The sequence below is a fragment of the Abrus precatorius genome, unplaced genomic scaffold (assembly GCF_003935025.1).
Source record: "Abrus precatorius isolate BTA unplaced genomic scaffold, Abrus_2018 Scaffold7, whole genome shotgun sequence".
NCBI classification, from domain to species: Eukaryota; Viridiplantae; Streptophyta; class Magnoliopsida; order Fabales; family Fabaceae; genus Abrus; species Abrus precatorius.
In genome coordinates this window covers 28477070-28547571 of record NW_020874417.1, presented here as the reverse complement: position 1 = coordinate 28547571, position 70502 = coordinate 28477070, and the positions used below count along the sequence as shown (strand labels likewise).

Here is a 70502-nt window from a genome sequence, read left to right as displayed (position 1 = left end):
TAACTTAATCAATATATCTATTTACGTAAATAATGAGTATTTTGTTAACATAAATCTCACTAAAAATAAAAGTACAGAAAAATTAGTAAGTAATACATTTGAATATGAATTTTTGTTTCTTAATTATAATTAAAATAATAAAAAATTTATGATGATTTATTATTGATAAAATAATGATATTATGTTGTTTAATTTATATATTATTCTTTACTAAATAAACATTAATTATTAAGGATACAATTATAAAAAAATAATTCTTCATTGATTCTATAAAATCACAATACCAAATAAACAAAGTAAAATTGCTGAAAATTTGCTACAAAATTATTACGCAATATTAGTGATTAATAAAAAACTTAAACGCTCAAATATGTATTTATATGAAATAATAATACAAATATATCATATAGCTCAAAGTAGAACATGTCCTTGTTCACGTTTCTATGTACAAAAGATTATTTCTTTTTTATTGTAGGAGGCTGATGAATTTCAGGACTTTGAAGCTTAGGATTCGTAGGTTAGAAATGCCATGATTGTTTTTACAATTATTTCTGTTAACACAAAAGCAAGGTGAAAGAATCAAGGGATAGATAAACAACCCTTGCCACCAAAGTATAGAGAAATTAAATTAAATATTAAATTAATATTATACCCTCATGTTAAATAATAAAAAATGCTTATCATAAAATAATAATAATAATAAAATGCTAAACAAGTTTTAATAACCTACAACAACTGGTCAAGCATTCTTGCGTACATTACACAAGTTTGAAAATTTGTCTAATAAAATTAAAAATTAATTAATATTTTTTATAAAACACATATAACATTTTTTATGGATAAAAAAAATTGTAGACTACATTAGGAAAAGAATATAACACTTTTCAATAATAATACACCGTAATCATACTTTTTTCCTTGTGGATAATGATTAGCCATTAGTATCTAAATTACCAACAAATTCTAAATGATACACGATATATATTATAAGAGATTCTGTCATGGATTGCACTTTTGGATAAAATTTCTTGTGTCCCAAAGCAACTCGTTAAGTATTAAGAAATAAAAATATTTGATAATGATATAATGTTTAATAGAGTATAAATTTTTTTTAAAAAAATTTGATTTAATAGTTAATGTTTTTAATCTTTTAATTAATCCTTTGGTTAATATTTATTTTGGACAAACTGATAAAAAAAATTACCAAATAACTGTTTATTTTAATTTTTAATGATTTAGAGAATGGTTAAGTTTGATAAAGAAACGAATGATACATACAACTTGAATGAAGAATGAAAACAAAAAAATGAACTTAATACTACTTAAGAGATAAAATGAGTTTAATATTTATTAATTGTAAATATTAAATTATATTTAAGAATGTATTAAAATGTTTTTTATGTATGAAGATAATTTAAAAGGAAAACATATAAAACTGCTTTTCACAAAGGAAAAGGTGAACACAGTCAAAGCACAGCGAGTCTCTCTTCCATGGTTTACGAATTTTCTCGCAGAAGTTCTATTATATTTAACACAGTTTCCATTAACCAGCACAGCCAACAAAACCTCAATATGTATTATAGTTCACAGTTAAAAAATAAAACACTCAAATAATTTTAATGATATCTCAATTTTTAAAAAATAATGTCAATTAAGAAGATAATAAATTACAAAAATAATTTTATTACAATCTCAACATGTTAAAATAACTTTTCATGCAAGAGTTACGTAAATGGATCCCGCCAAAAGAAGAAATCAAGAGGAGAGTATTTTGGACATTTTTTGGGGTGGTGATTTGAACTGTTCTAAATTAATAAGATTGTTTGTTTCACTCTTTCAAACATGTCAAGATAAAACCGAAAGGCCAAGGTGTGTCAAGGCAATCGGTGACCAATCATATTCCAAATAATTTAAGCATATAAAATATACACATAACTTAACCTTTGCAAAATATAATAACATGTTTCTTGGTCCAAGCTTTGCTTTTGTCATTACATCTAATGCCGGCACAGCTACTTCCAACCTTGTTTCATATACAGACACATATAGTCTTCTCTTCCCTTCTCTGATTTTTCTTCTTGTTCTTGGTGGAATTTTTCTCTCTTACATGGCTTCAACATGTTGGCTCATTCATCATGTCCATCTCATACAAACGTTTCTTCTGCTTTGATCAAAACTATAGTCAAAGCCTAATATTGTCAAATTGTTATTCAACAATGAGTGTTTGAGCTTTTCAACAGGGCAACCACGCGTTTAGTTTCTCTTTGTGCATCGCCATCGCATGCTAGCAGCAAGAGATAGCACTCTCATCGTCTTATGCAAAGCTGGGAAATTTGAATATGGGATGCTATTGGCATCTTTTGAATGATCAAAGGAGAAAGTTGTAGTGGTTGAAAAAAAGAAGGGACAAGGAAATAAGGTCAAAGATATATTCTTTTTGGAAAATCCTGATCTGGGGTGATCATGATCAGGGTTATGCTTTCATTCTTGTTCACTTTCAGATTCTTGCTTGATATATATTTTGTTGGGTATTTTTTTTTTTCCCTGTTTGCTTAGTTGGTCAACTTACATGAACAGATATATAGTTTTCTTTAGAGGGAAAGATTATTCAGTGTTGTATGACAAAAGTACTTGATTCAAATGTGGTATCTGTTCACAGTTTTAATGATAGAAATGTTAAACTGCATTTTCTTAACCATTCTTAAGTTCCGGTTCTGCAAAAACTTATACAACCTTTGACTTGGAAATGCTGGTTGAGATTAAAAATTCTGTATGGAAATGATGATTAAAATCTTGGCGTATTAGACAAACAGGTTCTTTGCTTTAGATTATGTTTACATTCTTTTCTTTCTTTCTTTTTTAATAGGCAAAAGAAACTTCATTACTATGAATGAGCACAAGGGGTACTCAAACCCTAAATGCACATTCTCTTCTCTTCTTTCTTTTTTTAATTGTTTGGTTTAAAAATGAAATCTTGTTTTACTACCGACCTTGTACTTTTCAAGTGTCTACGTATTGTGGATTTGGTTCTTTGTGTTAATTTTTTGCTTTAAATTGCCATTAATCTTTCTTTATTGTGATTGCAACTGGCAGATGGCAGGGAACTTCAGATTCACAATGGACCAGAAGGATATTGTTAGGTTTTTGACTACAACTGTTGATAGTTTCATTCAAGATCGGTTAATCAACAAAGAACAAAGAATCCAACACAAAGAACAGTGTGCAGAGAGGTTAGCAGCAGAAGATGGAAGTTATGACAAAGACACTGAGGTGGAATACTCTGATCAGGCAGTATTAGCAAATCTGGATTGGGGTATTGAAGCTCTTGAAGAAGCTATCAACACCTATAACATGGAAACTAAGCTTGCTAGACTTGATTATGCCGAAAAGATGTTGCAAGTGTGTGCAATGTTGAATCCTAAGCAAAAGACTGCTGGAGTGCCAAACTTCTATCTCTCAGCTTGGGCAAACCTAAATCTATCCTACTTATGGAAGTTGAGGAACAATATTCAAAATTGTGTTTTTCATGTCCTTGAGATGTTCATTGTTGACCCTTTTTTCTCTCGGATTGATTTTGCTCCTGAACTCTGGAAAGACCTGTTTCTTCCACACATGAGCTCAATTGTGGGGTGGTATTCTGAAGAAAGGCATAAGCTTATGATGGAAGTGATACCTGACGCTTCTGATATGTCCTTTACAGCTGATTTTGATCAATTTTTCAATGAGTCTTTGGTATTTTCTATGAGGCCTCATCAATTAGACAAATTACAAAAGTTGGAGAAGCTTTATGGAGAATCGTTGGATGAGAACACAAAGCTATATGCAAAATATTATAAAGATTGCATGAACTCCGATGGCACCTCCAGCAAGAAAGTGGCTCCTATGTTGCCAATTGCTGAGCCACCAATGACTCCTTTACATGAGTTGAGCCGGTCTGTTCCTGATTTTGTAAAATTTGGTCCTATTTTGCCCAAGAGTGCTGGGTTTTCTTTGACATCACGATCTAAAGATGGCGGAAATGAAACAATCAGGTTAGAGTTCATATACAAATTTTGAATTCTTTGAATCTGTGTTCATGTGCCTATTTGTGTTTTGCATGCGTGTTATGATTCAGTACCAAAAAGTTGTTGATCATCCTTTTAGCACAAGAAAATTCAACATACAATTATATTTCCTTTTAACCTCATAATACCTTGTACTTGTTGGATGGTTACTTTCAACAGAGAGAATTCAACTTCCAGCCATTCAAAGGCAGAGAAATCGTCCATATGGGGTACAAAGGTGATATAAAGTTGTGTGTATATTATTGCTAATAATATATATTTTGAGATACATGGATTTAGAATAGCATTTTGGTATTGGCCTCATGATAAACTATCATATGCAGGAGATCATCATTGAAGAGAATGAAGATGATTCAGATTCTGAGCTTGATGATGCATCTGAGGATTCTGATAACAAAAGCAATATTTTTTCACCAGAGATGAAGATGGTTAAGGATGAGGAGGATATTGAACAAAAAGTGAATCTATCAAACCAGAAAAGCCAAATTAATTCTCCTTATATCTTCTCTCCCTTGGATTCTCCAAGAAATGCTCCAAATATTTCATCTTCAAAACCTGATACGCATAGTAAAAGAGAACCCAAGTGTTTGCGCTTACTATCTAGTCGTTTTAGGGACTCAACTATTGCTGAATCTTTATCATTATCTATGGACATGAGCACAGATCATATTTTCTACTCTGATAATGAAGTAATGGTATGTCAGATAAGATTATATAATCCCATTTGTTATTTATTGCTATGTAACTATTTTTTTGTTACCAAGTGTTATGACTATTTTTCAAGTTCAACTATTTAACGACCCTTTGGAATATAGGTCTTGAAGAATATTCAGAGAAATAACCATAACCAAACGTTAAGTATGAATCATGACAACGAGAATAGCCTGGTACTAAATGACAGGTAGTCACCATTTTCTTTTATTTATGATATATAGGGTTCTCTTGTAGTTCTTGTGCTAATCTTTAGGTTAGTGACAAGTGAAAAATATGAAAAATATCATTTTCCTCTTAATGTTCAACTATCTTTGGGTTTTCAGCTCCCTTTGTGAAAGTGATGAGGGATATCAAAGCTGCATTTCATTGCCAAAATTGGAGAAGTTAACTATAGGGACAAAACCACCCAAAGATTTTGTTTGCCCAATCACTGGGCAGATATTTTGTGATCCTGTCACCCTTGAGACAGGCCAGACCTATGAAAGAAAAGCAATTCAAGAATGGCTCAGAACAGGAAACACAACCTGCCCGATCACGCGACAGCCTCTATCTGCAAACACATTACCAAAAACAAACTATGTTTTGAAGAGATTGATAACATCATGGAAAGAACAAAATCCTGAACTAGCTCAAGAATTCTCTAATTCTAACACACCAAGGGATTGTTCTCCCTCTACAAAAGACATCCCAATGCTCTCCATTATACAAAGAACAAATGATTCACCAGGTCACAAACACAAAGATAATTATATTAGACAAAGGAGTAACAGATTTATGCGTGTTGCTGTTGCAACATCTCCAACTAGTGTGTTATCTCAAGCTGCAGTAGAAACAATAATAAATTCCTTGAAACCTTACATTTCAAGTCTTTGTACATCAGAAAACTTGCAAGAATGTGAAAAAGCTGTATTGGAAATAGCAAGATTATGGAAGGATTCAAAGACTGATCCTCAGATTCATGCTTATTTATCAAAGCCAACTATCATAAGTGGTTTGGTGGAAATACTTTCTGCTTCTCTGAATAGAGAAGTTTTGAAAACATCAATTTATATTCTTTCCGAGCTAATATTTTTAGATGAAAGTGTTGGAGAAACACTAAATAGTGTTGATTCTGATTTTGATTGCTTGGCTACTCTACTTAAGAATGGTTTGGCTGAGGCTGCTCTTCTTATTTACCAACTAAAGCCAATTTTTGCCCAGCTTTCAGAACATGAACTTATACCCTCTCTTGTCCAAGTGATCCAGAACAAAAATGAGGAGTTAGATAATTTTCAATTAGTTATAGACCCCAAAGATGCTGCAATAGCAGTTATTGAGCAAATTTTAATGGGAGGGGATGAACATAGCAGGTCCTTTAATGCTTTGAGTGTCATTTCAGCAAATGGAATTCCAGCCTTAGCAAAGTATTTGGAGAAGATGGAAGGAAGGAAGTCTGTTGTTTCCATACTTTTGTGTTGTATGCAGGCTGAAAAAGGTTGCAAGAGCTTGATAGCAAACAGAATTGAATTGTCTCCTGTTCTTGAATTATTTCACGCTGGAAATGATAGTGTGAGAGGCATCTGTGTGGAGTTTCTCTCAGAACTAGTGCAACTGAATAGGTAATCTGCCGGCTTGCTTACCACAAGCAAAATTCATCTCGTATTCATCTTGTTCAGTATTTTGGATATGCTTAACTAGAGTCATGATTTGTGTTAGAAAATGGTAGAAACCACATTCTTATGCATTAGAGAAGCATCACATCTATGGTTACACTAAAGTGGAGAAACTAAAACAAAAATAATATCATATTTTTTTAACCAATAATAACTAAAATTAGGTAGGAAAGGCTCATATTTTTCATACCAATCAGAAAAGGTATACCTAACTATTTCCAATTAAACACTCCCCACATTTTAATTTACAGCAGTTTGCTTTTGTTATATTAAACTGTGAAGGCATACTTGGTGACAAAATGTGTTGTTGTGTTATTCCTCTTCCATCACTAGTTGTATTTCTTATTCCTTATATGGTGTTACAGAAGGACATTTTGCAACCAGATATTACAGACAATCAAGGATGAAGGAGCATTTAGTACAATGCATACGTTTCTGGTATATCTTCAGATGGCTCCAATGGAGCATCAACTTGCTGTTGCCAGCCTTCTTCTTCAGCTTGATCTTCTGGTTAGCTTTTTTAGATCAATTTCTTGTCACTAAAATATAATTTATGTTCTCCTGCTACTTCAATATATTTTTGTTCTTGTCCAAATTTTCAGGTTGAACCACGAAAGATGAGCATTTACAGGGAAGAAGCTGTGGAGACACTGATAGAAGCACTTTGGCAAAAGGACTTCTCAAATACCCAGTTGAAAGCTTTAGATTCTTTATTATTCCTTATTGGACATGTAACTTACTCAGGAAAGTCATATACCGAAGCTTGGTTACTCAAGGTTGCAGGATTTGATCAACCTTACAATGCTTTAATGAAGGCCGAGCAGTTGGGACAGTATGACTCTGATTTGATGGAAACCATGGTTTGGGACTACGACATTTTGATTATGATTTTGGGCTTGGTTGATTATTGATTTCTCTCCATACTAACACAAATTTCTCTTACACAGGAGGATGAAAAAAATGCTATGAACTCTTGGCAGAAAAGGGTAGCTTTTGTACTTTGCAACCATGAAAATGGTTCAATATTTCAAGCTTTAGAAGAATGTCTAAGGAGTAATTCCTTAAAGATGGCAAAATCTTGCCTTGTTCTTGCCACATGGCTCACACACATGCTCTCAACTCTTCCTGATACTGGCATAAAGGATGTTGCTCGCAAATCCTTGCTTGACAAACTTATAAATGTCATCCAGTCATCTAAGAACTTGGAGGAAAAGATCCTGGCTACCCTAGCTTTGAAGACTTTCATTGGTGACCCAAGTAGGTTTGTTTATAATAGTTATAGACATTATGTATATTCTACTATTACTAAATAGAAAACTGTCAATGTTTCAGTTGCCCATGAATCACTTAGAGTTTATGCTAAAAGCATGTATAGAATCATGAGGAAGCTGAAGAAATATTCGGTGGTGGCAATTGATATTATGAAAGCCTTACTAAATTTAGAATCTGTTGATGTGGTGAGTGGAATAGTGATTTGGGATATGGTTCATTTCATGTAATATATTTGTTTTAGAAAAGTAACTATTTAAATTCTCTATTTTATAGACAGAATTATGGAGTTGTAAAGAAGTTGTTGAGTTAGATTTGAGCTCCAATGGGGAGGTGCTTTCCTTGCTATATATGAATGGTCAAGTCTTGAGTGGACACTCTGATGGAACTATAAAGGTAGAGTGTCCTAAGAATTAGAAACAAAGTGTTTTTGTGCATGTATTTGGTTGTTTGTCTTAACAGTTCCACTTCATACCTCCTATTAGGTGTGGGATGCAAAAAAGAGAATTCCAAGAGTGATTCAAGAAACTCATGAGCACACAAAAGCTGTAACTTCTCTCTGTTCTTCAGTTGATAGACTATACAGTGGTTCCTTAGACAAAACCATTCGGGTAACTTCTCTTGCTATGTCGCAAGAAAAAATTGTCTGATCTTTGTTGGTCTATATTTTATTGGGCATACTAATTAATGTTGCGAAGATTTGTGGTGATGATTAGCTCTTTGGCATGTTTACATCGTTCATTAGTTGACTTGAGACCTTTTGATAACAGCTAACGTTAAGTTACTGTGTACCTGCAGCCTGCACTATCCTTTGAGAATATTTAAAAAAATTATTTTTCCTGGAATGGAATAAAGAATAGTTTCCCATAATAAGTGTTAATGTTTATTGAAATGAACAAACAGAAATGAGTATGCTCAACATGGAAAAAATTGTGATTCAATAGTTTGTCATGCTCTTTACAGTAGAAGAGTAATGCTATTAACATCTTATAAATGCTTAGTCACTTACCTTCATGTTAACTTACCAAATTACCTATTGCATCCTTTTGTTGATCCTCTAGCTTAAATATAATATTGAATATGCCCCACTGAATAATACTACTTATATACAGGTTTGGACAATTAAACCTGATGAGATTAAATGCATAGATGTTTATGATGTTAAGGAAGCAGTGTATGAGCTGACAGCAAATGCTAAATTGGCATGCTATGTAACTCAAGGAACAGGAGTTAAGGCAAGCCAAATTACTTGAACAAGACAAATAGAAATGTAGTTCCATCGTAAGATAAAATTAATAAGATTTGAGATGTGACAGGTTTTTAATTGGTCCGAGGCTCCAAAGCTCATCAATTTCAACAAATATGTGAAATGTCTAGCTGTTGCTGGGGACAAACTGTATTGCGGCTGCTCTGGTTACAGCATTCAGGTAAACATCTTTCTACATTGCTTCAAATTCTTGTAGTGTTTAGCCGAGTAAACCAACCAACAGAGGTTGCTTCGAAGTTAAGATCCATAATGTTATTTCCATCTACAAAACATGCCACTCTGGCATCACATGCAAAAGCTTCTCTGGTAATTCTTCCTTAAAAACTATATGGTTATGAATAATGGCAGGAGGTCGACTTGTCCAAACATACATCAAATTCATTCTTCTCAGGCACAAGAAAATTGTTGGGAAAACAAACCATACACTCCATTCAAATTCATGATGGTTACCTATTTGCTAGTGGTTCTTCTGTTGATGCAACTGCAGGAAAGGTAAATGCAAATTCTAGCTCTAAACTTCTATATCAAAGTCATTGTCATTCATTACAGATATGCATCCTTTCTTGCTAAACTGACTTTTCCTTCAATTGATGTAAGATATTTTCACTTTCCTCCAAAATGATGGTGGGATCACTCTCAACTGGACTTGACATCCATCGCATAGTCATCAATAGTGACTTCATATTTGCCGGTACGAAATTTGGCACAATTGAGGTTTGGCTAAAAGATAAGTTCACCCGGGTTGCTTCCATCAAAATGGCAGGTGGTCATACAAAAATCACATCACTAGTGTCAGATGCAGATGGTATGATGCTTTTTGTTGGTTCCTCTGATGGCAAGATCCAGGTTAGGCCTTGACCTAATCATTATGATGCAGTCATGATTTCATAAAACTAAGTTGCTTCTTTCCACTAACCCATTTCCTCTCTGGATTCTTGCTACAGGTTTGGGCTTTGGATTAAGCATAGAATATGAACAAGTGTAATATCCCTTTTTCCACATGTAAATGAATTGCTGATGAGTTTTTCTTGTTTGGGATCCTTACAGATTCTATAGGTTCATTAGTTAAAGACTATTATTGTTTATTATATTATATAATCAAAATAATAAATTCTATATCGAAGGTCTATGGAGCATGTGCAACTTGGATTATAGTAAGTCAAGCATCAACTTACATGAGCATCTCGTAGAATCCAGCTATGAATTCAAAATTAAGACAAATTTGAAGTAAAACTTCAATAGATTTATGCCAAGTATCACATTGCGAAAGTGAATTTAACCAATAACTCCCCTGTCTCACATTTTGGTGACTTCTTTATTAACCTAAACTTAACATGGACTAAGATTTCATCTTTTACCCACTGCCTTATCCCACTTGCCGTATTTCTTGATTTCATGTGTTTTGCAAATTTCAGATGTAATCATTGTCCCAACTGTTTCTAAAAAATCATAAGCTGCCATATTTTATTTTTTTTCCTTTTATAATTTCCTTACTTTTTTTTTTTTTAACTCCTTGCTTTGCTAGTTTGTTTGTACACATACCCTTTTCATTGCCTCTCTATTCCTAATCAAAATCTGAATAATAACTACTAGTGTAAGTACAATTTGAGGGTCATGATTTTCCACATATATCTAAATCACTCTTTTCTAATACTTTGATTCACAGCTTATGTTGTTAAACTGAACCAAATAATACTTTGACCAAATTAACAATTTAAATTAGGTGACACACACAGATGACGTCACATGATATATTAAAAAAACATATATAAAATGTGAAAGTAGTCGTAAATTAATTCAATTTATTGAAAAGAATAATTCCCCATATTTTAACTAGTTTTTTTTTTATCCCAAATTTGAAGTAATTTATCACAAATTCAACATAACTGAGCTATAACTGTCTAAATATCCATTTCATAATCAGACAAGTAGATCATATATTTGGTTTGATTTTGACAACAGTGTCAAGACCAAAACATCCTACTATCAACTGAGAATTTATAAGATAAAGATTATCAACTTTTAGATCTCATTCAAAATCTTCATTTTATCTTATAAAGTTCCAAAGCTGGAAATAAGGGTTAAAATTAGCCATCAATGACACTGATAGCTGCAAAAAGAGAAAATACTAAATATGCTAAAAGTTGGGAAAAAGATTAAATCTGGATGTTGGTACCTCGGAGGCTGTGAATTGTAAACTTATCATGAATGAATGTCTTCCGGTATATAAAAAAAAAATTCTTAGAAAGAAGAGAGGCCAGCAAGTTTCCTAAACTTCTCATAGGAAACCCAGAACACAAATTGCCATGGACCAAGCCTTGCCCATGTGGGAAAGAATCCTTTCCACAATGCTCTTATTCCTTCAATTTTAACTGTCTTTACCAAGCAATCATAAGAGTTACTATATAAGACTTTTCCTTCCTTTTTAGCTGCCTGATTCATCATTCTAGTCTTCACAACATCAGCTGGACAACTTAAAGAAGTTGCCGCCAGACCTGACATGATGGGAGCTAATGTGTGGGCATAAACATTATCCTCAGCTATCCTACTTCTAATAACAAACTGTTTGGCATGATCATAACAGGCTAATTCTCCCATGTTCACTAAGAAGGCTCTTTGGATATTAGGAAAAACACCCTTCCACAATCCCTGAAATCCTTCAGCTCGAACAATTTTGTTCAAGGCATCAAATGGCCCCAAATACCGAGGTTGAAGACCTTGGCTCACCCTTTGGCCGTCAGCTTGCATCCTCACCTTGACAAGATCAGCTGGGCTGGCTATAACCTGTACTAATGAGAGTAAACCGTAGAACATTGTAATTTTTAAAGAAACATATCATCAAAGGTGACCAGTTAATTAAAATCTTATGGCTAAAACAATAATTATTCCCAAAATATTTTCCATGTTACTGTTACTGGGAAATTATAACGTTGTAAATTTACATTTTATCATAATGCTAAGTAGATAATTCTTGGTTTTTATTTGACCTTTGTTTAACCTTTATATCTAATGGTTATCTTTGCACCTCACCGATGAAATCATCATCCTATCCTTTTACTTCTACCTCTCCTACCCAAGACAGCGTGGAAAATTTTGAAAGCATCTCTATTAGTTCAATATGTGAATCCCAACACCTTTCTAAAAGGCTGTTGCCTAAGTTCTTTGGTCGAGATGGACCGTGTTATTTGTCTTATGTTTGTGGGTTTGCCAAGCTTGAGGGGACCAGAACCAAGACAGTGACAAAGCCCCTCACAAAGGTTGAATCACCTAGATTAGGACCAAGAAAAGGAAGATATTAAGTATAGCCTATATGACTGAATACTCAAGTCTCCTAGTTGATCCCTTTTAGGTAAACCCTTCTTGAAACTGGGATAAAAATCAGTCAAATGAACAAAAACCATGCAATAACGGTCACCAAATCAATCAATGATGTAAAACTGAGACTGATCTAAGGACTACACATGCTTTACTATGTTCATAAAATCTTGCAAATGTTGTTCTTGGAGACATAAATTTCTTCACTTGAACCATTCAACAATGGAATTCAAAATCAAAAGGCTTATCCTTTAATTATAACCTTGTCACTCAACACATTTAAACGAGAAGGTACAAAAGTTTCTAATTACAAATAATTACCAAAAGAAATGACTAAATAACAAAAATTATGCAGAAATATACAACACATTTCCAGAACATGTAGTTCTCACCTGAGCCACAGTACCAGAGATTCCACCGACTACAGCCTTACGAATGATAGAAAGTGAAGCATTGTCAGAATCAACCACACTTCTGAGGTGCTCATACCCGACAATTCGAATAGGCGTGTAGAATAGGTGTCTAATAATTGCTGGAGACAAGCCATTGTAAAGGCCAAGAGTACCTTGTTCACGAATAATGCCCAAGCCTACTCGAAATGCATTAGTTGGACGACTAGAGGAAAGTGATTCACCATGGAGTTGGAGCCTGGTCTTGATCAGATCTATGGGGAAAGTTGTAGACTCAGCCACCATAGCTGAGAGTGATGTCAGCAAGACCTTCGTGTGAGCATTATTAACTCCACCATGTTCATAGCCTGATTTCATTGGTTCATTCAAGAAACACCTAACTCACCACCAAAAAATATGCACAATGCTGATCCAAGACAATCAATGATATCTTTTGGCTGCTAAGATTCCTACACATTGAGAAGTGTTGTACCTATCAACAACACAGTCTCTCTCCACACACACACACGTCCAAAAAAAAAATGGCATGACAAAGAATTTATATTGTTCTTATAAAATCATTATATGTTGAGATATATGGACAATGCAAATGTGCATTGCTAGAGAAGTTATGCATCGTCATCCAGATTGGTAAGGGAGAAATTGAACAAAATAAGATATAAAAAACTTCCATTTTCTGATTTGACTTTGGGTTTGTTGCTTCAAAGGATTTAACTTGAAAGAACGATGCGTTGCTTTGAAAAGTTGAGATTGTTCTCTCTCTTAATGGTTTTGATTGCATATGAACACTCAAGGTCAGGTTTTTTCATCTACTTTTCACCCATCGTTCATCAACAACACGTTAACACGGTTCCAGAAACCAAGTGAGAAGGATCAATCACAACATACTCATCAGGCATCATGGGTAGCACGATTGATTCAAAATTACCTCGGCCATTCGGAGCAGTCGATGATGTCACCGTTCAACTCATGCGTATCCCTTCCATTCTGCCGGCGCCGAGAACAACCATAGGTAACCCATCATTTTTATGTACATGTTAATAATAATAATAATAATAGTTTAAAATATACGTTAATTTACTAATTAATTTTTATGTTTAAAATTAACCCTTTTTTTATATAAATCTTCTTTTACACACACAAACACGGCTAATTTAAACGTGCAAAATTAATTTTAATAAGTATATTACTATCAAATGCACTCTTCTCCTAAATGCTTTCTTGCATATTTTATGAGAAATAATACATGTAAATTTAATTTTTCTGTCCTGTGTTTAGGATAGTTATTATCTTTAAACTTATCCAAGTTGTGATGATTCTCATGCCCATATGAATGTTTGGAACTTGGAAGGAAATAAATCAAACGATAAGTTTAGACAACCTTGTAATTAAATAATTATTTAATAAGTTATTATGTGAAGAAATTAATATCATAAACTAAGACATAAAACTATTGACATGAGTTAAACAAATTTTATTTAAAAAGATGTAAAATATTTATTTAGATCAGTTGTATTAATAAGTTTATTAAAATAAATTTAAAATAATTTATAAGAGTTACATTTTATTTATATAAATTCTTTTAAACATACTTGAAATAAATAACAATGCAGACACAAATAGTTGAATATTATATTAAGATAAAAAAAAACTTAATTATGCATTACATTTTATAATAAAAAAAATGAGCAGTGTGCTATTAATAAGCTTTAACTGAGTTTTGACAAAAAGATTGGTAGCTCTAAATCATGTAACTAGTAATGAATAATAATCTCAGTTAGTTTTGCATGTGAGTTGAATTGTATGATCTACAATTAAATATGAAACTATAATCCTTAGTTAGAATGCTAAAGATTACAAGTAAATAATTTTTGAAGGATCACAATAATTAAAAAAAAAAAGGCTCACTTAGGATTAAAGTATATCTATAATTAAGCACAAGACCACAAGCCATTACCAAAATAATAGAAAATACAGTTAGTGGATTTTTGGGTTTTGACAACAAACATAAAAATAAGCCTATGATGTTTCTTTTGCCAAAGTGTGAGCATTAGTCTACAAAATTCATGAATGAAAGAACAATAATCCAAAATGACAAAGGCCTAAAAATATTTGATGCCAAGATTCTAGAAAGAGAAAATTTTACATAAAAAATATATTAAAAAAATTGTAAAATCACATGTCATAAAGATATATGTGTATTGAATTAAATTCATGAAATAATGTCATATATGTGTATTATTTGCTTAATTTTTATATTTAAAATTGAGAAAACAATAGCAAATAGAGAAAATGAAAATATAACTCACATTCAATTAACTTTAAAAGAAAAGAAAAATCCAAAAAGAAAGAAAATCTGTTTAACTTTATTTTTGTTTTAATTTTCTTTTTCTAGTATTTTATTTCGTAGAGCAGCGTATACTTCCCCCTTTCTCTACGATTTAAACCCTAATTCTTACTGTATCTGTTTTTCCTCTTTCCCTCTTCGATACCCGAAAGAACACACACACTCTCTCTCAGTGTGATGGCAACGGAAGAGAAAGACAAGGGATACGAAGGGGGAGCAGGAGGCAAGTTTCGGAAACGCCCCTTCCGCAGGACCCAAACGACGCCGTACGATCGTCCGCCAACATCCCTCAGAAACCCTAACAGCAATAATGGTTGGTTATCGAAGTTGGTTGATCCCGCTCACAGGCTTATCACTTATAGCGCTCATTCTCTCTTCTCCTCTCTCTTCCGCAAGCGCCTCCCTCCCCCTCCCTCAATTCCTTCTCCAGGTTCGTGTTTGTTTTTAAATTTATATAAAAAGAGGGTTTTACTATTGAAATTTTGTAAATTGGGTTAGTGAATTTTGTTTTTTTCCTTTTTGGTTACTGACATTGTTGTTCGGTTTGTTACGTTCAGTTCAGGATTCAGTTATCGGCATTATGCTAATTACTTTTCAATTAATGTCATTTTCATGAGTGTCTGCATTTTTTAAAGCAGTTAAGGCGGGAGCTAGATTATTGTTATTATTTAAATTATTATTATCCTTGTATTGATGCTATACTTTCTGAACTGATTGAATATTTATGCCTAATGTAGATGAAAATGTGGGTCAAAGGTCAAGTTTTTTTCTTCCCTTTCGAGACTATTTGTGGTCGAGGCAGGGGGGTTTGGGCTCATAGGTTGTAGAGCCTTGTGAATTTCAGTCACAAGGAGTGTTTGGGCCTATTGGGATTAGGGTTTGTTATCTTTATTGATTGATTATAATTTATTGCGAATCTTTTGTATTTTGCTTGTGGATGTGGATCTGTAGTTCACTGTAGGCCTAAACATGCTAAACTCTTGAGTATTTTTTTTCCTACTCCATATCTTTTGTTTGTCCCCCCGGTTACAGCAGGTGACTTTTTTTATAAGTTTTCTGTGCTTTTCCTTTTTTTATTCATGTTATCTGTTGCTTTTGCTGATATGAAAACGAATAATACCATTCTGTGATTTATTTACCAACATACATTTTTTATGGATATTTTGTTTATTGGGTGCAGGAACAGAACAGGAAGTAAGGAACAATCATCAGGAAGAAGCTGCCTATGTAAGTATGCATACTCCCTGTATGTTACTTGAGGATTCATTTTTGAGGGGTGTGATGTGTGTACAATTGTATTTCATTTTAATATACCATCTTGCCAACAGATATATTGTTAATAAGATTATTGTTAATGAGTAGTTATTTAAAGCTTCAAAAGACTTATTCGTTTAAATAACTACAAAATAATTGGGTATCATGATAACTAGTCTATATATATATATTCTATATCTATACATAAAATTGACTACACCTACTTATTGCTATATATTTATAACTAAATTTATGATTATTTAGATTTAGAATGCTTAGAGTCACATATAAATTAAGTGTAACTGTTATATATATATAATTTGTTTTAAAAATTAATTAAAGGTTTTTTACTTTTTAAATCTTTCTTTCACATTAAAAATAATTATTTGATAAATATTAATTTTATATTTAAATTATAATTCTTTTTAATTATTTTAAAACTAAATTAACTAATAAAAAAATATAAATACATCTCTGCAAACTAGTTATTAGTAAGTTTATATTCCATGTATTTATCTATTCTTTTTAAATTAAATATTAGTTACATTTTCTGTTCTTTTTTATCATGTCAAATTTTGACAAATTATTTATTTATTACTTAAAAAAATTTTAACTATTAATCTTTTTATTATATTACATTTTTATTTTTTATTTAAGTTTTAAAAATAATAAATTATAATTCTTTTTAATTATTTTTAAACTAAATAAATAATAAAAAGTATATAAATATATCTGTGCAAACCTATGCACGTGTATATTTACTAGTATTCATAAATTTTAGCTAGATGAATGGTTCAAATAATTTGTGAACAGTTTCTTTTATTTGGTAACTTGTGTTATTGGGTGGAGCTTTACTGGTATTTTTATGCTTGATTCTTCTGTACTACTCTATTTTCCTTGTGTATTTGGGAGCTTGAATTATAGTATATGACCTGCATTGTGTATGTAAAGGTCTCCCGGAAGTGTTTCATTTAGCATCATTTAAGATACTAATGGTACACTACACAATTGCATGTTCCATTGAGCTACTTGCAGTGCTTGTACAATCATTCTTCATTTTCATTGTTTGTGGAGCATTGGAGCTTAAATGTTCCCTTTTGACTAGTGAACCAGTTTTGTTACTTTTGTCATCATGTTATTGCATGAGAAACAGGTTGCAAACAATTCCTCTGGCAAGCAACAAGGACCTGTTGTTGGAAGTGATGCTCAGACTAATTGTTCTGATGGTGGTGGATTAAATGAACTTGAAAAGCTACTAAAGCAGAAGACTTTCACAAGGCATGTTTTGTATCATATGCTTGAAGAACCATTGCTTATTTAGTTGTTGAATATATATTTATTCTGGCATTTATATTATTTTATTTTCAGCAAAGCTAAAATAATTTATACTTTGAATGATGCATATAAAATGATGCAATGGTGTCATATTGTGAACTGTAGGTTTTGTCAGGGGTTTAAGACGTCTATTGAATTGATTTTGAATGTTTCCCCTGTACATTACACTGTATTTTGAGTAGCTTTATGTTGACATGTGCTTCTTGACATTTATTATAGTTTTTGGAGTTCTTGTTAGGATGCATCTGATTTTGCTCTTCTTTTTTTTCCAGTCACAGCTTAATCTTTCATATATTGATAGTTTCTTTGTGCAATTTGCACTTAATATGAATCTCATTTTACTTCTTTGCTTATTCCACTTGTCCATGAACCGTAATGCCCAAGGTCTTTGATAATATTATACATCTGGTCATAAATTTTTTGTTGATTCTGTACCTGATAGTTGTTTATTATTACACAGATCCGAGATTGATCATTTGACAGCACTTATGCATTCAAGAACTGTGGATACACCTGTCAGGGAAGAAGAAAAGCGGACCGAAATAATTCCATCAGAACCAATGTTACCTAGTGGACGAAGGGAAGAATATTCCAAAACACCTGCAGTTGCAAATGGGTTTGAAAATCATCTTGTTGTAACCCCGCATGTTACTTCAAGTGTATGTGAACTTGCCATTACACATTTTTTTTTGTATTTTGTGGATAGAAAGTTATTCATTTCTGTGCTGTGCTTCATCTCACATGTATTGCTTTTTAATGTCCATAGTTTCCTGTTGAGAATGTTGGCTCACCCGTGGAGCATGCAAAGGCTTACATGGGGAGCAGGCCTTCCAAGGTATCCTCTTCAATTTTAGGCATGCAAACTTCTGCTCTCAGGGAAGACCCAACTCTTGTAAAAAGTGAAAACATCCCTTTTAAATCCCCTATTATGTCAATTGTGCCAAGGGCTACTAGACATGCTGCAGTTCATGAAAATGGCTTTGTGACCCGAAGGTCTCATGGCAGAACTGCAATATATAATATGGCTCGAACACCATACGCCAGAATTTATCCAACATCTACTGTCAAGGTTTGCTTTCTCCTGAATCATGTTTTGGATCATAATCGTTTTAGGATCAAATTTTTGAACTAGATTCTGTTTTACAGGGTGATGGGCTTGCTGTGGAAGGTGAGCCGTTTTCTTCAAGTCAGTCTGCATTGCATCATGACATGCTTTCTGGATCTAAACAAGGGGTATAAGTACTTGTGAGTTATAAGTCCTGTCTTTCTGGGTATATTTTAGATATGTTACGAGATATTTTGTTGTGCTTTTCTTCTCATATTTGCAGGCAGTAAAGCGTAGAAGTTCAGTGTTGGATAATGATACTGCATCTGTTGGTCCTATACGTCGAATTCGTCAGAAGTCCAATCTTCTATATTCTAAAGAGTCAAGCTTACCTCTTTCTAGCAGTTCTCTATCCATTCCTAGGAGCAGAATGAGTATTGATACTACTCAGCAACCCTCATCTTCCATTCAGAAGCCTGTTATACCGGATGATGTTGAACATAGCCATATGAAATATTCAGAAGAAAATGTGGATGACACTATACCTAGTTCAAACTTCACCCCTTTACCCTCAAAATCCAGTGAAATGGCTTCAAAAATACTGCATCAACTAGATAAATTGGTTTCTCCAAAAGAAAAAGCATCAGAATTAAGGCTACCACCACTTGGGAATGATAATTCACCAACAAAGTTGTCACCTTCCATGTTACGTGGACAGGCCCTTCGAAGCATGGAAATGGTAGATTCATCAAAATTGCTGGACAATATACAAGGTAACAAGTTAGATAGCCCATTTGGAAATTTGTCAGCTAGTGCTCACAATCAGAAGTTAAATTCTCAGAGCGATAAGGTTGAAAATGGTTCATTGAAGCTTGTTGCTCCTTGCGATGGATTTCTTCCAGTTGTAGCAACTACAGATGCCACAAACCCAAGGAATCGAGTCTTGTCTAGTGCAAAATGTGTGGATTCTTCTATGATAAAATCTGTTTCTGACCCTCCACAAAAGAAGAGGGTATTCCATATGAGTGCACATGAGGTATGAGATTTTTTTAACAAATATCTATTTGACTGCTTTCAGTGGTTGTCATGATTTAAATTGTTTTTATTTCAATGTTTTTGTGGGTTGTTTTACATGAGCATAGTGGGAATAACTAGTATTACTAATCTTGTAGGCTTGTTGCTTACAGCAATAGGTTGCTTCCTTCCATTTACTCCCAAATAATGATAAATAAAGCAATTGGCATGATATATTTTTGTTTCTTAGGTCTTTATTTGAGTAGTTTTTACTTGTAGTGAATTTGGTTCCAAACAGAATAAATTAGAATTGAGTTTTCAAAGGAAACATATGATTCAACCTCACGATGTGATTGTTTACCATTCTTTTGTTTCTGTCCTTTTATAAAAGGATTGTGTGGATCTGGATGATGATGCTCATCCTAATGGAAATGCATGTTCTTTTGCTCCTGTTGAGAAAGAAATGACAAACTCCATTACTGTGATAGAGAAAACTGCCTCTGGTACTAAAGCAATTGCACAGGAGAATCCCTCATCACTACCTGTAGCAAGGGCAACCCAAAGTGCCATAGATGGTAAAGCTCATTTTGGGACTACTGATGTGTTTAGGGTTGGTGAGAAGGTTGATGTGTCTACCTCTTTGACATTGTCTTTCCCTGACCCAACTTCTAAGCCAGTTATGGCTTCAGTTACAGCAGCTACACAAGCTAGTTTTGGTTTGGACAAGCCTGCTTCATCAAATGGATCAATTGCTAATCCTCCCCTGTTTAATTTTGGGAATAAAGTGGTTTCACCGGCAGAGTTAATGGCTATTGGTGCTCCATCAGAGGAGATAACCAAATCAGGTCCAGTGTTTGGTTTGGAAAAAGATGTTTCATCAAAGAAGCATGTTGCTGATGCTCCATTTGTGAACTTTGGCTCCGATAAAAATGTTGACAAGGTTTCACCAATGCCATTTACTGCTTTATCATCAGTTCATGGTGAATCCACTTTTCTGAAATCTAGTGCGTCTTCTGAGTCAAAGCTGGGAAGCTCAATCAGGTTAGTGTATATAATTTATTGAGCTTTTGAAAATATTTCTAACACAATTCCTTACACATCTAGGTTGTTGAGGTTTGGGTCTGTTCTGGCCTTTCTTTTTTTTTTTTTTTAGTGTACTGAGGATGTCTCCTAGCCTACAGCCAGAAATTATTTCCTTGAGGCTTAAAGATCATTTAAGTGGCTTGCCTCTTCCAACAAATCTGTTTTCTATTTTTTACTTTAATATTTCTATTGCATGACCTTTGAAAAGTGGTAACACCTTTTGGTTTGACTGTGGAGATGACTCTTTGATGAGAAATATTCTGGGAAATATACTAGAATTCTTTGGTTTTTCTTGAAATAATTCAGCTTAGGAAATTTTGTTTGTTACTTTTGATTTTTGGGTTGGTGATAGAAGTCTCATTGGATGTACATCTTTCCTACAATTATTAATATTTCTACCATTCCACCTGTTTCACTACGTATACTTTTAACTTGATTTGCACTTGGAGTCATTTTACTGTGCCGTAGTTCATCAAATTTACCATCCTTTATATGTGCTGTACTTTGAGTAGTGTAAATGCTTGATAGTCAAACAATTATTTTTGTTCCTTGCCTTTTGCAATTTGACTGTCTGATTTTTATTATGCATCTTAATTACATCTTTTCTCCTTTTTGTATGCATTGTACAATTAAAATTGAACAGAAAATTTGACATCATTTTATGTTCATGAAGTGTTTCATTGATTCATGTACTAAATGTATCTTCATGTGCAGCTCAATTACTGTTGCTGGTGCAACTTATTTTTAATTACATCTTTGCTCCTTTTTGTATGCATTGTACAATTTAAATTGAACCGAAAATTTGACATCTTATTATCTTCAGTGAAGTGTTACATTGATTCATGTACTAAGCGTATCTTCATGTGCAGCTCAACTATTGTTGCTGGTGCAACTGAATCTATGCCAAAGGTTTGTCAATCTGATAATGGTGATATTGATACTAAAATAGATACTGGATCTTCTCTTAGGGCATCAGAACTAGCTTGTTCATCTGCATCACCATCATCATTATTGACATCACCCAAGAGTATATTCACTTTTAGCCAAAGTTCAAATCAAAATTGTGGGCTGGTTTCATGCCCATCATGTTCTTCCTCTCCATCTCTTGCATCAAATGACTTTACCGGTCAGAATATATTCAGCAATTCATCTGCTGCCACAAGCAGTGCTGCTGCAGATTCTACTGGCACTAATATGGCAACTATTGCTCCCGCTACAATTGGATCAAGTAATAGCAGTTCCTCGACCCCAGTGGTGGCATCTTCATCTTCAACAACTTCCTTTTTCAAATTTGGATCCTCTCTTGTTGCATCAACAAGTTTACCTTTATCTTCTTCTGGATCAGCAACGGTGGAAACTAAAAGCAGGCAGGATGCCCATGTTGGTAGTCTTAGCAGCACTGCCTTTGGTAGCTCATCTGCAGGGAGTGTCATTTTTGGTTTAAGCTCTTCAGCAACAACTGTAAATAGCCAGTCTCAGTGTTCTATCATTGGTTCTAGCGGTGGTTCTGTGCTTGGTGCTCAGACATCTTTTATCAGTGGGTTTGCAACTTCTAGTCAGACCCAGTCGGTTCCATTTGGTTCATCTGCATCATCTTCATCATTTGGGTTGACTGGGAACACAGCTTTTTCTTTGGGGAGTTCTTTATTTCCTTCTTCAAGCCCTGCTACTAATACAGCTTTTTCTTCTGGGAGTTCTTTGTTTCCTTCTTCAAGTTCTACCACAAACGGTACCAATTCTGGTACTTTGGGATTCAGCACCTCTGCTTCCTCTTCAGCTGCCAATTCTGTTAGCTCCAATAGCGGTACAAGCTCTACTTTATTTGGGTCTAGTTGGCAGCCCAGCAAGTCTCCATTTGATTCCACATTTAGTTCATCATCTTCATCTGGGTTTTCCTTTGGAACATCCACTTCTTCTGTTGCTTCAGCCAGTTCAGCCACGCTATTTTCATCAACCTCCAGTGCATCAACTCCTCAATTCTCTTTTACTTCAGCAGCAGCCTCTACCTCCACTCAGCCTCCTTTTGAAAGTCCAAATCCTGTCTTCACATTTACTTCAGCTCATGCTAATAATTATCAGATAAGTATGGAGGACAGTATGGCTGAGGATACAGTTCAAGCGACCCCACCGGTGACTTCTATATTTGGTCAGCAACCTGTTCCAGTTCAATCAAATTTTATATTTGGACCATCAACCCCATCAGGAGCCAGTCCTTACCAGTTTGTTAGTCAACAGAATATTGCGCTGCAAAACCCTTCTTCTTTTCAGGCTTCTAGCAGTCTAGAATTTAATGCTGGAGGGAGTTTCTCACTGGGTACAGGTGGTGGTGACAAAGCTGGTCGAAGAATTTTGAAAGTTAAACATAAACAACGCAAGAAGTAAAACCTTGTTTATTAAAATGGTTACCTTCTATCACTGCTGCTGCAGACTACACTTCAGTAATAAACAAGTTCTGAAGAGTGAATTGTCGGATATTTGTGGTCAATCGGCAGTCTGGACAAGTGGTGCTATTGCTAATCGGCATATGCAAGTTTGTGAGTCTTCTTTTGCCTTCCATATTCTCAATAGAAAACAAGGCTTAAGTTTGCCCAATTTTGTAGTAGTATGATAATGATATGATGAAACACGATGTGCTGTACCTGTAATGGTTTTAGGTCAGCGTTCATGATCTGGTCAGTTGTGATGATAATTCACAAAGATCGCTGTGTTGTCGATTGTAACATAAACAGAATTAGGTATCAATTTATAGCTTAGCTGGCTGTAACATTACAGTTCCAGTGAACAATCTGTGAAATGATTATTACTGGCAGACAGACCTTTTGTTTCTGTGAAATGAGTGAAAAATCACTCATTAAATATTGGTCGTAATTTATGCAAATGACCAAAATGTCAATGGATGAGAAAATAATAATTTAACAGCAAGATGGGCACATGCCATAGAACAGTCGACATGCAGCGTAGATGCGGGCAGATTTGTCATTGTATAGATTAGGAATTTATTAAAACGTTAGATTGTGTTTAGATTTCATGTCAAAGAAGGGAAGGAAGGGTTAGTGATCATTAATTTTTATTTGGAAGTTAAATAATTAGAGAACGGAAAGTTTTTTTAAACCTTCCAGAACCTGTCCTACTTTTTTTTAAAAAAATTCTATTATATTAGGAGGTTTTAATGAATCGATTTTATCATTTATATTTTTATTTATTAGATTAAATATTTAGCATAGTTTAGAGTTAAAATATTAAAAAAATAAAATAAAAATATTTTTTAAAAAATTGTTAATTTTTAGAGTGAGATTTTTTTTAAAAATTATAAAAAATAAGAAATAGATACTTTAAAATATTAATTTTTAAAAAGTTACTTAATTTTTGTATTTAAAAAAAAAATATACAAATAAAAAATATAAAAATGTAATAATTTAATTTACATGTTAAATCCTTGATTACCCTTCTTTCAATATTAAACATTTAAATAAGAGAAAAATTTGCCCCTTCTTTTTTCTTTCTTTTTGTCACTTTCTTTTTTTCTGCCTTTAGATTCTCAAAGTTTAAATAATTAATTTCTTATGTATAAGTATCATTAATTAAGGTAAATTTGTTATTAAGTGCATCTAACATTATAACCGTTTTAGTATATAGTGTTTCTAACATTTTGACAATATTGGTGATGAATTCAAAAGAGTTTTCAGTGACAACATATGAATGATTAATTTTGAATCAATGACAAATTATATTATAAAAATGGAATCATTCAATATAATTTAAACTACTTTTAATAAAATTTGATTAAATTAAAATAAATCAACATTTAGAATTACTTTTTTATTAGGTATGATTAATAATTCCTTTTAGCACAATTAAATTTTTGCATTGTGAACTTTGTGGTTTGCATTTTAGTTTCAAATTAATTTTTAATTCAATGAGTGAGTTTCTTTGAAATCATATTTTTTTATGAAAAATTAAAAACCATTTTTAATTAATATTTTATTAAATTTAGTGAAAGAATATTAGTGAATTGAGAAAATAAAATAGTTAAATGATGTGAATATTTGAATGTCCATGTTCAGAATATGCAGTGGTCATCTTTGAATTTGCTTGCCTGTTGGTCAAGGGTTTTCATAAGACATTCACTCCGTGGCAGCATCCTAAAACTTTCATCTTTGAGGGAAAATGGAAATAATAATCATATTGACAAACGAAGTGTTTATTTATTAGTTAAAAAGCTAATAAATCTTTTATAAAAAATATAATAAAAATGTATTAAAATAGCAAAAGTGTGTTTATAATAGCTTTTTTATAAATTATTTCTTAATTATTATCTATCAGTTTGTGACGCCACATAAAGTGCTGAGCTGACTCTTTATTTTCCAGCTCAACACTTAACAAAAATAGTTAATGGCAGGAACTAATTTTTAAATTACTAACTTTAGAATGACTACTTTCTAACAAAATTATTTTTAAGGACTAATCACAAAATAACCTATATTTATAGGATCAATAATATATTTAAGTCTTAGTTTTATAATCTTAAGTTACTTTTACTAGGATGTGTTTGGAGTACGACAAAAAAAATATAAAAAAATAATTTATAAGATAAATTTAAGTTTTCTATGATTTGACTATTTATCTATTTTAAGGCAATTTTTAAAACAATTTACTAACAAGCATAAGAAAATATTTATTTGTTTGAAGTAACTTTTATATCACGATAAATTAATTTGTGAGTTCATTATTTTTTTTACTTGTATTTTAATATTTAAGTTAGTAGAAATTTAATTAAAGTAAAAGTATGGGATAATAGGATAATATATTTAGATTAAATGAATATTTTTAAATATAAGTATCATTTGTTACGATGAATTTTACGATAGATACATTTAACATTATAATCATATTAGTATAAAAGTGTGTCTCAAGTTTGTACGATTTGTATGAGGTGGGTAATAAAATTTACATAGTATAATATATACGATTACAGTGTTGAATGATTAATTCTGTATAATAACAAATTATATTATAAAAATGAAATCATTCTATCTAATTTAAATTACTTTTAATAAAATTAGATTAAATTAAAATGAATCAACATTTATAATTACTTTTTTATTAGGTATGATTAATAATTCCTTTTAGCACAATTAAATTTTTGCATTGTAAAATTCGTGGTTGGCTTTTTAGTTTCAAATTAATTTTCAATTTAATGAGCGAGTTTCTTTGAAACTATATTTTTTATGACAAATTAAAAATCATTTTTAATTAATATTTTATTGAATTTAGTGAATTGAGAAAATAAAATAGTTAAATGATATGAATATTTGAACGTCCATGTTCAGAACATGCAGTGATCATCTTTGAATTTGCTTGCCTGTTAAGTCTTCATAAGACATTCACTCCAGTAGCAGCTTCCTAAAACTTTCATCTTTAGGGAAAATGGAAATATTCGATAATCGCATTGACAAATGAAGTATTTATTTATTAGTTAAAAAGTTAATGAATCTTTTATTAAAAATATAATAAAAGAGTTTTATTTACTTCAACTCTTAAAGTTGAGGTATAGTAAAATTTTATTAAAAAAAATATTTATATTATTTTATAATTTTAATATAATAACTATATATTTTTTATAAAAAAAATTTATCTGTGAATATTTAAACTGGCTGAAGTTAACAAAACTTATAATAAAAATGTATTAAAATAGCAAAAGTGTGTTTATAATAGCTTTTTTATAAATTATTTCTTAATTATTAGCTACCAGTTTGTGATGCAAGCACTTACGACCCCGATTTACCATAAGATGCTTATTATATTCCATACCCCTTTTCGATTATCAAACACCAAAATTTCTGTAAGAGATTATTCAATTCAAGCAAAAGTGTTGTGCCAACCAAAACAAGAACTCGTTGTCAAAGGACATGGCCCACAAAAAGCAAATAAGGATGAAGGAAACTTCGTACCTATACTATGTATTCTGTCGAAGTACAATGTTTATTCAGTTTGACAATTAATTTGTTAATATATTATTTAATTTCTGAGATTTGAGGTTGTTGAAAACCCAATTATATAAACAGGGTATTGTATTGTTGGCTTAGGAAAACACAAATTAGGATGGCAGAGGTTAAGTTACATGGATTTTGGTATAGTCCCTTTACTATGAGGGTGGTATGGGCCCTAAAGTTGAAGGGCATATCATATGAGAACATAGAGGAAGACCGTTTCAACAAGAGTCCTCAACTTCTTCAACACAACCCAGTTCACAAGAAGACTCCTGTGCTCGTTCATGGTGGAAAACCCATTTGTGAATCCATGATCATTGTTGAATACATTGATGAGATATGGCCACACAATCCATTGCTTCCTGTTGATCCTTATGAGAGAGCTTTGGCACGTTTTTGGGTCAGATATGCTGAAGACATGGTACAATGTTTTTTAATACTTAATCCTGTGCATTTTTCTAGCCTTTATTAGCTTGATTACAGTTTGTTTTCAATTTACCTTAAAATAATTTAGTTAGAATTAGTAAAACAAGGTGGACAACAAGTATTAGTGGGTTAGGCTATACAAATTTAATTCAATTTGTGTTCAAAATTTGAAGTTCAAATCCTAATTGAACCTGCTCTGAATTTAACTAATTCACTCGTGTGTTTTTCCCTAATCACTTTCTATGTATTAATTAATTGAAGTAACAATTTTATTGGGTTCAATCTTTAAAGGTTTCTTCTACACTTGCGCCATTCTTCCGTAGCAACAATGGTGAAGAGCGAAAGAAGGTCATAGAGAAGATATGGCAGTATTTCAGAGTGGTTGAGGATCAGTGCTTAGATCATCAAGAAAAATATCTTGGGGGGAACACTATTAACGTTGTGGACATAGCTTTTGGATCTGCAGTCAAATTTATTTTGGCTTTGGAAGCAATGTTTGAAGTGGAAGTCTTAGAAGCTCAAAAATTCCCTCGCTTGCATTCATGGTTTTATAATTTTAAGAATGTCCCACTAATTGCAGAAAACCTACCTGATCAGGAGAAACTGGTTACTTTTCTTAAGCCTCTTAGAGAAAAAATGTTAGCATCTTCCTAAACAAAACAGTAGTATTTATAAGGTGATATATAAATAAAGCATTTGTATCTTTCTGAGTCATCTTAATTTACATATTTCCTTATGTTACCTATCTTTGTTTTGGTTTACTTATTGTAACTGTGGAAGTAAAAGTTTAAGCTAATAGTATTTACTTTTATATTAAATGAAGATTCCTTTAAATTTATGCTCTGGAATCTCCAATATCAAATAGTAAGTTAGCTTTGCAATTGTTTTTTTCTTTTCTTTTTGGGTCTTGCATTTAAGATTACTAGTTAACGAATTAAAATTAAAATGATTTTACCAATCAGTTTAAAATTAATTTAACTAATTGACTATACAGTACATGAAATTTCGATGGAACCAAACCATTAACTGCGATTGTAGCCATGCGAATCTGACTCCAATTCTCCAATCCAATGGCCAGTTCATAGAGATTAGAGAATCGCATAATTGCATTGGAAAGTTGGAAGAATGGAACCCACCACTTCATAGAGATTATATAATTTTTGTAGATTACGATATTTAGCATAAAATAATTTAAATTTAGTATTTTTTTATTATTTTTTTTAATTTTCTGGTAAATAAGCCCAATATCTCTCACTCTCATAAATACTTTTTATCTTTTCATGAAAACGGGAAAAGAAAAATCTAACGAAAAAACTACTTTACTAGTTAGTGATGCAAGCATAACATCATCTAATAAATTTTTAAACGATTTTCTATAGTATATTTAATGACATAAAATAAAAATTTATATATAATTAGGTTCTGTTTAATAAAATTTTAAAACTTATATCTTATATATAGTTGATAAGTTAATTCAAAATTTATATTTTAATTAAGTGATTAAATTGAAGTTCAATAAAATTAATTGCACAATTAATAGAAATATGTCAAATAACTAAAAAGGTTTTAAAAATTATTCTGAATTTAAACAATTTCAAAGTTCAAGATAAATAAATGAATTATTAAAAACTAGCTTCTAACAAGTTAAATATACTTGACAAAAAAACCTACTTGAAGTAAGCTACTTGACTAACAAAAAAAAAAGGCTACTTGATATAATTTTTTATAAACTAAATTTTAAGAACTATATTTCTTTTATCAAATAAATCTAGTAATTTATTTAAATAAAAAAAGTTATAAACCTCTGCATAAACTATAAATTTGCGTGACTTGGTATAATTAATTTTTTAAATTAAATATCACGTCATATTACATAATCTAATATCTCGATAACATTAAATATTATGATATTTTAAAAATTATTATTATTATTATTATTATTATTATTATTATTATTATTATTATTATTTATGTGTCTTTAAATATAAATTAAAAAAATTAAACTTTCAAAGTTTCAATGCTAAAATTATAATCCTTCAGTGTTGTTAAACTAAATGAAGACGGACAAGATTTTATACTTTTAGGGTGCATTAGTTATATAGATTTTTTTAAATATTTATTTAATATTTTTCTGCAAGTTAATAATTTTTTTATTATGCAAATATTTGTAATATAAATTTAATAATATTTTTTAAAAAATAAATTAAAAAATTATTGCCATAAGTTTTATAAAAAATATTAAAGTAAGTTTTAAAAATGATAGAAAACATCAATTATTTTTCTACTCTTTTAAATATGTCCATAATTTTACACACTACATAATGTATATAAATTAAAAATAATATTATGTTAAAAAATTATGCTATATTACATGACAATACTTGTGCTTACTGGTAAATTTAACTGTAAAGTGATTGTGTGTGAGAGAGAGATTTTGAAAGAAAAATATTATATATTTTTGAATGGAAAGCATCAGGCTATTAAATAGCGCATACACCGTAAGGCAAAACAGAAAATACGATAAATAAGGAGTTACTGCTAGACCTCTAACTGACTAAAGTGAAAGAGTCCCAAATAAAACGGGATTTTATTTGACTAATTCCTAACAATTCCTCCCTTAAACTAAATTCTTTAATACAAAGAAGTTAGTTTACATTGTTCTCTATACAAACTCCAAGCATTGCACGCAGCTTCAAAAAGACATCCAGTTTGAGAGGCTTTGCCATCACATCAGCAACCTGTTCCAAAGTGTTACAGTGAATCAGTTCTATCACTCCTGCCTGTACAAGCTCTCGAATAAAGTGAAAACGAACATCTATATGCTTGCTACGTCTATGCATTACTGGGTTTCTTGATAGTTTGATAGCAGAACTACTATCGCACTGAATAGTTATAGACTCTTGCTAAGTTTGATCAAGTGTCATGAGCAACCTCTTTAGCCAAATAGCTTGACAGAAACATGATGCCGCTGCAATGAATTCTGCCTCTGTGGTTGACAAACTTACAATTGGTTGTTTCTTAGAACACCATGATACATCTCCATATCCAAAAAGGAAGACATTTCTAGTTGTACTTTTTCTATCATCAACATCCCCAGCATAGTCACTATCAGTATATGCTATGAGTTTATCACTTCCTCCCTTCTTGTAGAAAATTTCAAACTCAGTAGTTCCTTGTATGTACCTTAGTATCCTCTTTGCTAGTTGTAAATGGAGCTGAGTGGGATTCTTCATATACCTGCTCAAAAGACTTACAGCAAACATCAAATCTGGACGAGTCGAAGTGAGATACATAAGACAACCCACCATTTGCATGAAGCAAGTTTTATCCACCTGTTGTCCTCCTTTATCTTTACAAATCTTAAAACCAGGAACTATTGGAGTTTGAACTGAGTTGCTCTGATTCATCCCAAAATGTTGCAACATCTCCTCAGCATATTTCTTTTGACAGATAAAGATTCCTCCCGATGTCTACAAGATTTCAAGACCCAAAAAATATTTCATTTTACCAAGATCAGTCATGTCAAACTCAAGATCATCGAGTTCTTAAACTCAGTAAACATCAACTCATCATTTCCTGTAAACAGAATATCATCAACATATAAGCTTACAATGAGCATGCTGCCCCTTTTGTTTTGTTTAACAAAAAGAGTATGCTCATATTCACATTTTTTGAAATCTTCCTTAACAAAATATGCTTCAATGCGGCTGTACCAAGCACACGGAGCCTGTTTAAGCCCATAAAGAGCTTTCTTTAATTTGTACACTTTTTCTTCTTTCCCTTTCTGCACATAACCATGAGGTTTCTCAACAAAGACATCTTCAGCTAATTCTCCATGTAAAAAGGTAGACTTCACATCTAGTTGATGTATAGCCCACCGTTTTTGTGCTGCGAATGCAATTACTAATCGCACAGTCTCCATATGAGCTACCGGAGCAAAAACTTTTATGTAATCTACACCGTACTGTTGTGCATATCCTTTCACTACCAGCCTTGCTTAAACTTGTCAGCTTCTCCCTTTTCATTGAGTTTAGTCTTGTAAACCCACTTTACTCCAACTATTTTAGCTCCCTTTGGCCGATCAATTAATTCCCAAGTGCCATTTTTCTTAATCGCCTTAATCTCTGTATCCATGGCATTTCTCCATTTTTCAATCTTCACAGCTTCTTCAAAATTGAGCAGGTCAGCACCAGTAATATACAAGGCAAAAAATGCTGAATAAAAGATAGCCTCTTCATTAGACAACCCTTCACTAGACACATAGTCTCTTAACCAAGCTAATTACCTTCTACTTCTCCCTTCCACAAGACCTTCAAAAGTCTCTTGATTAGTGGCGAGAGACTCCTCCGGTTGTGCATCAGCAACATCTTCTACGGGAGATTCTTCTAAAACAACTTTGTCATCATCTTCCCATTCTAGCTCGCAAATAGCAGTTGACTCATGTTTGTTCCATTCCCATGCTTCATTTTCTTCAAAAACCACATCTCTGCTTACTATAATCCTTTGTGAGATAGGATCGTAAAGCCTGTATGCCTTTGATTCGTCACTGATTCCGAGTAAAACACACCTCAAGTTTTTCTCATCTAGTTTAGATCTCAAATTATCAGGTACGTGAGCATAAGAGACACAACCAAAGACTCTGAAATGTTGGACTGATGGCTTGATTTCGCTCCAAGCTTCTGCAGGTGTTTTGTCCTTCACCGCTAGCGTTGGACAGCAATTTAACACGTGCATAGCCCAATTTACTGCTTCTGGCCAGAAGGTTTTAGGCACTTTCTTTTCAGATAGCATGTTACAAACCAAATTCATGATTGTTCGATTCTGCCGTTCTGCAACACCATTTTGTTGCGGTAAATGTGCAGCTGTCAATTGTCTTTGCACTCCATGCGCATGGCAGAAGTTATTGAATTCTCTAGATGTGAACTCTCCACCACGATCTGTGCGCAACCCTTTGAGTGACATATTTGTTGCTTTATCAACATGTAACTTAAAGCTTTTGAAAACAGCCAAAGCCTCTGATTTTTCTGCCAAAAAATAAACCCAAGTTTTTTGGCTGAAATCATCAATAAAAGTAAACAAATACCTTTTCTTGCTATTTGAGGCTGGCTTAATTGGTCCGCAAATGTCGGCATGAACAAGCTGAAGAATCTAGGAAGGTCTCCAATAACTTCTCATGGGAAATGAATCTCAATGTTGTTTCCCAACTAGACAATCTTTGCACAGCTTAGAGGGCAGCTTAAGCAGTGATAAACCTTCCACCATTCCTTTTTGTTGCAGAGTTTGTAAGCCTTTAAAACTTAAGTGCCCAAACCTGCAATGCCACAGCTGCGCTATATCTTCCGTAACTGTGTTAAAACAAGTAAGTGCTACAGGCAAGGAGATGGCATGCAAGATAAACATCCGATTCGATGACATATTAGATTGCATAATCAAACCTTTGTCTAGATGATATATTTTGCATTTTCCTTGCCGAAATAAAATGCTCAGCCCCTTCTCTTGCAATTGTCCCAGACTCAACAAAATGTTCTTCAATTTCGGAACATAAAAAACTCCCGAGATAATGCTAATAACTCCATTTACATCAAGTATGATGTTGCCTTTCCCATTAACCACCATGTTCGAATTATTTCCCAGCTTCACTGAATCTAAGAAGTTCTCATCAAGCTCAGAAAAATATTCCTTTTTGCTAAACATGTGATTACTGCACCCAGAGTCAAAAAACCATACATCTGTCTTTTGCTGCTCCTTTGCTTCAATATAAGCCATCAACAACATGTGTTCTTCGGCACTCTCTGCCTGACTTTCTGCAAAGTTTGCCACCCCTTTTTTACATTCCCACTAAAAGTGCCAAGCTTGTGACAATTATAGCATTCCACTGTTGCCTTATCAACATTTTGCCTGCTTCTTCCACTACCTCTACCTCCAAAATTCCCACGCCCTCTTCCTCGTCCAGCAGGACCAGCATATTGGCTGCTCTGAGTCACCTTCAGAGCATGTTCTTCATGGACAGTATTACTCATGCGTTGTTCATGCACAAGCAAACTGTTTTGTAGCTCATCAATCGACAGTATACTTGTAACCTTGGATTCTTCAATGGAACACACAACATAATTGAACTTTGTTGTCATGGACCTTAAAATCTTTTCTACCACAACAACTTCTTTCAAATCGTCACCATTGGCTTTCATCTTGTTACTGATGACAAGAACATGAGCAAGGTACTCATTCACTGATTCTCCTTCCTTCATGTGAGAAGTTTCAAACTCCTTTCACAAAGCTTGGAGATGAGCACGCTTTACTCGGGTTGTTCCTTCATATTTCTGCTTCATGGAGTCCCAAATACTCTTTGATGAATCTTTGTTGATTATAGTTTCCAAAATTGAACGATCTAAAGCCTGAAACAGATAGTTCTTAGCTTTAAGATCCTTCAATTTCTGCTCTTCATAAGTTTTCTTTAGTGCCTCAGACAGAGTGACACCTTCTACTGCTACAGAAACTCCATTTTCCACCACAACCCAATACTCCTTTGATCAAAGAAAATTCTCCATAAGCATCGCCCAATGACTATAATGACCATCAAATCTTGGCACTGCTGGTTGAACAAAAGTACCCTTTGTACCCATTGTCGTTGCTTAAATTTGAGAAGACTGCTACTTCTACAGAGTCCCTTGCGAGGCTCTGATACCAAATGATAAATTTAACTGTAAAGTAATTGTGAGAGAGAGAGAGATTTTGAAAGGAAAATATTTTGTATCTTTGAATGGAAAGCATCAAGCTATTAAATAGCCCATACGCTACAAGGCAAAACAGAAAATACAATAAATAAAGAGTTACTCTACACCTCTAACGGATTAAAGTGAAGGAGTCCCAAATAAAACGGGATTTTATTTGACTAATTCATAACACTTACACCATGTTAACCAATGTTCTAGCAGAATTTAGTTATTTATTTTTATTATTTTTTATTTCCAAGTTAATTTTTTCAATAAAAATAAAGCTTATACCTTGACATTTCCTTTTCTTTTCTTTTACATTAAAGAATCATTATCACAACATGATTTCTACTAAAAATTATACTCAGCTGATAATATTTTGCAGTGTTGTGGTTTGGGGTTTTCCCTCGTTATTCAGAGAGCATATTCCTGTTTCACCATTCTTTTTTCTATTCTATTACTTTCTAACTTTTTCCCCCAAATAATCAAACATGCAAAAATGTCATTTTCCTTATGCTTTATCTCCAAATTCGACAATGGAATCTATAAAACAGATACGTGATCTTAACAAAATTTTGCCTAATTTTAACATTGATTATTCATTTTTCTTTATATAGTTATGAATTAAGAGCAACAAAAAAGATCATCGAGTAAAATGAAAAATTGTTGGTGAGGAGAGAAAAATAAAGGGCACGTTCTCACTCTCCAAGGAATAAAACGAAGGACGACGGAAACGTCAACGGTTGTTAGGTCCTACAATGACTTTGTTAGCAATAGACATTTCATTTAATTTTATTTCACTTTGTTTTATTTCATGAAATTTGAGCTTCTTGAACAAGTAATTAAACTCCATGGATCACTCAATATAAAGAGAGACTAGCGTTGGGTTAAGAAAAGTAACACAATCTAGGATGGTAGAGATGAAGCTTCACGGATTTTGGTAAAGTCCCTTCATTTTGAGGGTGGCATGGACTTTAAAGTTAGAAGGGTATACCGTATGAGAACATAGAGGAAGATCGCTTCAACTAGTGTCCTCAGCTTCTTCAATACAATCCAGTGTACAAGAGAACCCCAGTGCTTGTTCATGATGGAAAACCTTTATGTGAGTCCATGCTTATTTTGAATACAATAATATGGTTGGCGTCAATTTCTAAAGATTTCTGCAGTTGGGGCACTCTTCCTTAACAACAACGTTGAAGAGCAGAAGGGCATAGAGAAAATTTGTTAGCATCTCAGAGTTGTTGAGGATTAGTGCTTAAGTAATCAAAAGAGATTCTACGGAGGGGAAACTATTAACATGTGGACTTGGCTTTGGGGTCCGTAATCAAATTTCTTGTGGTTGTGGAAAGATATCTTTAAAGTGAAGGTTATAGAAATATAAGATGAACTTGGACAGAGATTTGTTCAAGTTAGGTAAGGGTTTAGTGGCCAATATGATGGCAAAGTTGAATGGATTCAAATCTTCAGTTTTGACGTGAATATACCAGTTCAATTCCTTTTTGCTTAAGCAAATCCTGTGTTATCATGGTTCGCCGATTCCAAATTTGCATGATAGGTCCAGAGTGAAGCAACACTTGCAAATGATCCAGTCCTTGACGGAGCACTATTCAATGGAGCAAACTTTCTAGATTCCGAACCATCCATGGGAATATCAAACATTTTCTCTAATTCACGTGACTTCTTGATGTCAACCCCGTTATAGGGCATGGCAATTAAGCTCATTGTCAGAGGCTTTTCTTTGGCTGCTCAGGCTGGCCTGATACGTACCAGCCAGTGCTGAGCTTATGAGGTGGGAATCTTGAACCCATCAGGCTTTCTCAAAGCAGCTCAAGAGAGGCAAGTAATTACAAAACAGTACCAATTTGTCGAAGCAGAAATCAAAGTAATACTGCAAAATAGCGGAATGGAAAAGGTAATTGAAACAGAATTTTTCCCATAATTCAAGACTCTAATGGGCAGATATCCATATTCATCAAGAGAGTAAGCGTGGATTAAGAAAAAGGAAAAGGAACAAATTGGGGGAAAGGGAAATCCGGAGCGACGAATCTCCCTCCAAATGCAAGCATGTTGGGAGATCCATCCATAAATTTGAATGGATGATAGAAAAGAAAAGAAAAGAAAGTGTCGAATGGAATGGTTTGGTGGGACCAAGATTTGGTGGATTGGCTAATTTTGTGTGTTTTTCACATTTTTATTACATGATTTATTTAAGCAAATCTCAATTTGTTTAAAGAAAAATAAACTGGAGCATCAGTATTTGCGCCAAAACTAAAAGGGATCAGGTCCAAGTTGAATGAATGGCCACACTTGTCAGTGTACTCGAGAGAACTTTCCTTCTATTGTGGATCCTAGAGGTGCGAAGGTAGTCAGTCTTATTAATTTGACTAAGATCGTGTATTTAACATCCTATCAATACAATAAACAAAAGTCATGGGAACGAGCAATATGGACAAACAACTTCAACTTTAACATAAAAAATAAGAAAAAATGCACCTTTTGACCCTAAAACGCAAAGGAATTCTGGTGTTAACACATTCACTTCAGAATTCCACGAAGATCCTGTAGAATTCTAATTACTACAACACAAAAAAACAATGTTAAAATATAGGAACCTATAAGAAAAATATCAAATAATTCAAGGACCAACTATATGATTGAAGTAACAACATATTCCAGAAGCTATTTGAAACTTTTCAAATAAAATTTTATATTTTGGCAAAATACTAACTAAAATTTCAACGGAAAATGATCTATAAATTTTTGGAAACCCGATTATATATAACGATCTATTAAAAACTCTCAAATAACTCAATGACTATACGATTTATTTAACGTTGTTTTCAAAGCAAAAGAAAATTAAGGAGGAAAAGGGGAAATTACCTCATTTTAAAACGAGGACATTGCTATGAGGCTTAAGTACTTGCATTTTCTTGACATTGACCGAAATTTTGTATTTGAATGCTACATAAATGCTAATCACTATAATACAAGATAGAAAAGGAGTAAGGAGGAACTAAATTTTACTGAAGATGATCTGTTTCTCTACAATAGAACAGGCTTCAATGAATGATCAACCTCGAGAATTACTTTGAATAGAACACAAGCATACCTCACCGCTCCCAGCCAATTCCTCAAAGTGAGTAATTACAGATTCAAGTTGAGAAAACTGAGTGAAATATTTTACATGCAATTCACTGGTATCAAATTGATTTAGCTGCCACTGAGAAAGACCGTCCCCAATAATCTTTAAACCGCTCTTCAGCAGTTCTACCCCTCTGCTAATTCCATCAGGAAGCTTCCTTTTTTTATTTGATTGGTTCTTGTCATCAATTTCCATGCTTTCACATCTCTCTCCCTCTTCAGCAATTACTGAAATCTTTTGGACCATCTGTTTCAACACAAAACCTTCTCTTCCTAGCAGCTCAAGCTGTTCAGGGCTTGGTGCAACTGTAAGAAGAGCAACTTCCTTATTAAGAAATTTTCTAAACTCAGCCATAAATGTTTCCTTACTTGTCTCCAATCTTGAAACTATATCATATGAAAGTGCTGCATCTTGTGGAACAAATCTCCATAGCTGATTGCACCTAGTACGAGCAGCAAAATATCCAAATGCAGTTATTGCCAAGTGAACGAGTGCCCAGTGCTGCTCCTTCAAGATCAAGCGATATAATTCCCACACAGCACAGCTCTTTGCATCATCATCACTCTCTGAAATTTCCATGTGTACAAGTCCTGCCAAGAATTGAGCCAAGTGTGGTTTGCATTTGTACAAAAGGGCCGGAGGCTCAGAGATAAAGATATTTTCAATCTCTATGATGGCTTGTTCAATATCATTTGATGCATACAGATGTTTCAAATGTGAGATGATCCCTAGAGTTTCACTGAAAAGCCGAAGACAATGGTCCTTGATTACTTTGTCCACGGAACTCCTATAATTCGAAGTAATTGAAACCAAAAACTTTAAGGTCCTTGCATCAATATCAGATGGCCCAACTTGGCTGCAGAAAATGGGAACATTAACCTTAAAGCCAGCACCAATGTAATATTCTGGTTCAGTGTATAAATGGAAAGGTTGAACTGACACAGTAAATTATGATCAAACTCAATTCGGACTTTTGCTTGCAAGATTTAGGATTCTTGATATAAAGACTAAATTATTCAGAACAAATCAAAATCCTTTTGTATACATGTCTACACCTGCTGTATGCAGACTGGACAATTAACAATGACAGATATCAACACATATTTATAGCATAAAAGGAATGCCTGTTATGTTTGTTTTATGAAACTTATACTATACTTTCTTTTGACTTATAATAATGGAATACAACAGATTCAAAATACTTACAGTGATTGCAAAGAAGCTGAAAGAATAAAAACTGGACCACCAAACAAACCAGAGGAGCATGCCATTAATGATGCTTCATCAAAATTGTCTATGAATTCAAAATAATCAGACACAATTCTTTGAATGGAAGTGTTCCTCAACTCATCCGTCAGTAAATCTAGTGGAAAACCTTCTACAAGTAGAGCCAAACAAAAAATTGATGACAACTGTGATCGCCCATCACCAACAAGAGACATGTACACCTCATCTATTATTGATGGTGCACCATAGGTTAGAAGAAAGCATATTGACCTTGCCAACTTTCTGAAGGAAGAACAAGGAAGGAAAACTGAATCCGAAGATGCCAGCAGCTTTAGTAATGAACATAGTTTGCTAATGATGCTGTTGACCATTTGTGTTTCCGCATGTTGCAGCATAAAGCACCAGCATTCCATCACAATCTCCCAGCAGAGAAAGTGAGGATGAAAGAAATTCTCTAGTAAGAAAGACTCCAACTCCCACCAAGCATTACTTGAAGAGATCACAATCATGAAGGTTTTGAATGCTTGTAAGAAGGTAGTAAACATTGGCTGCCACATCAGTTCAGTTGTTTTTCCAGAGCCATACAATAAAGGAAGTTGCAAAACAAGTATGTGAGAATATACATCATCCTCAACTAAAACATCCAAAAGCCAATGAAGCTTCTGAGTTATCGCTGATTTCAAATCTTCATTGAGCCCAGGAGAATATCTGAGGAAGTTTATAAACAATACAACTCGACCAAGTATAAGCATTCTTGCTCTGGTCATACTTTCACAACTATTGCAGAAGAGTTTAACAACCCATGCAAGGTTACAATCAATTAAGGTAGGGCAATTAAGGCCAGAATGAGAATCCCCTTCATTAATGAACAACCACTCCAGCACCTCAAGCTTCTGTTCCAGTTTCAGTTTATCAGAATTTAGCAATGACAATAATAGATCCAACGTTGTTTCCTCTAATAATTCAGTGATAACCACAGACGCACAGTTCAGAAAGTTTTTATTGCTTACAAAAATAAAAAAAGAAGTGATCTTGAGAACACAGAGTGTAATTTCCTTGTACACTGTATAGGCCTGATGAGTATACAGTGAGCATATTTTAATTGCATTAATAAGATAAAATTTCACTGGTACAAAGATCCTCTTAGCTTCAGTTACAGAAACAGGTTCATTCAGTGATGAAGACCAAGTCTCTGCAGCACATTTCAGAGGCTCAGTTATCAATCCAAGCAAAGTTAATACTATATTTGGTGCATTCAATTCTGTTAAATGTCCACCACCAATTTGAAGCAAGGAAACAACACCTTTCCAGGAAACATTAAGGATGTTGACAGAATTGCCACCATCACTTGCAGCAAGGACGCCAATCTGAGACAGCTTTTCTACTGTACATTTTGTTATATTGATAGCATGGTTCACAGTAGTAGGCTTGTCAAGCCTCAACCATTTTTCATCACAGGCCTCCCAGTTTACTGATTCAGAACGCACCTTGCATAATTTTATGACAGCATCAATGACCATTTGTCCAACCTTCAGTATTTCTGATCCAAATGATTGAATTTGCTGCTTAGAATCAGAAAAGAACCATGCTTAGAAACAGATACAAATTTTTGCCGAGTAAACTATGAATTGAAGAAATTTCATTTCTGCTACAGTATTTTTTGCTCTTGCTGGCACTTCACTACCCAACATTCACTACTGTAGAGCATCACTGGAATAAGAATACAGAAATCATATATTTAAACATTCAAGGACTTCATCAAAATTTAGAGCATTTCACAAGGATCAAAATTTCAGAGGTACATCAAAGGACTGATAAATCATCGAGTTCAATTTTGATCAACAATCAGTGAAATAAGTGATAAGGTTAAATGAAAAAAATACCTTAAGTAAATCAAAATTAAATCCTAAATCATTTATTTAGAACCGATAACACACACACACACACACACAGAAACATATTACCTTAGCACCTGATATAGAATCTTTAGTCAGAGTTAATGCTTCTAAGATGAAGTTTTCAACCATTCCCATCAATTCCTTGTCACCAAAATCAGTGAATTTCAACAAAGCTGAAAAAATTGATGCAGAAAATCTTAGGATCTCCATAAGAAGCTGCACAACATAAATATAACTAAGTAAAAATTGATGTCACTAAAAATTATCAAATGAATGTTTCAAGAAGGCAGAAAACCAAGCAATTTGCTCAAAGGGCTTTAGAAATAAATAGAAATGTGTGTTTTAAGAGCAACCACATTCTCGATACCCCATCAAATAAACAATACCATGTAAAAAAAAGTTGTCAACACTATGGACTGTTCAGCAAAATGAAAAGGTGAACAGTTCTCCAGAGTGTTCTACGTCTTTAGCTGAATATTGCATTTATCCAGCAGGAAAAAAAGAGCTAGTCAGTACAAGCTTTTATCAAGAAAACTTGAGTCATATAGGTTTACTCTCCCATCCTTTTGGGCTTTTGCTAACGATTTATTTTCCCATTTTCTGTGGGTTCATGGTGCATTAAGAGGTTCCTTTGTTCCTTTTTTAGGCTCTGTCACATAATGTGCAGTTCTTCATCGCATCATCTAGGATATTAGTTATAGTAAATATCTTAAAGTTTTTATTTTATGTATTTGCAAGGAATAGGTCTAAAGTTGTGTATTAGCAGGGTTGCTAGTCAATACATGTTAGGCTCACTTCTCAATATTTCATCAATAATGACAACCAGTAAGTTGAACAGCAGGACTACTCAGTTTTTCCTCTTACTGTTTTCTATGAACATTCATTCTCCAATGTTACTTTAGATAAGTAATTCTCTTTGAGCACAAAGCAATATTGCATGGACAGAAAAAAAATACATAAACGATAGAATAACAGGAAAACATGATAGAAATATTATCTCTTCTTTCCCCACATAGATAAAAGGAAACTCAACCTCAATTAGATTTGTCTGTCAAGGGCATCTCTTGAATATCTAATTTCCCAGGTCTTGGGCATAGGGGAAATTAAAAATATACTATTACCTTACCGGCAAGACTTACTTTTACTGCAAGTAATGAAGAGAAGATATATTCCAAATTACTAATCAAGGGAAAATATACAGAATGATCAAAGGGAAAATATTAAATATATATATGGCACAGTCTAGATACACTTCAGTACTTGTAGGAAAATAAACTTGAATCAATTTGAAAGTAAAATAAATCAAATTTCTTTCATAAGTTAAAGTCAACTTATGTACCTCATCTATTTTAGAAGTTACATCATTTAATTTTCCATAAGTTAAGATTCATAAATTAATTTCAACTTATGGGAGATGTTTGATTCATTTTACTCTCTTAATTCTTTAGTTTCTTGTCCTATGTGTTTGTTGAGAAGTGTATCCAAACTAAGTCATACCCAAGTAAGAAGCTCTTTTCTTGTAAAGTGAAAAAACCTTTTCAAGGTTATTTGAAAGTTCAGTCTATGGCAAAGAACTTCCTACCTGATAAAATACAGAGCTATGTTCACCTTCCTGAGATTCTTCTGTTGAAAGAAGACTCATCTTTAGATGCTTGCCACACCAGATACTAGCCTAGTAATGAGATTATGTTGTAAGAACAAATGTATCTTCCCAGAAAAGTTAGGAGACATAAAAAACTGTTAAAGGATATATGAGGATAAAGAGAAAGTAAAAACAACAGAAAGGTAAAACAATACCTTGACTCCAACAGTGAGAATTTGTGGTAGGCAACTGGATAGGTTAAAATCTATATAGCTTAAAGCCACTTGTAGAATGCTTCTATTTAGCATGCATTGGGTAACATCCAAGCATGTGAAGTTCTCCCAAAAAGTCAAGCTTGCTGTTAAGGTGGAATCACGACTGCAAACAAGTAATAGGGCTCTGAAATAACATAAGAGTATGATAATAACTAAGGTAATAAAGTTTCCTTCGGATATGTTTGGGAATTAGGCTTTGGAGGGAAGGGAACAAAGGGCAAAATTATTATTTCCAATCAACATTCTCTAATTTCATAAATTTTTAAATAAAAAAAATAGAATGATAGATGAGTATAAGTTTAATGTGTTAATCTTTTATTTTCTTTTTTAAACATTATAAACTCTTAATTTAAAATACAATTACGGTCTTCCCGCCAAACCTCTTCCGAACATACACTTGGCAAGTAAATTAGCACTTCCCTATCCTTAAAATTATACAAGCATCAATCTAATGTTTACACGTTGCTTGATTGCCGTCAATATTATAATTTCAAGCATAAGCACGAACGAAAACCATCAAAAGAATCAACTTCACAATAGAATAAGAGGAAAATTAAACCAACAATTACTGAAAGTGTGTCTATTCTTTTCAGTTAAGCTTGAAGACCAAAAGACTGAAGCAATGTATCATAACACTAGTTGCATTGTCGTTAACATACAATAGTTAAACATCATATGAATGTTCAATATTAAGCGCATGTGTATTGTATCTAACTCGTAACCATGTAATTAATTGATTAGAAAGCTACAACACATTTTGCACGAGTTTCAAATTAACATGCATCACTAATAAAGTAGTTGGAAATAATATATAAGCAATGGAGTTGTGACGACATAAAACAAGGATACTACGAGGCAGTTCATGACGGAAGCATAATCGGACTCAGACATGTTCTTCAACTCCATACGTCCTAGATCGGTAAAGAACTGAATGCGATCCTCCACAATCTATACATAAAACCCTAAAATCTGTGACCACATAAAAGGATAGTTTACAAGTGGAAACAAAGAGAAGAAGAAGTAGCTTGCCTCGCATGATTTAATGGCTGCGAGTATCTTCTGGATATCGGTGCTGGAGCTACCTTCCGCCATTTTCCACTCTCTCTTCTCTGGTCTCTGTTCCCTTTGAATGTTCTGTGTATGACGATTTAAGTGTGCGTTTGTTACCTTTTTGCTCCCTGCTTTTCGCGCCCGTGCAAAACTAAATTGAGCCATTATTCTATCCTCGCTCGCGCTCTTTTTCTTTTTTTAAATTATTTTTTTGTTTTTATTTTTTACGAAATTTCTGTTTAAATTCTGTCAAATTTTTTCATTTTAGTCTATCTTATTAATGTGATTCCATAATAATACTATACAATAATTGTTTAATTGACTATAATAACTGAAAAACCAAAATTAAAAATTTATGAATTTGTATAAACAAAAAGTTAAAAATACTAAAACAAAAATAACAATTGCATATTTAAATTAATTTTTTTATTTTCACTTATCAATGTTTAGCAATATTTTTCAATATTTTATTGATAATATAATTTTAGTCTCTCATTTAAATTTAAAATATATAGTTGTTATAATTTTTTTAAAATTATATTTATATATTTGATTCGTTATATTTTACTATATTCCATTCACCTAAACTTCTTATCTAACAATGATAATAAAAAAAAATTGAATATTATTATTTAAGATATTTTTATAATAAACTTATAAAAGAATTCCTCTAAACATTCTTATAAGATTATTAAATCAATCATTTAAATAAAAATATTTGAATGCAGTGTGTTAAAGTAATAATAGATTTTGAAATGTTAAATAATCTAAAATGCATGGATGTCTACTTATTGTATTTTAAATATCCATTATTGTTAATAGTGATAAAATTATTTAAAAATGTTTTTAAAAACTAGTTAACTTGAACTGATTAATAGAAGGTATTACAACATATGTCTATTCGCACATTACTTTTCAAAAAAGTGTTTGTAATCCAACTTATACTTGCGTAAATAATAATTTTAATGTTTGTACTATAAGATATACCGATACTCAAATTTAGTTAGTATATGCATTTTAATAAACTTGAATGCGATATTTTAATATCCATTCGTTTGCAAGCTAATAAAACAACAATCCTAATATTAATAATAAAACGCAAATGAAAATCCGTCAATTAAAAAAAGTAACTTAATCAAAATAATTCACAGATAATATAATTTGTAATTATAATTACGAAGAATTATAAATATTATTCTCTAACTTAATTAAAAAATCCACTTTTAATCATAATATAGTAAAAAAAATGGTATATGTACTTAAAAATATAGGAAATTATTTGTACACAAACTAAAAACTTTTTTAATGAACAAATATATTTCTATTACAGCTTTCCTATGGATATCTATTAAATCCAAATTCAATGTCATTCATACCCTTATTAATTCAAAAAAAAAAAAAAACAAATTTTAAGTATAATACTTTAAATAATTTTATCATTATTATTGGTATCATCCATTTCAAATTTAAATTTCATCTGAACGTTATAAAAATTTCAAAAAGAATTAAGAATGTTTTGAGACGGAGGAGTGAGTAGCCCTTCGTTTTTACCCACTGTCCCCAATCCTTTCTCGTGCGCTATTTTAAGCAAACAGTGTGTCCGACATATTCGTCGGAAACTCCGAGCCTCATGGAACGTTTTCTTCTTTCTCTTTCTCTCTCGACGATCGCGTCACCAACAAAATACCTCTCTCTCCTCAACAAAAACCAAACTTCAACTCCCATTTTTCTCTTTTGGGTTCGTCCAACCCTACCCCAAAACCTTGCATTCCCAATACAACAATATCCAGAGCTCAAATTTCAGTTTATGGACAAACAAATAGGTATCCGTTTGAAAATTAAAAAAAAAACCATTGCTTTTATGTTTAGTTTAATACCAAAGACTCTTTTTTTAAAAAAATCACAATGCTGTAACACCTTGCTTCTTGTGGTTTAATTTGAAATAAGTCATTGTATCTGAAAATGGGTTTCCTTTTATTCCTCTCTGTTCAATTTGTTTTTGGTTGTTCATGCGTCGATTAATGCAGAGTTGAAATTCTTAAGTTCCTTTACGGAACTGGGGTGCAGGTTCCTTTTCAGGAGATATACAGGAAGTAGCATGTGATCATGGTGATATCAATCACGGTGGCGAGCATTCCTGTTCCTCTTATGATTGTTAATGGGGTGGTTATGTAGAATTCCCTGGAAATTTGTTGGTTCTCCATGTTTTTTATGGTGGGCAAACATAATTATACAAGTTTATCTGCTGACTTTATGGTTTCTAGAGGGATTTGGTGGTTATGTCACCTTCAGAATATGTCAATTAAGACACGGGTTGATGACATACGAGAAACTGTACACAATTTTTAGGTTTGGCAATTCATTGAGCTAGATAAATTGTTATCTTGAGAATTGGTTGAAACGACAGGATAGAGGATTTATCTGTTCGAATTTGTGACTTGAATGGGTAATTTACATTAGGAGAAGGATAAGCACTGGTTAAATGTGGATAGACATTGGAATTCAATCTCTAGTGCTGAAAGTGGTTATGTTGAGCTAACTATATGATCTTCCACCATGAGTAATGAGGATCCATGTAATTCAGGCGAGCAATATAAAAATACGGTGAGTGCTGGTTTAAGTGACAGAATCTCTTCTGATAACGATGTAGACAACATATGTGCACAGACTGGTGAAGAATTTTCAGCTGATTTCTTACGTGACCGGGTTGCTTTAAGGAGATTTCCTGTCATAACAGATGCAGACCAACACCTGCCAAACAGATTGGATTTTAATATCAACAACAACAATAATAATTATCAGCTTGTTTATGAGGATCTAAAGCACGTTCTTGGGCTAAGAAGAACAGATTCTGATAGCAATTCTGAACTGTCAGATATTGCTTTAACTAGAGGGTATGCTACTGAAGTGGACAACAGGGCTTATCCTAATAATTTGAACACGTACCAATGTGAACGTGGCGGTATCAGACAAGTATCAAGTACTTTTTCCAAACAACCCTCAGGTAAGTTTTATGAGGGAAATTGTTATGATCAAGTTAATTCAGGACCAAATGCTCCATCTATCTATGTCATGGAGTCTCCTCTTTCATGCCATCCCCATGGATCATTATTCTCTGAAGGCTCTTTCTATAAGAAGATAAAGTTTCTGTGTAGTTTTGGAGGTAGAATACTGCCAAGGCCAAATGATGGGAAGCTCAGATATGTGGGTGGAGAAACACGGATTATATCAATCAGGAAGAACATCACCTGGGAGGAACTTATGAGGAAGACTTCTGCTATTTGCAGTCAAACTCACATGATCAAATATCAGCTTCCTGGAGAGGATCTTGATGCTCTTATATCTGTTTGTTCTGATGAGGATCTTCATCATATGATTGAGGAGTATGAAGAGCTTGAAAGAGCTGGAGGCTCTCAAAGACTGAGGATTTTTCTCATACCTTCAAACGAACCTGAGAGTCCAAGTTCCAGTGAAGCAAGAGTCAATCATCCAAGTGATGCAGATTATCATTATGTTGTTGCTGTTAATGGTATGTTGGATACAAGTTCGCAAAAGAACTCCAGTGGGCTGAGTTTGGCTAGCCTTACAAGCCAGTTTGGAAATACATCTGATTACAACAGTCCACATCACCGCAGGGACTCATCCATGTCTGCTTTTGCTTCAGAGATGAAGGATTGCATCTCAATCACTTCAAATTTCACAGGCCTACTCTCAAAACCCAGTCCTCAATTTTTAACAGCACTGAATGTAGCAGGCAAGTCATTTAACCAAACGCCACCTTTATCTCCCATTTGTGTACAGCCTAAAGATCCTAAAATTTCTAATGCGCAGCTAGTTATGGATAAACCATATAATGTTGTCAATGAAAGCAGTATTCCCTTTGTTACAGAAAACATTCCACGTGACAACTCTTTGTATGTAGACAATACCAATTATGTTGATCCAGTTGCATACTATAACAATCCTGCTCAAGGGCCTCACATGAATTCCCATCCTAAAAATCAATATATAGTGGAGTCTGACCAGGTCAGGAAGCCTAGTGATAATTTTCATCTTCACAGACGGAATAACAGTAAAGAGTTTATCCCTTCTGCATCATATAGTCTAACTGATATGATTTTTGAGAGACCTTTATGTACCAATGAAGGTTCACATCTTTTTAACAAGATCGTCTCTCATCCTCACGAGTCATCCAGTTTATTCTCAGGGTCTGATAATATAGAGGAATCTCAGTACAGAATCTTGCATGCATGTTCTGACTCAACACTTCAGGAGAATGATGAGAACTATAAAGTTCAGTTGCAATTGCCCCTTAGTGTTGAGAGAGACAAATTACCCTCGCCAAAAAATTCAAGTTCTTTAGAAGAAAGTTCAATACATCCTGGAGAGATAAATGATAAAAAACAAAACTTGGCTAAGTATCAAAATTTGCCCATTTTTGGAATAACTGATAGTTTCAAGAGTGTGTCAGATATTAGTAAAGCGAGCTTGCAATGTGCAGATAAAAGCAATGATTTATTTGGCGAAAATGTTGGACCTATGTCACAAGAAAGTGTCATAGATTTGAAACATTTACAGTACATCTACTCCCCACGTGGTGTTGGCTTATCTTCACCAGATTTACAAAGTAGCAAATACAATGTTTCTACCGCACTGATTCTCTCTTTAGAATCCTCAAGAAACCTGAGGGGGCAGTCACATGGTTTACCATTCGACCCCACTGCTTCTGAGTTTTCCATGAGGAGCCAAAATTCATCAATGCAATATCAATATGGTATGTCGGAGACAGAAGACAATCAACTGCTGCCCCCTGGCTCTTTTGAGTTACAACCTATTGGGTCCCAAACTGACATAGAGCTCATATGCACAGTAAGTATATATCTTTTGAATTTATCAAATCAACTGCAAGCTTGCATATAATAATCACAGCATATGCATGTTGCAATTCAGTATACAGACCAGGGTTCGTCTTCCCTAAGAGAGGCTGTTATCCCTGTTGAAGATCCTGCACGTGACCTGCACCAAAAGGAAGATAACACAGTCATTAAGAAACAGTCTTCTGGATACATGGATGAATTTTGTGTCAACAAGCCAGAATCAGTAGCTGGTGTCAAGGGAGCAATTGATTATATTTCTTCAGGTATCCAGTCATGCTTAAAAGTTGTCTCAAATGTAGATGAAGAGGCTGAAATTGAATCTACATCTTCTGAAAAGGAAGGGATGGAATGTGATGATACAGAATCTGAAAGTAAGGTGAGAATCTGCACATGAAATTGCTATTTATGGTTCATGATAACTGATTATAAAATTGATGTGTGGTTCTTGTCTGCAATGATAGGATGCAAAAGCTGATAGTGGAAACTTCAATAAGCTTACTGGTGATACAGCAACTGATGAACCAGAGTCTGGCATTTATGGTTTACAGGTGGGGAACTGCAGTTTGGTTTATAGATAAATATTATCATTTCTATTTTCAATATTTTATGAATGTTTGAATTTCATTTAATATTACTTGGTTGATAAAAAATTTCTTCTTGTTGCCTCTATTTGTAATGAAATGGTTTGCTCACTAATTTTTTAACACGAAGATGATGATAAATGTTGTGCACTCTGAACTGTGTTGTCAAAGTTGAATTTCTAAATATGATGTTTGCTTGTAAAGAGAAATATTTAAGTCATACCAATAGTGAACTCTGATTTGGATACATAATTTTTCAAAGCTATTGTTTTGTTTCACCTCTGAATTCTGATAATAAAACCATCAAACTGGTTCATTCAGCTTCCAAAAACCTTTAGAGGTGGCCATGTTTCCCTAATCTCAGAAAAATAAGGCAGTCGTTAGAAGGACGGTTGAACCAAATTGAAGAGTGCCTGAAACAATTCATTATTATTTTAGCCAAACTGTTTGTTTTCATTTAGTATTGTAAAATCGAATTGACTCAATTGGACAAACTGTTTAACATTTTGACTGGATTGTGTTTTTTGGGCCTTAAAAAATTCCTTAAAAGAGGTTTTCCATTATCCGGCAAGGTCAGGTTAGAGTGAACATTACTCTCCAGCCCATCCTGAATTGTGCCTGGCCAGCCTCATTTAGGTTAAAAATTTTGTTGGTGAGCTGTGTTTTCTTAGGGTTAAAGAAAGCAACCCAACCTTTTCTATCATGAAATGACAAGGTCATGATTTGATTGCTATCTTAGACTTGAAGGAATGCCTGTCCTGACCTTTTAAAAGAGGTGGTTAGCTTGAATTGAGCTTTGTCCATTTGTCTGATAAGGCCCTTTAAGCGAGCGGGGCTGTATTTCCAAAAAAATTAGCCTGTCTTAAAAAGTTCATTCCACAGGAATGAGAGTGTTGTATGTTGGAAACCAGAAACTGTCACCCTATCATTATATGTTTGTGCTATAACAAATTACATTAACACGAACATTTTATATTACAAAATACAATTATTGGATGACACAATTATAAATTATATTGCTGGTAATTATTTGAAGACTATTGAGGTATTTGCAAATGAGAAAATCCAGGTAAGCCTAATTCCTCCTGTAATCCAATCTTTCCTCCAGTTGTCTTTGTTTTCTTATTATTATTTTAAATTTTACTGAACCCTCCTTTAAGCTGATTTAGTAGGATTAGAAGACCCCCCATGTATACCTGTGTTTAAATTAATGCTTCATATGAAACAATGCAGATTATTGAGAATGATGATCTTGAAGAACTGCAAGAGTTAGGATCTGGAACTTTTGGAACTGTTTATCATGGAAAGTGGAGAGGAACAGATGTTGCAATTAAGAGAATAAAAAGTAGTTGTTTCTCCGGTAGATTGTCAGAGCAAGAGCGGTTGGTAAGTCCCAATAAATTATTAGCTAGATGAATTTCTAGTATTATTTATTTAGTTACTTACCTGTCAAAGTTATATTGATCAATTACATGTATGACGTTATGTATGGAAAGGTGCTGCCATTGTGAACGAGGAATTAAATTACATTGATTTGAAAAATCTCATATGCCATTAATGTAAATTCACATAAAAACCTCTTGTTTGGTAATGCTCCTCAGTTATATGCTTTCTGCATCTGTTTCTTCAGACTAAAGATTTTTGGAGAGAGGCACAGATTCTGTCAACTCTTCACCATCCAAATGTCGTGGCATTTTACGGGGTAGTTCCAGATGGCCCAGGTGGAACATTAGCAACAGTAACAGAATACATGGTGCATGGATCACTGAGGAATGTTCTCATGAAGAAGGAGAAGTAAGTTAACCCAGGCATATCTAACTTGCAAACTGTTAACTAGATCTAGAATTTATGACTCTAAATTATATTTCATGCAGAGTGCTTGACCGTCGTAAAAGGCTCCAGATTGCAATGGATGCAGCCTTTGGCATGGAATATTTGCATTTGAAAAATATTGTTCATTTTGATTTGAAGTGTGATAATTTACTTGTCAATCTGGGTGATCCTGAACGACCTGTATGCAAGGTATTTTGCAGCAGAAACAGTAACATTTATTTACTTTTGTCTGACATCTGAGGTTTTAAACAAGTTATGCTCCTAAACATTTCTTGTCACAATAAATGAAAAGAAAAATTTGCTACCATTGGAATCATTTTATTGTTTTATATTGCTCATTAAAGAAAGTTTTCCCAACTATTGCTACAAAATTATCCCAGTTGTCATCTAATTTTCATACGGATTATTAGCTTTTCTCATTATATCTGTTTAGTAATGTGTAATTGAAATGACCTCCCTGGTGGATGTCTGATCTATAGGTCGGAGATTTTGGCCTATCGAGAATTAAACGCAACACACTTGTTTCTGGTGGTGTCAGAGGAACTCTTCCATGGATGGCACCTGAATTACTAGATGGTAACAGTTGTAGGGTATCTGAGAAGGTTAGGAACTTTATCTTAATCACTTTCTTTACTTCATCTGGTGGATAGAACAAGCATTGTCCTGAACAGTGTAATATTGAGAATGCCTGTCTGTTCTTGTCTCCTGTAGGTTGATATTTTCTCATTTGGCATTGCAATGTGGGAAATCTTGACCGGGGAAGAACCCTATGCTAACATGCACTGTGGTGCTATCATAGGTAAGGTTTTCCCAGGCATAACTTAAAACTACACCTTTCATCTTAGATTTTGTTACCAGAATCCTCTAGAGATTGTCTCTTCTGTCTTGCAGCTTAGCCTTAATAAACATAGTGCTTGTTGTCACACTTACCCCCCACCCAACAAAAAAAAAAAAGAAGTCATTTTTACCTGGCAAACAGGTGTGGAGTTAAACATTTACTATTAAACAGCAGCAAAATTTCTGATACATTTGATGCTTAAAACTTCCTAGGAAATATCGATTTAGCCAAAGACCCTGAAACTTGATTAAAATAGCTTTCATTGATACACAATTCACTTGTTCTCTATTAAAATATTACTTAGGTGTGATAGTGTATTCCAAACTATCAATGAGCATAATGCTTCATCATCTAAGCTTTGTATTCTTATCACTCTCTTGGGAAGCTTTTTTTGAATGCTAATGATGACTTTGTTTACTATAAATTATTTAATGAAGGAGGCATTGTGAATAATACGCTGAGGCCTCCTATTCCAAAACGATGTGATTCTGAATGGAAAAAGTTGATGGAAGAGTGCTGGAGTCCTGATCCTGCTGCCAGGCCATCCTTCACAGAAGTTAAAAATAGGCTTCGCAACATGTCATCCGCACTGCCAAAAAAGAGACATAATATTGGGAATCGATGAGACATACATTTTTCTTGTAAATAATTGAATACAAATACCAAAGATGGTAAAAAAATGTTCAAATTGGTTGGCATTGTTTGTATAGAAACCGTAGTGTAGAGGTATAAGCTGGAAATGAGTAAAAGCCATTTATTTATATGTTCGCCGGTCTACACTTCGTTATATTTTCCTTTGCTACTAGCCGGTATGTACCAGTGAAAGGCTTATCCTTAAAAAGTGAGACACCCATAGCAAATATTTCTTGGATGAACATCTCTATGTAATCGTTGTTACAAATAAATAAAAAGGGAATGTAAATATAAAACAGATACATATGCGTGCCAATAATCGCTATCCATAATTTAACCGTACTCTAGAAATTTCTTTATAACAAATGTTAATGAATAACGCTGTTTAAGATATAGTTAAATAAAAGTATGTAACCCAATGACCACATGGAATTTTCAATTGTCTCATTTAAATCTACAATCACTTTTCAAAGTCTAACGACCACCTTTGAACGAAAAGAGGGGGTGGGAATGGATTTGCCATTATCTTGAATTTTTGTTTCTTAAATGCTATTCATGTGGCCAAATTTTAATTTAAAGGTCAAAAGCACGTATCTGGGATTCAGTGATAAACTAAAATAAAATAAATACTTTTTTTTTCAATTTATCTATTGCTTAGTTTTTTAATTGCTTAATGGTATTTTTAGTTTCTGTGCTTTAACTTATGTCTAATTTTAGGTCTTTTAATTTTAATTATTGACATTTATTTTTTACATTTTTTTCATATGTTCAAAGTAAGCCACTCACTCTAATATTTCACTTAATAAATAATAAAAACACAACAAGGATGTAATACACCAGTGATTTATTCAAATTCACACGAAAAAACATATAAAATATTTAAATAAAAATTTATTTTATAAATTTTATTTTCTATTTTTATTTAAATACTTTATACATTTTAATAATTTATAAAAATAAATAATATGTCACGCATCCATTATATTTTTATTAATTGTTAAATAAAATTTTTAAATAAAAAAATTAATTTAAAAAATTAAATGCAAGCAATTAAACTTACATACAAGTTAAAATATAGGGTTTTAAATTATAATTAAACATAATAAATTAAAAAAAATGAGTCTTGAAAATACAATTACATTAAAATTTGATTAAAAAATCTAATTTAAATTATCCCATTCGAAATGAGACAAACCTTTCAACAACAAAAAAGTCAAACGTAGAAGAAACTTGTGCTTTAATGTCCACCGCATATCTTCGATGCTCAAAGTCGTAGTTATATTCAACGTCTTGTTTCAGCATTAATAATTGTTTAATCTTTTGTGTTACTGTTATGGCGTTCTTGGTTTAGGAGAAGACAAATGTCCCACTCCTCCACCAGGCGACTGGCCCGGTACAGTTCAATTGGGTATGGGCCACCGGTCCAAATACTAAGCCCATTCTTTTGCCGCGGACAATAAGAATTTTGAATCTTAGAAAACGAAACACTTTCTCCTTTCTTCCCGGGAAAAGTTTCGCGAGTGTCACTCTCTCACACACACACTCATTCTTCCCATATATATAAATTGAAAACAAAACCAACATATTAAAATTCTCATCCAAATCCTAAATGCAATGAACTCAAAGACGAATTCAAAAAAGTCAGCGTCGATTAGGGCTTTTGGCCAGCGATCAATTCCTTCAACATTCCGCTCTTTCTCATCCAATGCGTAAGTCATCTTTGTTTTTTTCAATTCCTTAACTCGAAAGAATAAAATAAAACGAAATTGCTGGATTATATGATGATGACACTTGTTGCTGGAACCAGCTCTGAAGGAAGCGCGAAAGATCAAGCTTCACGCAAGAGCGAAACCGCGCGTCTCTCGCTTTCTCAATTCCTCGATCGCGCGCCGCAAAAATCTTCCCATATTACTCAAACGGTTCCGGTAATTTTACGTTATTTTTTCTTCTTATTTTTTAAAAGTATCTTTAATTCCGTTTTTAAAAAAATAAGAGGCGAGTCTATATCATTACCAATAATTTAACCTGTCTTCTAATTTTTAAAATCGTTCAATTCAAGAGGACGTGTTTATTTTTCTGATGAGATTCTCTGTTTATTTTTAAAAGGGGAAATCGACGCCTTTTCTGTCACCTCTGAGTTTAAGAATATCTGGTGGTGAGAAGGATGGAAATGTCAAACAATTTGAAAGGGAAAAAAACTGTGGTAGTGATAAAGTGATTTTTGAAAGGTTTAAGCATACTGAAGAAGACAAAGGAGACTTTGTTAGTCAGATTGGGGTTGGTGAATTAGAAAATTCGGTTGCAGATATTCACGAGTCAAAGAAAAGGAAAAACTCATTTGAAGGTTTGCCTTCCCCATCCTAATAAATTTGAGCTAGGAATTGTTAAAAATTTTAAAATATACATATTAAACCTCAGTTCAGGACTGAATTTAGGCACTTAATAATATCAAAATTTTATTATAAAATATATATTGCATTTTTATATGTTTATTATTTTTAAATGATTTAATTCAGTGTTAAAGAGTTGAAGTTAAGAAAACTCAAGTTAAAATTAATTATTTTTATTTATTATTCTGATTGGAAATTTCAAACCATTGTTCCAGTTACGGTATCATTGCCTGACCCTTTCTTGAATAATAGCTTCTTTGCCCAAAAGACCTGTGTTTCGATCTATTTTCTTGAAATTGTCGTAAAATACGTGTATACTGAAAGCACAACTCAACTCAAGCTTTGGAAAACCAAGTACCATTGGATCTCTGATTTCATTTTCCCTCCTCTGTACGTGTCATGAGCTTTCCTTTTGGAACTTTACTATATATAGCATGACTTAAGTTTTGTGAGTTGGTTCAGTTTGATGCTTGCGTTTAGTGAGACCCTTGCATTGCTTTTAGATGAGATATAAGTTTTTTTTGTCAATTTGATGCTTGGACGAAATATTTATCATTTACATAATATTCAGAGGATTAGAGGAAGATAGTTGTCTATTTGATGTTACATCAAGGGAATTTTCACCCAGGGAAATTTTCTGTTATTGGATAATTGATGTGAATGTAAAACTTGCCGGAAAAGATAATCCACGAAGCTATTTACTTCGGAGGTTTAAGATTAAATGGACATAAATAAATAAACAAAGAAGATAAACAGGTACTTCCTTTTTCTGTTTGCAGTTCTCTGAAAAACTTTCAACATCAAGATGGAGACACGGTTTCCAATCGAACAATCAAAATATATTTAGAACTCTGGAAATGTTTTTCTTTTTTCATTAAATAGTTGCTTTTCTTTCCTCTTTGGACACACTTTATTCCATGCGTTAATAGGTGAGAAAGAAAACCAAACAGCACGACAGCGTGTGGTAGTTCTTGGAGGTGAATCAAAGTTGAAGCCAAAAGGACAAATTGAAAATGACTCCAGCAATAAAAGGCCAAGACCTCTTTATAATCACTGTATGATTTACATGTATATATATATTTTCTGTGATAGAGGATGGGTTTGAAATCTATCCTACACGTACTATTTACATTTTTCTATGAGCAGATGCAAATGGTCGGGGCTGGTGGGACTACGACATGGAAGGTGTTGACAATGAGGAACTGGGCTTCAGTGAAGTATGGGAGGGTGTGGGATCCACCACACTTGGGGGAATAATAGACTGGCATTGATTTTGACATTTTCCATGGTTTTGTTCGAGAGAAAGTTTGTTTGTATTGTGACTTAAGTTAGCTTTGACATCAATGCATTCGTAAACTCATTTACTCCTTGTAGACAACATGAAAGTCCCTCTGTGTAGACAACTAATTTAATTAGTTTACTCCAAGTCATAAGTTCGAAATGTTATTTGCGCAATGCAATTTAATAATCTTAAATGCCTAAATGGTTGATATGATTTTTTTTTAAAATGGAATTCAGCACGATGGTCCATGTAATTGCCATTATTGGTCACCGCGATGACTCAGTAGCTGCTTGAGGCCACTCCAAATTGAATCCTTTAAAAGGTTAGAAGACTAGTTAACTTCTGCACTGGCTCAGGGAGGGTTATCCATTTTAAAATGTTGCAACTATATATGTGGAATTGTCAGTACCAGAGGTTATGCATCAAGGTTGTTTCCATTCCTATGGATCAAAGCTTTACCATAGTTTGATTGCTCCATTTGAAGGCAACGATAATGATCAGTTTTTCTTTTATGGTCAATTGAACAAGAAAGTTAGTGGTATAGGTAGTTGATACATCTGTGCAATTCTTGCACGAGTACAGTGGATGTAGGCATAAAAATCTTAAAGCATTATAACAGTTAAAAATAAAAGTCAAATGTACAAGTAATGGAGCACGCAAACTCTAACCTCAGAAACTCGGTGGATTAGGGATCAAAAAGTCTGAAACTTTGAAACGATCTGTCTTACAAATTTGATTTGAATTTGGGAAATTTGAAAGGCACCTAATGATATTTGATAGTGTATTCACGTAGAAGTCGCGTGTTGATCTAGCTTCTTATGGCTCTTGTTCTTGGATAGAGGGTACTGCAATGCAACTTTGAAAATGAGCCTCTAAAATAAAAACTACCCAATATATTTATCAATTTTCAACAGGTTGTTTCCTGAAAATTCACATAATTGAACTAGAAATAGCATAAGCCTAAGATAACTTTATATTCGCGGGAGGAATAAAATATTTTTTATTAATAAATCAATATTTTTTAAAAATATATTAAATTACATTAATAATAACTAAAAATATCGTTGTATACTATTTTTTTTAATTTCTCAAATGGTCACAAAAGTATAGGAATTGAAAAAGAAAAATATATATTAAATATATCTGTAACAACGTTCAATCATCTAAAACAGAATTTATCTAAAAATAGCCAACTAGAATTTTTTTAGGTCCTTCTATCACCGTGAGAATCTAAAAAAATGGTCACATTATCTTAAATTTTCTAATTTGACTCCCTAATTTCTGAAAAAAAAAACTCTGAATAACAGAGTCTAAATTCATTATCTAACCTACCTAGGATAAATTTGTGCCAATCAAATTACTTACTAGTTTTTTTAGATTATAAATTTATCTGAAACTTAATCAAACAATATTCTAATAATCGATGACACAATCCCTCACTTTAAAAAACCACCTTAAAAGCATCTTCCAAAAGGAGGAAGCCAATGAGGGGATTAGTGGAGATTAAGAGTTCCACCAAAATTATGTATGGAATACAACTATCGGAAGATGCTGTCCAAGTACGAAACTTGGAGAGGAAAAGGAATATGGGAAAGGAGGTGTGACGTGAGATATAGAGAAGACGTCATACACTTGTGAGGTGAAAAATATTACGCTTATATAAAGTTTTACTCATCCCATTATTCACAATTATTTATTTAATTTTTTATCTGGTTCTTAAAAAATATTATTTTATTTTGTTAATAATTTGTTAACTTGTTTTATTATTTGCTTATATATTATTCACATTAATTCATAAGATTGAAATATAAAATAAACACGTAGGGTCATTTACAATATTATATATATATATATATATATATATATTGTTAACAAAGAAATAGTATTTAGAATTTTTTTTAAAGAAATAAAAGACAAAAGAAAATAATAATTTTTTTAAGATTAAAAATATATTTAAAAAATGTTAAAATTTTGTTATATCTGCTTATCCTCCTGCTATTTAATAAAATATGCATTAAATAAAAACATACATGTATTTAATATGCTTGAAGGATAAAATATATTTAATATTTTCTTTATTTAACAGTTGGAAAATTTTATAAAATAAAAGGTTAAATAATTTACATTTACTTAACAATAATTAACATCACTAGAAAAGTTGATGAAACTCAATGCAAATTGTATTCCTAAATCCAAAAATTATAATTATATTGCAGAAAAAAAAAAGATTGCAAAAATTATAAATGGAAGGAATTGAAAACTAAACGATTAAAAAATTGAAGAAATTAAATAGATCAAGGTTTTAAATTAATACTTATAAAAGTGTATGTTTATAAAATAATAATATTAATTTATTTTTTATATCATATCTTATAATATTTAATGTATTCATAAGCATATTAAATTTAAAGTCTTATAAGTTTTTTAATCTAATATTTTTATTGTATAATATATGTGTTTGTGTGTGTATATATATATATATGTATGTATGTATGAGATATTAATGAAAATTTATTTGACCATCTTTAGAAAATATAATTTAAATCAAATAAATTCAAATTAAAATTCAAAATAAATATGATTAAATGATAATTAATAAAATAATTTTTTATTAACTCCAACTTTTAAATTTAAGCATCGAAACATAAGAAACTTTATTGAAAAAAGTAACAAAAGTATAATATTTTTAAGATAATAATAGAAATTTATGTTTTTTTTCGTAAAATTGACTCAATCTAATTGATGAAGACCTTAGCTAAACGTCAAAGGAGCAAAAATTTCAAAATTGTTGGTATTTTCTTTCCCCCTCCCCTAAGTATGAAAATAGTCCAATGTTCATAATCCAACAAACCCCATGCCACCGCCCGTCCTTCTGTGGTTTGAAAATCGCCATTGTGGCACGGGGAAGACACTTAATATTTTATTTATTTACATTGAGCAGCCATTGTTTTACTATATTAAAGCATTAAATAATGGAAGAGAAAAATGAGAAAAGTGAAGTCTACGATACCGACATCAATGTGGACCGTTATTTAATAGCGATCAAGGGAAAGAGACCGAGAGCGGTGATGTGGTCTTCAATCCTAACGAAAGTTGTTCACCACCAAATATACTCCAAAATATTAATTAAAATATTAATTAAGGGAGAGAGAATAAAAAACAATTAAAAAGTGGCCGAGAGAGCTTCTTATTTTTACTTTCAAACTTTCTCTCTTTCTTTCTCCCCTGACGATCCGAGTTAGAATTCCAACGAGCGAGTCACTGACTCGGTGGTACAGGCGGCTATTTCTCGTATCGCCACGCATCATTCGATCCCTTCTGCTCCGCAAGCTATCGAATCGAATCTCATAGCAATCACGAGATATTCGATCCCTATTTTTTCTCTAACAGTCACGAGATATTCGATCTCCTTCTTAACAGTTTCACTCCAACTTCAAAAACACACAAACATACACACACATACACTCTTTTCTTTTTGGTTTTTTTCCGTGTTGGTTCGATATTTTGGTGGCGATTGTGAGCAGGATCTCGGTTAGCTAAGTGCTAATTTATTTATTCATTTTTGTTGATTGATCTTGATCTATTGTTCCGAGACGGTTCTGTGTTGTGGAGGTTGTAACGATTTTCGCAAAATGGTTAGCGGCAATATTTTTCATTGTCGGAAGAATTCATGGCCTCCTGAAGAGTATATCAGTAAATCCACTTTACAGCTGGTATGTGTTATTTTATTTTTATTTATTGTCATATTTGGTTGTTCTGAAGCTGATCGACAACGCTGCGATTATGTTCTTGTCATATTGCGATTTTGGTGAATTGGCTTCATGGTCTCTTCCGCGCGTTTTATCTAAAAACTTTGCGATTGCATGTGATTTTAACTCTGAATGGTGTGTTTCTTCGTGGAAATTGATCTACCTATTGCTTGATAATGATGAAGAAAAAAATAAGAAAGGAAGAGAATGTGAATTAAACTGATATTGTGGCTTAGTCAGCGAGTGGTGCCGCATCACATGTACTGTTGATAATTAATTACGCTTGAAGTAATCTGTGTCCTTGTCATACTTTTTGCAGTTGGATTTTGATAGTGCCGCTCCCCCTGTACAAGCTTGGAGAAGGAGATTAAACAGCCATGCAAATCTTCTTAAAGAGTTTAGAGTAACTTTTATGGAGGCTATAAAGATGGCAAGTGGCTCCGAAATTAACAATTCTCAACATGGATTTACTAGTTTAATGGATGGAAATGCTTTGCTTATACTTATTTATATAGTGAGGAGTGCTAAGAACACGCTTTCTAACACATTCTCAATTGTTTGTTAAATTTATTGAAAATTATAAAAGCACTAGTGAGTTTTTATTGTGGTTTTTAATAAATTCTAATAATAAATAGTGTGTTGTTAATATTTCTCTTATTTAATCAGTGTATGTTTGGATAACATATTTTTGGAAAAATAATTGCATGTTTTCAAAAGCTTTCTCAAGAAGCTGACAAAAACAATTGAGTATTGCTTCAAAATAAGTTGTACCAAGCAAGCACTTAGTTTTATTATTATTTTGTTAAAAACTTTTAAATGTATGTCTCTCCTGACTGTCTATTGTGCTGTAAAATTTCAGGTTCGATTAGGTATACGGATCTGGTCATATGTTAGAGAAGAGGCTTCTCATGGAAGGGTAAATTTGAAATTCTCCTTTCATTTTATGGTCATTCGTTGATTCCTCTGTGTGTGGCTGTGTATTGAGTTCATAAACCCATATATTAGTATGTTAAAACTTAAGATTCCAGACTTCAGTTTGTTGGCCTGATTGCTGCAGAAAGCACCTATTGATCCTTTCACTCGAGAAAGTTGCAAGCCATCTGCATCTCAAGGAGTTCCACTTGGAGGGATGGGGTATGATACAATCCAATTGAAAGCTAACAATTAATCACTTGACTATTTAATCATGTATACCATTCAAATGGTTAATGGGTTATTCTTTACAAATATGTTTTGGCCTTTCGTAGTAATTTTCTGGAATAGACAAACCTTTTTCTTGTATTAATTTGAATATGACTGTATACCTATGCAGGAGTGGCAGCATATCAAGAGGGTTCAGAGGTGAGTTCCGACAATGGCAAATTATTCCTAGCTTATGTGAAGCGTCACCAGTCATGGCCAACCAGTTCTCTGTGAGTCCCGTTTTTCCACTTACTATTGATGTGCTATATTCTTCTCAAACTGTACTGTTGATCAGATAGAACCCTGATCTTTTTCCCAGAAAAGAAGAAAACAAAAGTATAGAACTCAGGGTATGTTTGATTACTGTTTTAAAAACAGTTTTCTGTTTTTAAAAATAAATTCTAGTACAAATTTGTATTAAAATTTATTTTTAAAAACAGATAATTGTTTTCAAAATAGTAATCAAACATACTCTTAGTTCCTAGTTTCACTAGTTGTTACTTCACATGTATTTTGCTTCATAGATAGATAGTGTTAGAGGTAAAACCTCTGGTTTTTCCCCTGTTACTAGAATGATATTTACTGTTTATGGCCATTCTGAACTGCTGCTTATATTCAGAATATCTGGTTTATTTACCTATGTTTCAGATATTTATAAGTAGAGATGGAGGAAACAAAAATTTTGCATCTGTTTTGGCTCCTGGTCAGCATGAAGGTTTAAGGTAAGGTGACATGTGTAGAAGTTTAAAAAACAATCTTTCAAAAATATAACATTCTTACATTATTTTTAGTTAAACATTCTTATAACCATAATAAGAAACATTAATTAGCATTTTTATGCATCATTTTATCTCAACTATCTAGTAACAAGAGAATACTAACCCCTGGCAATGTCAAATATCATTGATACGGTTAGATCCAATTCCTTTCACAGAACTATCTGATGTTCAGTTGGGTGATAATGATTGAGAAGTTAATATCTATCATTTTACGCAAAAAAATTCTCTTATTTGACAGTCAAAATTTTATTGCAGTCCAATGATTGTCTGACTGACCTTTTATTGCTTAAATGAAGTCTGGGTTATATGTGGGGAAAAAAAACAACTAAAGTTTTGCAGAACGTTTCCCATCTTCATTTTGGAAAAAAGGGTCTGATGATGAAAATAATTGCTGGGCTTGGCAGAAATGAATGTGTGTGGTTTCTAAGTAATAAGTAGTGATTAACATAATATTCTACAAATTGTTGACTAATATACTGCTAACTGCTATCTGTTTAATACCCACGTGAAGATTGACAAAAGCAACCTAGTTGCCAAGTTAGCACAATTTTACTCTTTCTGTCTCTCTGGCAATGAGTATAATCTGAATATTGCTTAGCTTTTGGAATTTTTGGGTGCTTTTCATACATCTAAATACTTGTAATCAATATTTTCATGTTTATTCGTTTTTCAGATCTAGTAGGAAAGCTGATGATCAGGGTATATCGTCATGGGGATGGAATCTAAATGGCCAGCACTCAACCTACCATGCTTTGTTTCCAAGAGCCTGGACAGTTTATGATGGTATCATCATTTATTTATTTCTTCCTTTATTAAATGTTTATGGTCATTATTAATTCTTGTTTAATAGCTTTTTTATTAATCTTAGGTGAGCCAGACCCAGAACTAAAAATATCTTGCCGACAGATATCCCCATTCATTCCGCATAATTATAGAGAAAGCAGTCTACCTGTTGCCGTTTTTGTCTATACGGTGTGTAATTTTCTTTACTATTACTACCTAAAGTTGTTGGTTCAAAAGTGGATTGGCTGACTTTCTTACCATTGTTTGCTGGTATTTTTTTACCTTTTTATTGATATATTTTGTTGTACAAGATACAAACTAGTAACTACAGTTTAGTTTTCTTAGGTAACGATTCTGTTTGGAAAAGCTTATGAACTACTTATTATTCCCATAAGCTGTTTTCAACTTATTTCAATAAGTTTCTTGGTATACCTTATCAAAATAAGCTGATTTTTTCTTATCGCAATCGGTTTCATCATTTAATTTATGGCATAAGCAACCATTTAAAAATAACTTATTAAATAAATACTTAATCAAGCAGCACTATTTTCAAACACGCCCCAAAAATTTTAAATGGATTTTTCTCTATTTATGTCAAATTAGCATAACACCTAGTAGTGCCCTCTTGTACGTAGTGACAATTCACCTGTATATGGTTGGTCCTCCCATGAAAAATTGGGTTGGATGCATTGTATAAGACTGTTTGATTGCTGCAAATCAGTTGCTTTGTTTGACTTCAACTCTTGACCCCTCTCAGATGTTTTAAAAATTTATTTTTCCAAGTTTCTAAATCATTTGCTCATTTGCTGAACTGAGCCACGTTTCATCTTGGTAAATCCCTTTGGAAGTTGAAAGCTCCCTCTATGGTTATGTGCTTTATTTACATTACTTTGTTTAATGAAATTCATTGTATGAATTCCACTAAGCAAAGTGAGTGACGAATTTAATATATTATACATTTTCCACATAGAGCTTTCTTTTCATGTTATCCTGTAACGATCATGTTTAGTTTCACTGTGTTTTGATACAAAGTAATGTATAATTCTCAGGCTTATTAATAAATTTTACTTTTCTTTCGTAGTTGGTAAACACTGGTAAGGAAAGAGCTAAAGTCAGCCTTCTATTTACTTGGGCGGTAAGATATTATTTTCTTTTCAATTGTCATATGAGATTTGGTGTGTTGGGGGGGGGGGTGTAGTACAATGACTAGGCCATGGTTAAATAACCATCGATGTTAATATTCTGCAGAATTCCATTGGTGGAGATTCACACTTGTCAGGAGATCATGTGAATGAGCCGTTTCAGTAAGTTTTTTGTTCTTTTAATCTGATATCAGTATGCTAATCTCAGAAGCCGAAAAAAATATTTTTAACTCCTTTTTTTATTTTCATTCACAGAGCTGAAGATGGAGTCGCTGGTGTACTTCTTTATCACAAGCAAGTTATCAAACCTTATAGCTATATATGACGGTTGGTTTGCAGATTTCTCTTTTTGTTTACACACAAATGCTTAATAGGTCAATGAAAAGGTTCTGAATAGTCCAAAGGTGCTCTTGTTATCTTTCTTAACAAGCTGAGCCTGATATGAACTAGAAAGATGCCTTTCCCTAGACTAGTACTGTTTATGAGAGCTCTTTTGTTGGCTTGTCTAATGTTAATGATAATGAGAGCAGGAAAGAGAAGATTCTTTTTTTAAAGATTCAAACTTCATAATGAGTTGTGATTTGGGATCACAATTTTATGCTGTGGTAATATAATATTTTTTTGTGGTATTAAGATTTGATTTCTGAAAGAAAAAAAACAAGTAAAAACTAGTATTGTTCATAGTAGTCATAAACTAGGTTTTTATCAATGACAGTCTAGTATTAATTAAAAATATGGTCTACTGGCATGGGGAAGGGGGGAGTTAATTATACTTCAGGAAGTCTTTGTATGCTATATCTTTATATTGAGAGCGTGCTTAGTTTAAATTATCAATGAAATAAATACAGAAATCAATAATGAGCATGACTGGTTTCAGGAAAATCAATTATTAGATATAATGGCATATATTTTAGTTATATATCTTAATTCAGAATCAACTTGAGAGTAATGAATTTTGTATGGATTGTATAAAAATTGCTTCTACGCATTGTTTTAAACACAGGACCAGCTGGTTTGACTGGTTGAACTTGGAACCAGTCAGTCATCCAGTCCTTTCAGCCCAGAAAACCAGTAAGAACTGGCCAAAAACTGGTTTGAAGTAGTGATTTTTTATTTTTCAAAAATTATTATTTTTAACTAAATGAAAATTAATGACATATCGTAAAGACTCGTGTGCACAAATTTTTATCATTTATATTTTTATTATTGAATTTTTCTTGCTCAAAACATATAATATGATCGTTTTACATTAATTTAAAATTAATTTATCTTAATTTCATTATATATATTACTAGTTTGGCCACAGTGTGAACTATTGAACCTTAAACAAATACTTTTGCTGATTCAGTTACCAGTTTGGTTCTTTAAACATTGGTTCTACATGGTAAATTTTCAAAGGGGGTTTTGCAATGATTTAAAAGGTTTTTTGTTGCAGAAGTTAGGGGATGTATTTTCTTCCAGTAGTTGCAAAATAGTTAGCAAAAATAGAAACACATAAACTTAATCTTAATAAGAAAGCTCTTATAGCCTATTAAAACTTTTATAGGAAAATTTTCATACTTACACAACCGTGTTGTTGAAAAGGTTTTCGTTTTTTGCTCTTGACAATTTTGTGATTTTATTTCAGAGTTCACCTTCCCACACATCCACTTCCCCTTACAGTGTAAATTGAGTTGGCAATTTTTAGCTAATTATTTGCTTTATCTGTGGATTTTTTCCGCTGCTACTTTTGTAGACTTTTTCTCCCGTTAACATGTATGGTTTGGAAAAGTGAGGACCTGCCGTGCTCATTTCACTGTTGTTTTGTATAGGTGGGGGTTGGGGTGTTTACCTGTTGTAGAAAGGAATTTGCTGCTCTTGGGAGCTGAAATATTCCATTTCTTGTTTCTTTTTATCAGTCCTTTGGTTTTTTTTGCTAGACAGCTATCATCACTCTTTGTACTCTTTTCTGATCAATTCTGCTTTCATAAAAATAAAAATAGTGGGTAATCATCTCTTTTGGAAAATGACAACATTCGAGTTTCATTTGGTATTATTCCTGGTATGAACTTTTGATTTTTTTTTTTAATAGGGAAAAAAAAACAATTTCATTAGAAAAAGAAATGAAGTGCAACTGAGGGAACTGTGCTAGCAAGGTGGATTAATATGCTATCTCCAAAATAGATGAAGATAAAGACACTGTTCTGAAATAGATTGTTCACTTTGGGTCATCATTTTGGTTTGGGATTTGTCAATGAACTTGTAAACATGAATTAAGGAATTGTAAACACTTCAATGCTATCATTTTCTTTTTCCTATGCAATAATATTTTTTCTGTAGGTATGTATGTATTTGTAATTGGGGTCTTTGTTTTCTAAACTGCTATGTAAATGATGATTTTGGTGTGATATATTTTTATGGTCATTCCAATATTGCAGGACAGCAAAAGGAAACCCTCCTGTTACTTTTGCCATAGCTGCATGTGAGACACAGAATGTTAATGTTTCTGTTTTGCCAAGTTTTGGGCTGTCCGAAGGAAGTAGCATGACAGCAAAGGGCATGTGGCATAAAATGGTCGAGGTACTATTTACTTCTGTTTTGGGAGTTTCTAAATGATATTTATTGATCTCTATTACCTTCTTCCAAACAAATTTTAGTATGAAATTATACACAGTTAGTTCTAATTGAAATGGTTATATTTTCAAGGATGGGCAATTTGACCAGGAGAATTTCTCTTCTGGACCTAGCATGCCCTCATCACCTGGAGAGACACTATGTGCTGCTGTTTCAGCTTCCACATGGGTGGAACCCCATGGAAAATGCACTGTTGCATTTAGTCTTGCATGGTCATCTCCAAAAGTAAAGTTCGTGAAAGGTAGCACTTTCCACAGGTAATCAATGATATGTAAGAATATTTTCGGTAGTTAATATTTATCCATGAGCAACTTTTCTGTATCTTGAAAAAATAATAGTTGCGTGTATATATCTGCATCTGCATACACAAGTGGTGCAATTCATGGTATGATTTAACTACTTTCTATGAAGCTTGCATGGGTTGCATTTTAACTTTAGCAAAGTTGCAATGATATTTTTATTTTTTAGTAGAGTAGCTCTTTCTTTGAGTAGCTAAGCATACAGGAAATTTTTAACCTGTCCCATCTGGTTCCAAAAGAACTCTTGTGATTTAAGCAGTTAGTGGATACAAGATTTGGCAAATAAAATATTTTCTTTTGTAATTAATAGTTTAATTTCTCCATGTACATTCCTTTTCAAATGTCAGTGGTTGTTCCTTTAATGGTATATTGTCCAAGTGATCAAACTCTTCATTTACCTTAGAGGCATATATGGTGAAAGTGGCCATTGTACTCCTCAATATTCTTATTTTTAGCTTGACGAAGGCTTTCTTGCTCCCCTGCTCTGAAATACTACTATTCCAGATTATCTTGCTTTGTCATACTGTACAACATGATCATTGTAAAACATTACCCTAAATAAAGCTCTACAGAGCTCCAAATTAGTAGCAACACTCTTGCTTTAATTGAGGGACATCTAAACTTTTCAAACCCCTCAGATGTTTATGGAGAAAGAGATGTGTCTTTGACTTTGTATATGGAGGTTTTGTGGATATAGTAAGATAGTAATATTTCCTGTTTATTTTAAGCTTCCAGAACATGCAGCACACCAACAACCCAATTTTACTTTATATGATTTTATTCTAATAAGTTAATTTCACTCGATTCTATTTTACTGCAGGAGATATACAAAATTTTATGGGACTTCTGAGAAAGCTGCAGTGGACTTGGCCCATGATGCATTGACACGTATGTTGTATGATTTTATTGAAATTGATATTCTTCAGGCCTGTGGTTTACTTTGCATTACTGTTCATGTTTCAAAAGGGAAAAAGCTACAAATGTTTCTAAAGTGGTTTGATGCTTTCATCGGTGGCATCTAAAGACCTTATTAAGTTTTGAATTCTGAACAGATTACAATCGGTGGGAAGAAGAGATTGAGAAATGGCAGAGTCCTGTTCTTAAGGATGAGACACTACCAGAATGGTAACTGTCAGTTTAACTTATTAATAAATGTTGGTTTATTGAGCTGTCCTTTATCAAATCAACCCTTCTTCACATGGCTTCAGTCTAGGAGAGGATACATAATGTTTTTAAAATTTATTTTTACAGGTACAAGTTTACATTATTTAATGAGCTCTACTTTCTTGTTGCTGGAGGAACAATTTGGATTGGTATGTGTAAAATATAAGCTTATTGTATTGCTGTTTAATTTTTATTGAATGTCTGGTTTGTCATTGGAGCTGCCTATGTCAGTTTAATCCTAGTGAAATCATTAAGACCACTTTAATCTTTCTGCCAGACTCTTCTTTGCTGTCTCCAAAAATGCAGAAGGACCGGGATCAGGTAAGGGACTTGGAAAATGCAGTTGTCAAAGAAACTGAAGCTAAAATGAACTACAGAAAAAGGGAAGTTATTGAGTGTACAACAAATAGTACCTATGATTCTGCTGCTATTACAGTACATAACCATGTTGATGAAAAAGAATGTGGAGATGTTTCTCATGAAAATGAATCTGCGGATACTCTTAGGAAAGGAAACTCCACTGGCTCTCTGCATTCCTTAGCAACGATGAACCAGCAATATGATGATGATGATGATGATGATGATGTTGGAAGGTTCTTGTATTTGGAAGGAGTGGAATATATCATGTGGTGCACATATGATGTGCACTTTTATGCATCATTTGCCCTTCTTGAGCTCTTTCCTAGTATTGAATTAAACATACAGCGTGACTTTGCTAAAGCTGTCCTGTGTGAGGATGGAAGAAAAGTAAAGTTTCTTGCAGAGGGAAACTGGGGAATTCGCAAGGTTTATGGCGCTGTCCCACACGATTTGGGGACACATGATCCGTGGTATGAAATGAATGCCTATAACATCCATGATACCAGCAAGTGGAAGGACCTGAACCCAAAATTTGTGCTTCAAGTGTATCGAGATTTTGCTGCGACACGTGATTTGCAATTTGGAGTTGATGTGTGGCCTGCTGTTCGTGCTGCAATGGAGTACATGGACCAGTTTGATAGAGATGGTGATGGTCTTATTGAGAATGATGGCTTCCCTGATCAAACATATGATACATGGACAGTCCATGGTGTGAGTGCTTACTGTGGTTGTCTTTGGCTTGCTGCTCTTCAAGCTGCAGCTGCTATGGCCCATGAACTAGGTGACAGAGATTTTGCGGAATCATGCAAAAGGAAGTTTTTAAAGGCTAAGCCAGCATTTGAGGAAAAACTATGGAATGGTTCTTATTTTAACTATGACAGTGGATCAAGTGGTAACAGTAAATCCATTCAAGCAGATCAATTGGCTGGGCAATGGTATACCGCATCCTCAGGGCTACCTTCCCTTTTTGATGATCTCAAAATCAAAAGTGCTCTCCGAAAGGTTTATGATTTCAATGTAATGAAAATTAAAGGAGGGAGAATGGGTGCTGTAAATGGCATGCATCCCAACGGTAAGGTGGATGAGACCTGTATGCAGTCTCGAGAAATATGGACAGGTGTGACCTATGGTGTTGCTGCTGCAATGATATTTGCGGGAATGGAAGAAGAGGCCTTCACAACAGCTGAGGGAATATTTCTAGCAGGCTGGTCAGAAGATGGATATGGGTAACTTCTTATGTCCACTGTCATCCATAATTGTTTGTGGTTCACCTGCATGCTTGTAAATATTTGTGAATTTCACAAAATATACAATCATACTGAAAATGTACTTCATTCATATTCACATCACACAATTTTCAATTATTTTATTTCTTACATATTGTTCAGTAGATAATTATTTCGTTAATGAGACAAGTCTTTAATTGTCCGCGTTATTCTTTCTCTATTAGGAAGTTATTCATTCATTCTCTGTCCCCATAACAGGTACTGGTTTCAAACTCCAGAGGCATGGACAATGGATGGGCACTACCGGTCCCTCATGTATATGAGGCCACTGGCAATTTGGGGCATGCAATATGCCTTAACTCGGCCTCAGGCAATTCTTGAGGCCCCTAAAATCAATATCATGGACAGAATCCACCTATCTCCTGTTATTGGAGGATTCTCTCATAATGAAACAGGTGTGAGAAAGATTGCTAAAAAAGCAAGATGCTTTAGCAATTCTGTATTTCATTGTGCTTGCTGATCGTTAACATGTAAGCGCATAAAATTTTTGTATAGGTAACTTCTTCTCATTCTTCCTTACACAACCCTCTCCTATAGAAAGCCGTCGGTAACGGCGGCCAAGGTATGAGGAGATAATGTTTTAGAAATAAGCAGGGTTCGATTGTAACTTGTAATTTGTAGCTTGATAGTCTAAACAACATACTTTACCTTTACTGTAACTGTAGTATTGTACATTCTGATTAATTGAAGTTCTCAAGATATAATCTAAATATAGCACATTCTAGTTTCTAAATTTTTTTAATGATTAATAACGATAATGTTAAATATATGACGTAGGTGCACTGACAATGGTCATTCGTCATTTTTGGTTCAGAGAAAGGTGAATATATATGATGAAGGATGTGCTATGACATTTTTAACAATTGCTATTTGACCATTGCAGCAACCTTAGGGCTGTCTACATCTACATCTATTTGGTCGAACCCTGAGGTTGTGCTAAACTGATCTTTGCGTCATCTGGCAATTGATATCAGCGTCGTCATTATGCAGATGCAAAATTATAATTCTACATGCTGATGTCGGATCTGGATGTTGATTGAAGACATAATTCACTATCGTTGAATCTTCATTAACTTTTTTGCCTCAAGAATACTATCTGTGTCATTCTTGGCATTGTGGATGGTTTCTTGTCACGGGCATCAGCGGGTAAATTTGGCAGGTGGAGCAAATACAATGCAACTCCATTGATGAGCTAAAAAAGGTTGTGGTTGGTAGAGAGAGTGAAGAGAAAGAAGACAAGGCGAGAGAAGTGGATGTAGCGGACAAGATAGGTGAGTTGGCAGACGGTGGAAGATCCCAGAAAATGGTAGCCGTCGGCCACTTGACGGAGTTGTTTTGTCGTTGGATGAATAAGTAGCAGTCATTCTCTGCCTGACCATGCTGATGAAGAGGAGCAACTCAGTAGTAAAAACAAAATATTATTTTAAAATGTGAAACTGAATATATCCGGTAAATTTTACAAGAGGTTTTGTCCTCCAGAAAAGAAGGGCGAGGGAAAGGAAGAGGAGTGATTAACGAGAACCTTAGAAATTGGGGGAAAGTATTTAAAAATGACCTTGCTCTAAATTGTTTCGATAAGGAGTTTTTAATAAAATCCAAATGAGGATAACTGATTCGTACACCTTACCACACGGAGAGA

The 70502-nt window shown here is 33.3% G+C and overlaps 7 protein-coding genes across 12 annotated transcripts; 5 read left to right on the top strand and 2 right to left on the bottom strand.

Moving 5' to 3' along the window:
* The first annotated feature begins 3093 nt into the window (after nucleotides 1-3093).
* Nucleotides 3094-9928, top strand: LOC113873067 (putative E3 ubiquitin-protein ligase LIN-1). The gene is made up of 16 exons (XM_027511037.1): nucleotides 3094-4031; nucleotides 4224-4281; nucleotides 4388-4759; nucleotides 4880-4965; nucleotides 5102-6376; nucleotides 6796-6940; nucleotides 7033-7290; nucleotides 7378-7687; nucleotides 7763-7887; nucleotides 7976-8095; nucleotides 8185-8310; nucleotides 8812-8934; nucleotides 9016-9126; nucleotides 9315-9458; nucleotides 9564-9812; nucleotides 9911-9928. The coding sequence occupies exons 1-16, from the start codon at nucleotides 3094-3096 to the stop codon at nucleotides 9926-9928; spliced, it is 4458 nt and encodes a 1485-aa protein (XP_027366838.1).
* A 1064-nt stretch (nucleotides 9929-10992) lies between these two features.
* LOC113873124 (mitochondrial uncoupling protein 3) lies at nucleotides 10993-13691 on the bottom strand. The gene is made up of 3 exons (XM_027511115.1): nucleotides 13620-13691; nucleotides 12674-13140; nucleotides 10993-11750 (listed from the first exon to the last, which is right to left on the bottom strand). Exons 2-3 carry the CDS (start codon nucleotides 13046-13048, stop codon nucleotides 11208-11210), a joined length of 918 nt encoding a protein of 305 aa, XP_027366916.1. The 5' UTR covers nucleotides 13049-13140; nucleotides 13620-13691; the 3' UTR covers nucleotides 10993-11207.
* A 1443-nt stretch (nucleotides 13692-15134) lies between these two features.
* Nucleotides 15135-23688, top strand: LOC113871280 (nuclear pore complex protein NUP1-like). Of its 3 annotated transcripts, none has more exons than XM_027508272.1 (9): nucleotides 15135-15468; nucleotides 16219-16265; nucleotides 17446-17570; nucleotides 18088-18286; nucleotides 18394-18696; nucleotides 18774-18860; nucleotides 18956-19708; nucleotides 20078-20727; nucleotides 21639-23688. In XM_027508272.1, the coding sequence occupies exons 1-9, from the start codon at nucleotides 15216-15218 to the stop codon at nucleotides 23149-23151; spliced, it is 3930 nt and encodes a 1309-aa protein (XP_027364073.1). In that variant the 5' UTR covers nucleotides 15135-15215; the 3' UTR covers nucleotides 23152-23688. The 3 variants fall into 3 exon arrangements, with proteins under 3 accessions (XP_027364073.1, XP_027364074.1, XP_027364075.1); XM_027508273.1 differs by having other exon boundaries at nucleotides 15420-15468; nucleotides 16219-16269; XM_027508274.1 differs by lacking the exons at nucleotides 15135-15468; nucleotides 16219-16265; nucleotides 17446-17570 and having other exon boundaries at nucleotides 18132-18286; nucleotides 18394-18462; nucleotides 18621-18696.
* A 3141-nt stretch (nucleotides 23689-26829) lies between these two features.
* LOC113871281 (probable glutathione S-transferase) lies at nucleotides 26830-27997 on the top strand. Its single transcript, XM_027508275.1, has 2 exons — nucleotides 26830-27180; nucleotides 27477-27997. The coding sequence occupies exons 1-2, from the start codon at nucleotides 26872-26874 to the stop codon at nucleotides 27837-27839; spliced, it is 672 nt and encodes a 223-aa protein (XP_027364076.1). The 5' UTR covers nucleotides 26830-26871; the 3' UTR covers nucleotides 27840-27997.
* Nucleotides 27998-36941: 8944 nt separating this feature from the next.
* Nucleotides 36942-42041, bottom strand: LOC113873405. Its single transcript, XM_027511511.1, has 5 exons — nucleotides 41963-42041; nucleotides 41748-41837; nucleotides 40232-40381; nucleotides 38247-39829; nucleotides 36942-37896 (listed from the first exon to the last, which is right to left on the bottom strand). Exons 2-5 carry the CDS (start codon nucleotides 41805-41807, stop codon nucleotides 36969-36971), a joined length of 2721 nt encoding a protein of 906 aa, XP_027367312.1. The 5' UTR covers nucleotides 41808-41837; nucleotides 41963-42041; the 3' UTR covers nucleotides 36942-36968.
* Nucleotides 42042-44696: 2655 nt separating this feature from the next.
* LOC113872358 lies at nucleotides 44697-52042 on the top strand. Its single transcript, XM_027509858.1, has 10 exons — nucleotides 44697-44895; nucleotides 45100-47941; nucleotides 48002-48325; nucleotides 48411-48497; nucleotides 49764-49916; nucleotides 50161-50324; nucleotides 50405-50552; nucleotides 50843-50965; nucleotides 51075-51162; nucleotides 51639-52042. The coding sequence occupies exons 2-10, from the start codon at nucleotides 45629-45631 to the stop codon at nucleotides 51824-51826; spliced, it is 3588 nt and encodes a 1195-aa protein (XP_027365659.1). The 5' UTR covers nucleotides 44697-44895; nucleotides 45100-45628; the 3' UTR covers nucleotides 51827-52042.
* A 6659-nt stretch (nucleotides 52043-58701) lies between these two features.
* LOC113872137 (non-lysosomal glucosylceramidase) lies at nucleotides 58702-69697 on the top strand. 4 transcript variants are annotated; one of them, XM_027509441.1, is made up of 18 exons: nucleotides 58702-59219; nucleotides 59575-59685; nucleotides 60115-60171; nucleotides 60313-60389; nucleotides 60568-60667; nucleotides 61086-61159; nucleotides 61890-61999; nucleotides 62085-62188; nucleotides 63081-63134; nucleotides 63248-63303; nucleotides 63397-63435; nucleotides 65559-65700; nucleotides 65827-66011; nucleotides 66874-66941; nucleotides 67106-67178; nucleotides 67305-67366; nucleotides 67495-68803; nucleotides 69062-69591. In XM_027509441.1, the coding sequence occupies exons 1-18, from the start codon at nucleotides 59139-59141 to the stop codon at nucleotides 69321-69323; spliced, it is 2964 nt and encodes a 987-aa protein (XP_027365242.1). In that variant the 5' UTR covers nucleotides 58702-59138; the 3' UTR covers nucleotides 69324-69591. The 4 variants fall into 4 exon arrangements, with proteins under 4 accessions (XP_027365242.1, XP_027365243.1, XP_027365245.1 ...); XM_027509442.1 differs by having other exon boundaries at nucleotides 58716-59219; nucleotides 61899-61999; nucleotides 67305-67370; nucleotides 67601-68803; nucleotides 69062-69697; XM_027509444.1 differs by lacking the exon at nucleotides 60313-60389 and having other exon boundaries at nucleotides 58970-59219; nucleotides 69062-69586.
* The last annotated feature ends 805 nt before the right edge of the window (nucleotides 69698-70502 follow it).

Bases quoted from the DNA above. Each gene is read 5' to 3' on its own strand.
- LOC113873067 (XM_027511037.1), top strand. From the start codon at position 3,094: ATGGCAGGGAACTTCAGATTCACAATGGACCAGAAGGATATTGTTAGG. The intron at 4,760-4,879 runs GTATGTCAGATA...TTTGGAATATAG, and splicing joins ACTCTGATAATGAAGTAATG to GTCTTGAAGAATATTCAGAG. The intron at 4,966-5,101 runs GTAGTCACCATT...TTGGGTTTTCAG, and splicing joins AGCCTGGTACTAAATGACAG to CTCCCTTTGTGAAAGTGATG.
- LOC113873124 (XM_027511115.1), bottom strand. From the start codon at position 13,048: ATGAAATCAGGCTATGAACATGGTGGAGTTAATAATGCTCACACGAAG. The intron at 11,751-12,673 runs GTGAGAACTACA...TCATTAGTACAG, and splicing joins TCTCTGGTACTGTGGCTCAG to GTTATAGCCAGCCCAGCTGA.
- LOC113871280 (XM_027508272.1), top strand. From the start codon at position 15,216: ATGGCAACGGAAGAGAAAGACAAGGGATACGAAGGGGGAGCAGGAGGC. The intron at 16,266-17,445 runs GTAAGTATGCAT...CATGAGAAACAG, and splicing joins ATCAGGAAGAAGCTGCCTAT to GTTGCAAACAATTCCTCTGG. The intron at 17,571-18,087 runs GCATGTTTTGTA...ATTATTACACAG, and splicing joins AAGCAGAAGACTTTCACAAG to ATCCGAGATTGATCATTTGA.
- LOC113871281 (XM_027508275.1), top strand. From the start codon at position 26,872: ATGGCAGAGGTTAAGTTACATGGATTTTGGTATAGTCCCTTTACTATG. The intron at 27,181-27,476 runs GTACAATGTTTT...CAATCTTTAAAG, and splicing joins TCAGATATGCTGAAGACATG to GTTTCTTCTACACTTGCGCC.
- LOC113873405 (XM_027511511.1), bottom strand. From the start codon at position 41,807: ATGAGTCTTCTTTCAACAGAAGAATCTCAGGAAGGTGAACATAGCTCT. The intron at 40,382-41,747 runs GTAGGAAGTTCT...TATGTTGTGCAG, and splicing joins ATAGCTCTGTATTTTATCAG to CTTCTTATGGAGATCCTAAG. The intron at 39,830-40,231 runs GTAATATGTTTC...GATTCTAAGCAG, and splicing joins ATTCTATATCAGGTGCTAAG to CAAATTCAATCATTTGGATC.
- LOC113872358 (XM_027509858.1), top strand. From the start codon at position 45,629: ATGAGTAATGAGGATCCATGTAATTCAGGCGAGCAATATAAAAATACG. The intron at 50,966-51,074 runs GTTAGGAACTTT...TGTCTCCTGTAG, and splicing joins GTTGTAGGGTATCTGAGAAG to GTTGATATTTTCTCATTTGG. The intron at 51,163-51,638 runs GTAAGGTTTTCC...TATTTAATGAAG, and splicing joins GCACTGTGGTGCTATCATAG to GAGGCATTGTGAATAATACG.
- LOC113872137 (XM_027509441.1), top strand. From the start codon at position 59,139: ATGGTTAGCGGCAATATTTTTCATTGTCGGAAGAATTCATGGCCTCCT. The intron at 60,668-61,085 runs GTGAGTCCCGTT...CCTATGTTTCAG, and splicing joins TCATGGCCAACCAGTTCTCT to ATATTTATAAGTAGAGATGG. The intron at 66,942-67,105 runs GTATGTTGTATG...AATTCTGAACAG, and splicing joins GGCCCATGATGCATTGACAC to ATTACAATCGGTGGGAAGAA.